The sequence below is a fragment of the Glandiceps talaboti genome, chromosome 15, assembly GCF_964340395.1.
Source record: "Glandiceps talaboti chromosome 15, keGlaTala1.1, whole genome shotgun sequence".
Classification (NCBI taxonomy): Eukaryota; Metazoa; Hemichordata; class Enteropneusta; family Spengelidae; genus Glandiceps; species Glandiceps talaboti.
Window position 1 is genome coordinate 8,694,075 of NC_135563.1, and position 65,000 is coordinate 8,759,074.

General features: G+C 35.8%; 1 protein-coding gene across 1 annotated transcript; it reads left to right on the forward strand.

Annotated features, from left to right (window-relative positions):
• The first annotated feature begins 2,435 nt into the window (after nucleotides 1–2,435).
• Nucleotides 2,436–42,008, forward strand: LOC144446179 (ATP-binding cassette sub-family A member 2-like). The gene is made up of 39 exons (XM_078135933.1): nucleotides 2,436–2,546; nucleotides 4,051–4,144; nucleotides 7,619–7,733; nucleotides 8,190–8,341; nucleotides 8,889–8,980; nucleotides 9,896–10,318; nucleotides 11,223–11,351; nucleotides 11,758–11,934; nucleotides 11,966–11,986; nucleotides 18,324–18,514; nucleotides 18,637–18,787; nucleotides 19,165–19,372; nucleotides 20,255–20,416; nucleotides 20,918–20,988; nucleotides 21,612–21,721; nucleotides 22,109–22,240; nucleotides 22,397–22,477; nucleotides 22,752–22,948; nucleotides 23,525–23,696; nucleotides 24,106–24,323; nucleotides 25,478–25,630; nucleotides 26,564–27,100; nucleotides 27,458–27,641; nucleotides 29,123–29,225; nucleotides 29,503–29,675; nucleotides 30,468–30,642; nucleotides 31,870–31,985; nucleotides 32,678–32,825; nucleotides 33,478–33,598; nucleotides 34,143–34,272; nucleotides 34,588–34,729; nucleotides 35,078–35,170; nucleotides 35,527–35,633; nucleotides 36,172–36,313; nucleotides 36,484–36,618; nucleotides 37,043–37,146; nucleotides 38,144–38,342; nucleotides 39,056–39,187; nucleotides 39,602–42,008. The coding sequence occupies exons 1-39, from the start codon at nucleotides 2,436–2,438 to the stop codon at nucleotides 39,755–39,757; spliced, it is 6,057 nt and encodes a 2,018-aa protein (XP_077992059.1). The 3' UTR covers nucleotides 39,758–42,008.
• The last annotated feature ends 22,992 nt before the right edge of the window (nucleotides 42,009–65,000 follow it).

Sequence of the window (65,000 nt, forward strand, 5' to 3'; positions counted from 1 at the left end):
AGAGAGAGAGAGAGAGCTCGTATGCCCAGGCATAATTCAAGAGCAGGTCAGTGAATGGTGGCTCACGTGTTGCAGTCCGCATCAATATAGCGTTGTCTGAATTGCGACACCATGGCAACAACGTAACGTTATGTGCATGCAAATACACAGTCCATACAATATGAAACATTCGTTCATATCAGCGGCCCCCTGTTGATTTTAGTGATGACGATACATACTTCAAATTTAATATTTGTCCACGGCATAATAGTACATGCTCATACCAGCATTTGTCAGTTAGACTGTATGCTGCGTTTATATGCACTGTCGTTTTCAAAAGGCGGTCTGAGGTCAAGGTCACGGTAAAGCACTGTGGTATTTAGTCAAGTGTAGCCAGAGAAACTGTTCATGCAAAAAACTGTGATGTACCCGATTATTAGGGGATGGGGGGGGGGGGGGGTAATGTTGTATTTATCAGTGGCAGTGGAAAATATCCAGTATTCAGTCAGCCGGCAAAACGTGTATGTCAGCTGAGAAGGAAAGATATCGGCAACGTGGGCAATTTTTGAGCGTAAGTTAGAAGAGTTGCATTTGATGCATAAAGGCATAATATCGTTTGTGATTCGTTGGTTTTGTGTGGCATTGCCATTGGATTAGTTTATTGGCGAATGTACTATCTTTTCTGAAGAAAAAAGGCTTAAATGTTGGGGGAGGGCAGTAGCGAATATGCTGAAAAAAAGCAAATGGAGACGGACACATACATATATCTGCAGTGGGTATTTGGTATCCAGCTAGCGGGAGGACATGTCGTGAAATGTTCATGCGTATATACGAACAGCTTTCACCTTCCACTTCAATCGTCGGCATTGCCAAAAGGTGTGTGTACTATTGTTTCGCTTTTCCGTATAAATTCAGAAAATTGACTCGTTGGTTGCACCTGCGACACACTACGCTGTCGGTTTGAAAGGACGGCCTCGGGGTTAAGGCCACAGTGGTATTGGTATACAAAAGGCTATCGTCAATACGTCTCATGATCAGTAGCGTTGATGCTAAATATAAGAACGAGTAATTGTACCTGTATCACGTGATAGAGTGACCGTGACCGGATGAACTTTCTTTCACATAATGAGCACGAGTCGTTTTTTAATCCCCCGTAGAATAAAATCCGGTTATGGTTTATGCACATGCGCGAGATTTTATTACATACACCGCGGTCGTGAAAAGTGATGACCCCCTGTGAAATACTATGAGGGATCGCTGTTGAACACCATATTTAACTACAACTGGATTATTTAGAGACAACGATAGAAAAGGAAAATATTATTTCCCAATTACGGAAGGGAAAATGTTCAACGCTCCTCTCATCACTATCACGTAAGTTGCCCGGCGCGCTGAGTATAAGACCATTTCTCACTAATACACCCATGATATTACCAAATTAAAAAGTCCGTCCTCAAATACGAGATTCCAAAACTGTTCTTAATCTTTGTCTTTTCTTGGCCCATTGCTCAATAATTCCTATGATTTCAAAGAATTTTAGCGACAATTTTTTTTTTAAGTTGTACGTTATGAAAACCATGGAAGCAATAGTTCCTCAAGTTGTTTAGCCGGAAACTAATAGTTGCAAGCCCACTTCGTTTGCAGTCGTAGCCCCGTTGGAGTTGTAACATTACATAGCCCTGTCGTGTTTTCCCCCGGGAGATATTCAGGGCTGCGTACGCAAGCTTAACTCCCGTTACAGTTCACAACTTTACGATCAAAGATATCAAATACCCCCGGCTACATAATTATGAAGTAAAACAATTTCACTTCACATAGCTGTGAAATTATATCTCACCTAATGTGTCTCACATACACTTCTCAATTAACTTTAGTTAACCATTAGATACTGTTTAGAGAATTTTATTTCCCAGCCATGTGGAGTGCAATTGAGTTGACTTTATATCCGTCCAGGACCCTTGCAACTTGAACATAATAATCCCCCTCGGATCAATTATAAGGGAAGTGAATTCATATTGTTTGATAACGAAATTAGATGCTAAATGAGATAAAATACGTTCGCTTTCATATATTAATATGGAGTTTGCACTCAAACAGGTACGTCAAACGCCAGGATGTATCTCACGGACATTTGGTGAAATCCGCATGCGCATAGAGTGCATTTGGATTTTATTTCATGGGGATTAAATTATTTCATCAGACCAGCTATAACATACGCGTACAGACATGTAAGTGAATGGGATTTTCACACAACAAATCAAACAAGGTTCTGACATTGCTCTCAGTATCGCGAGAACGTCACAATTTTCATTTACAGTAGTCAAGACCGATAACGAACCATTAGAACACGATAGACGAGAATGCTACGAGCTGTATTTTGAACAACGCAAGTGTTCTGGGTCACAGTCCTTTGTGTTTCACCGGTACCGTTTCGCCTTCTGTACTAGCCAGTCAAAATGGTGGACTCGGATTCCTGTATCAGCTGTTCAAAATACGGAAAATCAAATGCATTCAGTCAACTTAAACTCCTAATGTGGAAAAACTTTACAGTGAAGAGGCGAAGTCTGGTAAGAATGAAATCTGCGATGGGTTTATTAGAAACCGAGTATTCGTGGACACATTTGTACAAATCATAACACAGTCTTCTCAAGAAGGTCAACCTTCAGTTTTACCGTTTTAGTTCTTGTTTTTTGAAACGAGTTATATCCGAGCGCTAAAATCTATCAAACGTCACGTCTTTCGCCCGATTCGGGGGCATTGTTATTCTTGGCAAGGTTGGTTGAAGAACTGTAGTCGTTTGACAGAAGAGCTTATTTTAAGGTCCATACACTAATTTGAAGCTAAGTTTATTTACAGATTGACCTGACCTAAATAAAGTTTCTATGGAACATAACACTCGTGACACTATGTGGTTGCAAAGATATTATATATATATATTTTTTTTATTTATTTATTCATTTATTTATTTATTTATTTATTTATTCTTATTGGTTTCTGCATGGTTGTGTCAAACAGGGCTAGTGAACAATAACGTGCAAAACGGGTTGTACATAGATATTGTAGTCACGTGTTCATACAAAATAAGTAAGTTAGGTTAAGGGTCAATAATGATATCCTCCTAGCAATTAGAGTATACAAGCAGGAGCCGCTATTGTCAAATCACCATCCAGTTAATTTACACCCAGCACATATATCGATTGTCTTGTTCATACACGGATTAATTGCTCATTCTAGAACAGGAAAGACCAGATTAATTGCTCACTCACCAGCCGGCCCTACAACTGCAATGATTTCTCTAAATGTTGAAACGTGAGGTGTATTCAAAGCTACTCTCAGCAAAGAAATAATAACCAATTACGAATAATTTGTAAAACGTTATTAATGAGTGCTTACTACTCGGGCGTATCATGCTTTCAGTGCTCTCAATATTTAATTTAAAATTGTCATCTCGATGCAGGTTATTCTGTTTTCGCCTGGATAAGTGTTAAGCTTTGAGAATAGGAGGGTCAAATTTGGATGACTCTTTTTTAGAATTCGAAATATGTCTAATGCTGTGTCAAAAACGTAATATCCCCCGAGTGAAACACCACGCCAACATCATTTTAGTTGTATGCCTATTAAATTATAACTATATTATACCAGTATATTGATGGCGCAAATCGAGAGATCTGATTGGTCTAGACATGGAACTAGCACGTCTAAAATTAAGCAATAAACCACCCCTGGGGATGGTATACCAAGAGGTTTTGACCAGTGAACTCAATATATGCACGAGCGATAGTGCATATATTTCGTTCAATGGTCAAAACCTCTTGGTATACCTTCACCAGGGAGTGGTTCATCGCTATTATATTATACCAGTATAATGAAAATATCGGAAACAATATAAGAACTAACGTTTTCTAATCGCCCCTGTGACTAATTTGCATAACAATAACGCTGCTTTCAAGACAGCTGATCTCAGGGCCTCAACCATTAACCATGACATGAACGTCGTGCAGCGACTGGATTTATTTTATCCGCTAGTCGTTTCTAGGGATAATGTATACGTTCTGTACTTTTCTATTTCAGCTTGCTGTGACATGTGAAATCTTCCTCCTGTTGACCTTGTTTATAGTATTTTTAGGTGCACGACAAAATGAACCTATTCAAACGGCTCCTCCAGGTGAGAAAAACGTTGAAATACTTTCACATTGCAGTGAAGTTAACAATGTATTGGACCGTGATACATTACAAACGTTTGTTGCATACAGTTAAAATACAATATTGAATACTGCAACGTAGTATAACAACTCCAGTAGACAACATATAACTAGTATTACAAATCTGTTTATACTGGGTGCATGTAACAAAGAATTCAAAATCGGAACAGTTGCGGGGCAAAGTGCTAGATCTAGCACTTCGCCACTTTTTGACAAAGTGCTCGATCTAGCACTTTAGCGAAAACTGACGAAGTGCTAGATCTAGCACTTTGTCAAAAAGTGGCGAAGTGCTAGAGCACTTCAACAAAGATTGGCAAAGTGTGGCAAAGTGCTAGGTCATCGGTAAATATGTCATGTTATACCGGTAATGGACATGTTATTACTCTCAGTGTAAAATGTTACTTCCCGTGTTTAACGACCTTAGAGTTTGATTTTCCGTATGTTTTGCCAATGCACAAACAAGTTTCTACTTCGTAATTTTTAGTAACGTTCAGTTTTGTATTTTTTCGATGTTCTATGCGGCGAAAACTACAGCACGTGGTCGTTTCCCTTCCACGTTTCGTACTCCTTACAACAGCTTGACACCACTACCAACAACCGCAGACCGCCATTTTGACAGCTGTCACGTCAAATAACACACTCCCATATATACAGTCGAAACTACGAACATTTTATTCGGCGTGCGTCAGACTTCAACTACAGCACGTGGTGGTTTCGGTACCACGTTTCGTACTCCGTACTTGACACCACTATCAACAACCGTAGACCTCCATTTTGACAGCTGTTCATGTCAAATAACGCACTCACATACAGTCGAAACTTCGAAGATTTTAGGAAGTAGAAACATTTAGTTCGGCGTGCGTCACAGAGTTCATACTGCAGATTTAATGGCAGTGACATTTGTAACATAGCATGACAAAGAAATAATATAAAGGAAAACTGAATTTCTTGGTGTGTGTGTGGGGAGGGGGGGTTAGTGTGTGTCTAGATGCGAGAGCTAAGATTTTTAAATATCCACGACTCACTTCGCCAGATCTCAAGTAAACCATCACGACATTACTGTTTACTGACTTTTTTTGCATTCCTAGACAATCACCAACTTCAATATCGTCCCTTATGTAAGCTTAATTCCTGTTCGCTCAGAAATTATATCCAATGTGGGAAATAATAATAATAGCCATCGGTTATAGTTTGGTTCGGTCCAGAGGAAGTGACTTCATAATGCTACAATTAGCGTAGTGTGACGCCGAGGATCGTGGAGCAGTAATAAACGTCACTTCGTGAACTGGATTGCATACCATTAACAAAAGTAAGAAATACAGATGACGACCGTTCGAGAAATAGCGATAGGAAATGGTTTATACGAGAAAGATTGTGGGAGCTCATAGGTAGGGTAAGTGGGAACGTTAACGACTATAGTATGTCTTAAAAGCACATCGCAAGTTAACATGGAATGCATCCCGAAAATAAAGTGCATATTGTCAAACTTATCTTTTTAGAATCCAGCATGTAAGATCCGGGGGAAAGAAAGGGGTGTCGGTTTGTTTAAAAACAAACACAATGACCCCCATATTGATTTTGTCATTTCAGAGAGATCAACAAAATAAAACTATCCGTTTAACACTTTGGAGAAATTTTAAAGATTTTTATAGAATAAATGTGTCCCCGGAGGCGCGCTCTACCTCGTGTAAATCATGAGAGTTATGACATGATTTTGCACAATATTCTTGTTCTACTACTTCATAGATTAGAATGAAAATAAGCACACAGGTGATTATACTGAAAGATGGATACTGGATAAAGATTTCAGTGATTTTCAAATTTATTTCAAGACGTTATGATTAATAGATCTTTCCCGCTTAAAATAGACATGGTATACAAGAAATACTGAGTGGCTAGTCCTTGTTTACAGAGTAGATTGCAGATTCTGAAGTACAGTCCCGCCCACAGCACAGGCACTAGTTTCCCGAGATATGTATCAGAATGTTTCTATCAGAATACAATACAATGTCGATAATATCGATGATATTGACGTGTTTTAGCCAATTGTATATGAAAGGGGTAAAATAATAACACTTGTTTCTGTGATCGCGCAAGTCCATCCACCGCGAGGTATTGGCGACAAGGCATGTTTGTAACAGAACACACAACCCCCGGGACACAACCGTACGTACGGCAACGTGAACTTTCAACCGGCCGTTTTACTCGGCAAACATTTAACAAACTTCAGATGAATCGTGTCGTTGTTAAAATCGGCCAAAGATAAGTTTTGGAGTCGATCATGCGCCACATGACCACGTACACGGACTACTGACATGACGCATGTATGTGACGTTTATCGATGCGAACGACCACGTTATATCAAGCCGTTGGAGGCGCTTCGTTGTTTTCTGGCGAAGTGCTAGATCTAGCACTTCGGCGAAAACTGACGAAGTGCTAGATCTAGCACTTTGTCAAAAAGTGGCGAAGTGCTAGATCTAGCACTTTGCCCCGCAACTGTTCAATTTTGGACCATTTAGCTACCTCCTGGGTGAGGTGGGGGGGGGGTCTAATTTGAAGTGCAATTTCCAGTTTACAGTTTATGCCTTTGATCGAAGACTACCACCAACATATATTTTGGCATATCGAAAACTGACACTTTAATAATAGTGTAATAACACAACCCTGTGACGTGAATGGGGGGAGGGGGGGGGGTTACTGAGGTAACATAAACGAATACGTGTGTTACACGATGTTTTTGCGACTACATGGACTATAGCCTATTTTCTTGAGAGTGCAGCAGAAAACATCACAAACCTAAATGCAAATAACACAACCACTTAAATACGAGGCATGTTTTTGATTATTGCACATATTTACGGAACAACAAATAAAAATATAAACTGAGTTTGCCTGAGTTTGTGTTGGTCAACGCTCATATCTTGTCGGCTTTGTTTCAACCATACCAGAACTGATGCAACTAATCACTGGTATATATATATATATATATATATATATATATATATATATATATATATATATATATATATATATATATATATATATATATATATATATATATATATATATATATATATATATATATAATATATATATATAATACATGTATTTGGAGCGCAATGTCGCTCTAACCAAATTTTCAAGGATTAAAATAGGCTATTTAGATATAAGTGCGTGTACATGTATCACCGCTCGTCTCATTAGATTATTTTGTTTTACGTTTTTCTTGAGGATACCAACGCGGATTTTGCTATGAGTGTGTATTAAGATGTCCTCATTTATTGTAAACTTTATACGTACACGTGATGCTCGATTATTGTGAAAAATGTCTGGACTTGCCGAAAGAAGCCGATGATGACATAATCATTCGGAGGATCGGACCCCATGCCACACGTTGTTTACATCTAAATAACACTCATATCTCACAATTTTTTTAGAGTACAACCAAGCGATACCTCTTCCTAGTGCTGGTTGGATCCCAATGTTGCAATTCCTTTGTCCGGAAACCAACCAAACTGATCCGTATGGCTTTCCAATTTACACCAACAGCAGGCAAGTGGAAAATTGATATAAAATTAGCAAAATTAAATATGCCTATAAATTTACGGTACAAACAACAATAGTGGCAGGTAGTGTTTTCTATACTTGGCAAGACAGTTCACAATAATGCTTATAACCGTATACAAATTCTAGCAGTTTGATAACATTCCTAAAATATAGTAATCGTATTATGTACGATGTATTCTTTTGGTAGATTAGAATGATTTTTCCCGCCTATATTCCACAACCCAACTTAGAAGACGACACAGGACAAATTAGACATGACTGTGCGTCTATTCCCTACAATCCAAAATGGTAGAATTTTCATTCAGAACGGTTTCTATTTTTTACTCCAAAAATTCTCGGCACATGATAAATCATTGATAATGTATGAAAATAAGTCCCATTTGCCATGTAATCAATTTTGACAATGTATACTAGTCTTATAATTTGGGTTTGTTGTTGCAGAGTTTCTAAGCTACTAGAATTCCTGACTATGTCACCTGAAGAGTATCCAGTCAAAATAGAGACAATTGAAGCACTGACAACATTTATTAAGGAAGCAACTAAAGATGGTGATGGTGATGGTGATGGTGATGGTGATGGCAAAGAAACAACAGGTACTAAATGAACGAGTTTCAACTATTGCTTCGTTTAAAATGACACAAGCGAACTTCTTACTTCTTAATTACTCTTCAAGTTGACATGTATTTATGTCAACGTATGTCTTCTTGTACATTACAAATGTCTTCTGGCATTGCCAGAACGGTCACTTGCATATTAGGGATTTCCTCGATATTATCATTTTATTGTATAATAATTACGTCATCGGATCATTTATAAGTTATATCTCAATACCAAGTTTGAGTTCAGTCCGTTGCAAGTGATCCTGAAGTATGTGCTTCAGAAAGCAGAATATTACGATTACCTTTTAAATACGTACTAGCAAAAATTACGCCCCAACACTTATAAACTTAGTCTGTGCCCTTTCCATGAAGACCAAAATGCGAACGACAACGTATTCGAGGCGAGGACAATGGGTGTCTGAGTACGTACCCATGTTAATATCCATTAATTACCAGTGATAAATATCAAAAAGAATTATCATGTGACTGGAAAGTGGATGTTAAAAGTTACGTCACGTTAATCATGTTGATTTTCTTACAGCTATCAACGATGCTATGACTATTCTAATGGAGGATAAATTCTTATCATCAATAATCACAGATACAATGAGTGGACAATCAAACTTCTCAAAGGTAAATATCACAGGTTGCGTTAAGGGAAATACATTCTATAATAAGCTAAATGTTTGTCATGTGATACATATCCGAGTATATAGAAATTCCAAACCAACATATGTCCTACTCTCTTCAGTTATCAAGTATCTTCCAGTCCAGAAAAGTATTGCAAACAACTGCTTGTCTTTCTTGAGTCTTGGTAAATCTGAAGTATGTTCATAACGCGTTTCTATGAAATTGTGGCAAAATCTGGTTGTCATACTCATATTATTATAGGGGTAGATATGAAACAGTGAACCGAATGTAAACGAGATACTCATTTTTAATCAAGCTAGGGAGTTAGGGTTAGGGTCAAGTCATGTATAGGAATATGTTAAGACTCCCTAACACAACTTAAAGTGATATTTGTTGTCTAGATTAAGTTAATACTGCTGTACACATGCTCACATTTTCTCCGCGTAACTACATTCGTTTGTATAACTCTAGGTATTTTGTTGATCAAAACTACCAATCTCTGATAAGACCGATTTATTGAACTAAAATTTGTGCAGTACGTGACTTTCTTGGCTTTATTTCTACACTTGAGGCTCCCATGTTGGAAACGTGACCAAATGCTATACCAACGTCTGGCCGTCCGTCTGCCTGTGCGTGTGCTCAGTTATATCTGTCTGTCTGTGCACCAATCATCTCAAAATCACTACATGAATTTCAATGAAATTTGATATACAGATACTATTAGGGTATTCCAGAAATGACAAGATTTAAGGCCAAATCTGTGCATATTAATATGCCTTATTAGCATAACTTATTCTTTTTGTTGATCGATATTATCATGTGATTTTAGTCTTGACTTTCCGTCCATTCTTTACCTTGGCAAATCATGCCTTATAAGTTTAGCTATGTACCCATTCTATTTTGTCTTATTGTTTACAGGAAATAGATTCGATTCTACGTGTATCACAGGACATTGCGTCAATGCTTCCAGAGAATGGTGCTTGTAGTGAAAATAAACAAGATATGACATCATACAATGGCAGTGACAATAAGGATGAAATTAAGCCATCCTACGTCAAAGAAACGAAGTTTATAACTCTTGACCGTCAAATTAATCTCAAAGTGCCCAGGGAATCTACAGTACTACTTTTGAAACTATGGAACTCTCTACAGTCTGTACTCTGTGGTGTTAATAACACTATAAATGAAACAATATTGGATGATCCTGATTGGATAAATAAACTCGACTTTACAGAGAATCAGTTATCAAAGTTTAAAATCATGGCGGTCTTGTTTCTGAGAGGTCATCCACAAATACTGTATACACCTAACACAGAAGATGTAAATAGAATTATGATAAAGGTAAGACTACGATATACAAAACTAGGATCACAAGTGTCCCTCTATCAGGGAATATGCTAAGATATAAGTTTACCTAGCATACCTGTAGTCTAGAAAGACTAACGCCACAACACATGTTGTGGTCGCTCAAACCCAGTCAATCAGTCACAGCCATATTTTGATTCTGTGATCTCCTTTTAAACTCGGCACTAAATCAGTGTCTGTAGTCGAATCTGACTCCACTTGAAATCACATGGCAAAGTAAATGAAATGCACATAAACTAAGTCTACAGTTTCTATTAGTTCATTCTTTCTTTGATTGTCTAATAATGATTTACTTCCAAATAAAGTCGCGATATTGGTAATCCTTTTGATAATAATTAATAACAATATTCCAAACAATATCGAAGTCTCTTATAATTAATGAATACGCGATGAATTTAGAATTATTTAGTAATTGAATGTATAAAAAATGAATATAATTCGCATATATAATAAATTTGTATGACTTAAGTATGTTCAAGATGACTCATCGCGACACATATTTCAGCTATCCTAACTGCTATTTCGATTTGTTTTTTATTTTCGCTTGTCCCCATGTCTACAAACGGTCTTTAGATCCAGTAGTACATAAACCATGCCCCGCCACACACAACATGCATAGGCAAGTAATTAGAATAGTACCCATGAATCCTCCCACGTTGTCATCTAATTATGGATTCATCATGTGACCTGTCTGCGATTTGAATATGTCTAAATACGATTCACGTGATTTTATCTAAAATTCGACCAACCAGGTTATGTGTAGTGTATTATCGTTTGTCCTTCAAGACTACAAGGAGGCTAACGTTTTCCCGCTAATTTAAATATTTGTGATGTCATCATTATTTACATTTCTTCAAGCTTCTCATTTGTACTTTTATAGGCTAACGAATCACTGCGAACTCTGGAAAACATGGCACAGCACTCACAGACGCTGTACAACTCATTTATGCAACTCAGTGATCTACTGGAGCGGAATGAAACTATGGAGATATACAACGCTAACCAAGAGGTATATATACTCTTTGAATAATTTACTGATTCAATAACTAAACACCAACAATCATCAAATTAATTTCTTACAAGAAAAGTCACTACTCCCACTACTGCATATATTTGTAGGTTTTTTTCGTGCCTCTTTTTTGTGTGTATTTGTTTTTGTGTTTAGCAAATGCCATTATTGGATAATATTTTCCGTGAATAACATTAATAAATTAATATGTATTTGCCAATTGATGTAAATATTTCGATACTCGAGGAAATTTGTCAGTATACAACCTGTTTTGACAGTAACTGTTGGAAATAATCTCTTGCAGCATATAGTTTACTTTATTTGGTAAATGTCATTATAAATTATAATTAGATGATCGTACGGTGTGGCTTCATCTCTACTCCTATTTCATTTTATATGTTGGTAGGTATCAAGTTACTCTGATTACGACGGGGATTTTGGTAAGGGACAGTCTTCACTTCCAGATATCAAAAGTCTCCAACAACTTACGAAACATTGGCTTGAAATAACGTGCTTTTGGAACTCAATCATGTCTAAACTTAATCTGGATATTTTTCGTCCCTTCCCTGATGAAAAAAGCATGGTACGATTTTCAGTAGAAGCAGACAGGCGAGATGACATCACAGTCATCGCGCGTAAGTATGGTTTTTTTCTCTCTCCATGTTTTGATGGTAGTCTGAACCACACATCATAAAGAATAGAAGACAGGCAAACATGCTATAAATATTTGTGCTCTTTTCTTCCTCCGGATTTTGTTAGGTAACAGTTGGAACACAGATCCGATGTCTTATTACAAGACTCACTATGCTCGTGTATGATTTTAGCTGAACCACTCAATGGGCAACACTGAATTCCAAAGGGGGCTATATGAATGACCTATATAAATGACCTATGTCCGTTCGTCTGTGCACCAATACGCTGCAGTCATATGTGACAACCACATATTCAAGAAATTTGTTACCATCGATGTATTTACCACATTATATGAAATTTGAAACTTGCATAATTGCCTTGTTACCGACAAAATTAATTAATATGTAAATAATACATTGATATTCAATGGATTTTGACCGAAACATAATCACTACGTTCTTTTCATTACCATAATGAAGTGGTGTATTAAGTTTCACTAGAATTAATATTGATGTAGTAGTTTTTGAGATCGTATTGACAGACAGACAGACAGACAGACAGACAGACAGACAGACAGACAGACAGACAGACAGACAGACAGACAGACAGACAGACAGACAGACAGACAGACAGACAGAAAGAAAGAAAGACAGGGACGGACAGACAGAAAGACAGACAGACAGGCAGACAGACAGACAGACAGACACACATACACACACACACAGACAGTCAGTCAGTCAGTCAGTCAGTGTCAGTATAAGTAGAAGTAAAAACTAAAAGTGAATACGGATACTAAAAATGGCTTTCTGATCAGAAATTGTGCCTTATTCATTTTGATTTTAAGAATTGGTCTTCGAAACAAATGAAAATGGAGAACTGCCACCACACGTGATTTATAAGCTCAAAATGAATGATACGTACTCGCCATCAGCGTATTTGATTGAGCAGAGACGTTGGAATCAAAATCATAAACATGGTGGGTCTCCAGGCAGGAGATTAGTGTTTATCTGGATACAAGACATTGTCGAGAGAGCAATAATAGAAGATAAGGTCGGTCGCTCTGTGTTGGAGCCGGGTGTTTTCCTCCGAGAATTTCCACATCCCTGCCGTCGGTATGACGCGTAAGTTGATAGTCGGTCTGACTGTTATAGATTTAGTAAATGATGTTCTCAAAATGGAGTGTCTTGGAAGTCATCTTTCCTTGTGCACGCTTTCTATATTTATGTAACCCAATGTTACAGCTAAAATGATGTAGGTTTGGTGTTTCACTCATGGGACCGTTACGTACATATTTCAACTATAGACTAACAATAACAGAGACACAACACACACAGCAGGATCATTTGCCTAATCACATTGGATACTGATAAGCATTGTTAATCTTTCACAGTACAGTAAAACCAAGCCTCTAATGAAAACATTACACAAGGAGTCTATGATTTTAATGGCTTCAATTGTTCATTTTCTAACTGATAATCAACATTTAAACTTGACTACTATACGTCAACATCCCCACTGTGCATGGCACCTATATAATTGTTTCTTTTGCACTGGAAGTTGTCTGAGGGTGTGTATTAAATGCCATGTTGCATGAGTTAAACACCAAGCCTACATCATTTTAACTATATCATGCCCCATTTACCATTATAGGACTTTCCATATTTTGCAACAGTATTTGAGTTTTAATTTATTACCCAGCATGCAGCATTATATTATTCAGATACAAACGAAATGGCACCCGGTAGAGTACTTTGCTTAGCACGAAACAAAGGGAATGAAAATGGATTAAGGAAAAGACACTGAACACTAGGCAGTCTGAGGCATTTTGGGTCGTCTTTACGCAGACTACGTCTTCTAGAGAGACGTCCCGCTAACTAATAACAAACAAACAAACAGGCGAAGAGACCGACAAATTTAAAGAGATGAAAAAACAAAAATCCACGTAACCTTGTTGGCGCAGATAATGATAACATCGCCACAGTTTCATAAAGATATCATATCATAGCATTAGTTTTTACTTTCGAAAAGTTTGCCATCAGCATCTGCGACCGATAAAGTGTTTTCCATAACTAAAGGAAGAATATTTTGATTTACCTTGTTACATGCAAAGCTGCAAATGGAACATTTTTCGAAACTGTTTTTAGATGTAATGACTTCTTCACCATATCGTACACCTTGAACAGTACTGAGTTCCCCGTGGATAAACATATTTGTGTGGCAATACACATAGTATAGTGCAATATAAACAGTCAAATTGATTTTTGGGTCAGCACCAAAATATCATCACCAAAATGAATCATGACTTCAACTTGTTAAACTTTATACTACTTGTAGATAAAACAGACCTCGAACTGACATGTGCAATGTCTAATTATTGATACATATAAAATTCAGTGAGAACATTTTGGGTTGTCCGATCTAAAAATAATACTCCAGTTACAAGGAGTGTAGGTGTTAAATGTTAAAGTAAATAGTTCCCATTGTAAACTTAGGTTAGAAATAGAATCATTTATGACATTATGTTTTCTGTTTTAGATTCATGAGAAGCATTTCGTCATCTTTGTCAGTGATTTTTGTCCTTGCATGGGTAATTCACGTCATCATATTTACACAGTCCATTGTGCATGAAAAAGAGGCAAGGCTTAGAGAGGTGAATCGACAACATCGAGTTTTTTTTTAATTTGTTATCTCTCTTGTGATCCTCACTCTTTGATGAAATTGTGGCAATCTGTCATGTACACTTGTCTGCTCCGTATATATCTCCCTATCTGTCTATTTCAAAATACCATGCAACCTTTCTGCTTTTTTCAACCACGCGGAAAACAACAAGAAACTGTATATGCTACACTCCAACAGCAAGATCGCATTTCTTTTGCTACATTTAGTTTAACTGAAAAAAATCCACTTAAATGTATTGCAACTCTATGCAGACATTTGGGCGCCTATGTTTTTCTTAGTATCGAACACACGATTGAGAACGCGGAAATGTCCTTTGCGGTGTTCATTTGATGACTGTATGGTGACATATGCAGTTCATTTCTCTTTAGAGAAAATGTAGCGAGAAACATAAATAACAATGTTGGTTTTTATATAGCACTTTCCCATTCTGTGCTCAAAGCTAGCGCTTTACAGTTATTACCCCTGGTTAAGATCTATAGCGGCAAAAACGGCCCTTTATATTGCCTCAACTCCCTGGGGAGCATACAATCCATCACAGCCTTTATAAGTGCATATGATTAAATCATTCACATTGCAACCTCTATCCTACCAGGCCCCCAATTATACAGCTGGGCTGACTGAGGCAGAGCCGTGGTTCAATTCTTGCCCAAGGACTTTAGCCACTCAGAAACAAACGGCAGCGATGGGGGCTCAAGCCTGCAACCTGCAGTGTCCAAGCCAACCACTCTAACCATTCACCCATCACGACTCCACGTGAAACTGTACTCATTCAATCTTGCAATCTTAAATTGTACACACGCGATAGTGCAACACCTTTGTTGAAGCTTGATCAAAGGTCATATGAAGGTCGGGGTCAAAGCTTTATTAACCATTCAGCGTGCCGATTTTTTTCTAAGCTTTGGAGTGCCTATCTTTGTCAAAGCTTTGCACTGCTAACCTTCGTTGAAGCACTGGAGTGCCAAGGTTTTTCTAAGCTTTGCACTGCTAACCTTCGTCGAAGCACTGGAGTGCCAAGGTTTTTCGAAGTTTTGGATTGCCAATCTTTGTCGAAGCATTGGAGTACCGATCTTTGTTGAAGCTTTGGGGCACCAAACTTTGTCGAATCATTGAACTCCTAATCTTTGCCGAAGCTATGGCCTGCCAAGGTGAGTTGAAGAACTTGCAGAGCAAGGTTTGTTGAATCTTCAAGGTACCAACCTTTGACTAGTCTTATACACCAATGGCAACCTTTGCCAAAGGTTCAATAACTTTTATCTCAAGTGACTTTGTCAAAACCTTATTTCCTTTATTCCACCTGTTCAATATTGATTTTAAAGACAGCCCCTACATACTTTTTAGTGACTAAAGTACAGTATCATCATACCATGGTACCAGAATAACTAATAATGTACAGGCTGTCTTTAAATCAAAGTGTGAGAAAGCAGGAAATTAGGCATTGGCAAAGTGTCTACAAGATAAAAGTCACTGAACTTTAAAATTAAACTAACTACTCCTTTTATGCTGCATGTCCTTGAACATGCTGTTTTCTGTTTTTGTACTTTATTCATATCACCAACATGGTTGGTGTGGATGTAGTATTTGACTTACATTTTGCTGTTTATTGTTACAAATACAAATATACTTTTACCCAATGGTTATCCAGACTTTTACTAATTTTCACATTTTTTTTACTTCTTTAGATGAATGTCACAAGTGAACAACAAACAGAAAGACGAACTAACCCAAAGTGCAGTCTTTGGCCAAATATACAATTCTCTGTTTCATCTCTATATTCCTAGATGTCTCATTTTATATTTGTACCTCAAAGTCTACCACCATATATACAGTTTAGTTAAATAAACTTTGTATGTATTAAACATGTATTAAACCTTTTACAAATTATTTAGTTACAAACATGGACTTAGTATTATATTATTGTTTTAGTCTTTTTTTTAAGCCGTGTGCCAAAATGGGGTCAAAAAGATTTGTGTCCGTCATACTGATTGGTCAGCTTTCTGAGACATGATCTGAGAGGTCATACTAGTAATCGATATTTCCAATGCGCGGAAATATACAGTTACGTTACAAAGTTGTCGACGTGGTCGCTAATTCCATCAAATTTTACGTTTAAAATGCATACGGACGAATATTCTTTCCAGAAGCTTGTATTGAGGTTATACGTTCAAATCTTCACTGAAGGTTCTCAGAGGCATTTCGTTTTAAACCTTTGAAAATAAGCTTCGTAACAAGTTTTACTCACAAACCTCTGTCTAAGCTTCAGTATAAATTTTCACCGAAGGTTCTTCCGAGGCAACTTCGTATAACCTTAGAAAGTAAGCTTCATAACTAGTTGCGAATACAAACCTCAGTCGAAGCTTCATTACAAATCTTTACCGAAGGTTCTTCCGCGGCAACTTAGTTTGACCTTGGAAAATAAGCTTCCAAAACGGTTTTATCCACAAACCTCTTTCGAAGCTTCATTACAAATCTTTATTGAATGTTCTTCCGAGACATCCTAGTTTAATCTTTGAAAGAAAGCTTCACATAAGCTTTACCCACAAACCTTCGTCTAAACTTCAGAGAAAACACTAATTGAAGCTTTATCGAAAAAAAAATTTGAACAAGCTTGCCAGTGAACCTTCAAGCGACCTTTGAGTGTCACGAATGTTTGGCAAAGGTGTTCCACTATCGCGTGTGTAGCATTGGTTTCTTCTTGTGGTTCATAGACTCTCCACCCACGTGGAGGGTCTATGTGTGGTTGTATCAAACAGAAGAGCTACACGGTATTATGAAACTCACTGTATAAGCAAAGAAGAAGAGTTAAATCAGTGGCAACATCTTCTGAGCTACTTGTGATTTTATTTTTCTTACATTTTTTGATATTTTGCTGAAATGCAACATTTCAAACACCTTGGATAACAATTATCATTTTCTATTATTTTCACTTGTAAAGTGTAAGTTTTGAAAGAGATAAACCAGAACTTGAAGATTATGATGTAGAAATTATCACATCTGCTAAGAAAATTACAAAAACATCTGGTGTTTACCATCTTTTAATCTTTAACCTTATTAGTGCTACTAGTACAGCACGTTGTAGGATACTGTCCATACAGAAACCGATAAGAAGCTATACATACTAAACTATAAGATAACAAGAATGAGTACAGTTTCCTGCTACATTGGCTCTAAATGAAGTGAACGAACATGCCACCAGACATCAATTGCAGACAAAAACACATTGGCGCCTGTTTGTCTGGGTCTAGTTACAGTATGTTTAAATTGTCTATTTTAATAAGACTAATTGTAGCAAGAAATTGCTATCGTGTTATCTTATAGTATAGCATGTGCAGTTTCTTATTGGTTTCTGCGTGGTTGTATCATACAGACTCAGTGAATGGTAACTTGCAATATGCTGTACATGCATAACCTAACATAACATTCATCAATGCCGTGCCACCAAGGTAACAGTAAAAGCACAAGATCAAAGGTTTCTACATGTATATAAAGGTCGTTAGAACCTACAATTGTTCATTTTATAATACATCTTGACACATTTAATGGCAAAAGATTTTGAGTGAGTTTTCACAATTCTACCTAAACACTGTTTTTGGGTAGAATTTTATTTTATCACACCTGCGATTATCTACAAACCTTGATCGTTTTAAATTACTTAATTGACAGATGATGAAGATAATGGGATTGGATAATTTCACCTACTGGTTGTCGTGGTTTATAACCTATCTCGTGGAAAGTTCAATCACTGCTACTTTGTTACTAATTATCGTGAAATATGGGCAACTATTACCATACAGTGATCCATTTCTGCTTTGGTTGTATTTTATGTCAAACGCAATTTCCTATGTATTGTTTAGGTGAGTATTATTTCGAATTACTTCGACGTTTTTCGTTGTTTTTTTGTCCCTATCTTATTTTACCATAATGTGATATTATCTATATGTCAAATTACTGTTTGCATTTTGTTTTTTCTTTACAGTTTGTTTTTGAGTGTATTTTTCTCAAAAGCAAAGTTAGCAGCTGCATGTGCTGGAATACTTCATATTCTTGCTGTTCTACCCTTCCTGTTTGTTTTGAATATAGAAAATACATCGTATACAACAGTGGCACGACCATTCAAGATGTTATGTGTGAGTACCTTATGTATAAAAGATGTTTTACACTGGTTATTGTGCTAGACATTCAAATTATCTCCTCAAAAAGTAATTCCACTATCAAATAATCATTATATATGCAGTGCTATTGCAACCACCACGAAAAAAAAATGACTGCCCAATAGAACCCTTATCGACATACCTCAAACCTTGCACTGCAAAAAGAATGTTTTAATAACTTTTTACGGCCACTTCAACCCTACATGTCACTTTCAAAGGAGCGTCAGCTCATTACCACATACTTTAATTAGCTATGATCATGAGGAAATTTAAATGAAGTATCGTTTTTAAGTCGATCGAAAATATTATATAGATTTCATGATATACATAAATATTTGTCATTTTTCGTACAGTGCTTGGTCTTGCAAAGTGCACATGGTCTGGGGATTCGATACATTTTGTACTACGAACAACAAGCTATAGGTCTTCAATGGAGCAACATTAATGAACCATTGCCAGATTTCCATCAAGACATTAATATGGCAAATGTCATGCTATTCACCATTTTGGATTGGCTGATTTATATTGGTTTACTCTGGTATATTGAAGCAGTATTTCCGGGTACGTTTCTTCAATAAAAAATGTTTTGTGATATCCCACGTTTTAATGCTCCCCTTTGGATGCGAATTACTAGTTTATTTTATCTGTTCCATTTTACAAAAAAAAATACATTTATATATTGGTAGAACTGTTACCTTGTAAGAAATTTGACCTTCTAAATGGTAAACAACAGTCTATCAGTTCGAAGTTAGTTATTAGGTCTTGTACTCAAACAGTTCTTGATAGATTGGCATCGTGATATTTGGGTTTTCTATGTGTTCCAAGGAGTCTGTAACAGTGCGATAATGACGCAAAAATAGCAATGAAATCCGTAGCAACTATGACAACATCCATAGCAACACCATACTATATGAGGCCTAAGTACACGTATGGTATACTCTCCTAAAGCCATATCACACAAGGTAATGGTAATTACTTAGTCAAAATGAATGCAATTAATATCTTATTTGTAATATAATCAATCTGAGTAGTCAGCATAGTCACGCAATTGTTGGTACATTTTTGAGTCATTAGTCTAGAAAAATCGAATCAAATATACAATAAACGATATATATATATATATATATATATATATATATATATATATATATATATATATATATATATATATATATACACACACATTATAATCATTCGTTATAGGACTTGCAATCAATACATTCACACAAACACTACATACATACATACATACATACATACATACATACATACATACATACATACATACATACATACATACATACATACATACATAATCACACACATCTACCTACCTACCTACCTACCTACCTACCTACCTACCTACCTACATACATACATACATACATACATACATACATACATACATACATACATACAATGACTACTCCTTTTCATTTTCAGGAACATATGGTGTCCCTCAGCCATGGTACTTCCCATTTCTAAAGTCATATTGGTGTGGTGGAGACAGTGATGGTGACACTTGTCCGGATTGTACCCGCAAACATAGAGAGTTGGATGACGGGGAAACAGATGATGCGTTGAACCATATTTTCAATATTACAGGTAATAAATTACAGGGCAATTACTCATCTTTACCTGTGCTAAAAAAAACTGTAAACACTACGAGTTTTATTTACTTGCTAGAGAATATGGTATTGGAAAATATAACTTTATCCAGGTTATATTTGTTTTTGGTATGTAGAGAAACGAAGAACATCTTTTGAAAAAGCATAAATAATTTAATTCAATTTTACAGTGCATTTTATTTCAAAACGATTGAATATTTCAAAACAGACTGGTCAGAGACTCCTACTGATTCAAAATGAAACATCAAATGTTGTACAAACTACAAACATAAAAACAACGTTACACATTAGAGCTATACGAAGAACTTCATAAACACATCCTGCAATGGACACATCCGTTGTTATGGAATTGTATACCAATACTCAGACCACTAAAATGTAATGGTCTTAGGCCAATATTATCATCTTTGACCAGTTTAGCTTGGAAAATAAGAAACTACTGCCGTTCGCCATTTCATTTTTGTCATGTTATTTTCAGGTAAAGCTCATGATAAGGAATCTACCCAAGACCATAATCGTATAGGAATATGCATAAAAAGGTTAATTAAGGTAAGATGAAAATTAAACCTTTAGAAATTTGACAATCATATATATGGAGATATTCTAAATAGGGGCGAGTTCAATACAGGGATAATAAAAAAAACTACCCCCCCCCCCCACTAATGAAATTGGACAAAATGATTTTTTTTCAAGACAGCTCAGTCAATTTCGAATCAGTCTGTAGTAGTATTAATGCTATGAATACAAAGCCAGTATGTAGTGAGGAAAAAATAACCCTGTTAAGGGCACTTTATTGTATTTCAGTGCCATGCATGTATGGAGAACATTCTTCCATTTCTCAATATTGATACAAATATTTGTATTTACGGGTACAAAACAGATTCCATTAAAACTAACAATCGTTTTCGTAGTATGAGAACTAAAATGGTTCAACCGGTACCCCCCTCCGCCCAAAACTAAAAGAATTTAGTTGTTTATCCTTCATTGAACGTTTGATCTCACCCCTTTAGTTTACCCTATATCGTGTCGCTGACGTCATCATCAAAGTCTTACTTACAAACATCTTACCATTATCTTACCATTATCTTAACCTTTGCTTTGTTTTTGTAACATGTACCTTATATAACATGTGTGCTTCCCTTAATAATTGTTAGTGTTTCTTATTTCATCAGTCATTTGGGAACGATAAAGTGCAAGCCGTGAAAAGTCTATCTCTTAATTTATATGATGACCAGATTTCTGTTTTACTTGGCCATAATGGTGCTGGTAAAACTACCATCATGTGAGTATACTTGCTTTCTTTTCTTTCTTTTACTTTTTTCTTTTTTCTTTTTTCTTTTTAACAATTGTAATTATTTACAAAAGCAAAAAGTAAACATACATGACAGAACAAGCAAGAAAAGAGTATGCAACAAAGGACAAAGATGTAAGAAAAAGTGTGACACTATTCAATATTGAATTAAATATATAAGTATACTTTAAGCTTAGTCCTTGTATTGATCCAAAGAATGCAACTATGTCGTATAAACCCTTGATGAGATGGAGAGGGCGGGGGGGGGGGGGGTAGAGATCACATAGAGTTATGATGCAGTGACAATTAATCTTATATATAGTAATCGTTATTAATAGCGATATTCACTTGTTTCATTTCATTTTCTTCTTCTTCCAGGTCAATATTGACTGGTTTCATAACGCCAACTTCTGGCACAGCAATCATAAATGGTAAAAATATACGAAGGGATATGGTACAAATCAGACAAAGTCTTGGAGTTTGTCCACAATATAATGCATTATTTGATAAGTAAGCAATTATTTCAGACTCTAATTTGTTCCTCGTCAATATAATATGTTCATCGACATATTTCAAATTAATGAGTATTTGCCATGATTGTCAGGTGCTATATTATATCAAAAGTGCATGCGTCTCTAAACCTGAACAATTGTTTTTCTTTTGCAGATTAACTGTGCAGGAACATCTCTGGTTCTACACCAAAATAAAGAACGCTCCACTGAAAAATTTCGAGAGTGAAACAGACAGGTACAGTATTGTCAGTCTCACCTCACTGCGTGTGGAACTTGCAATCCACACTGAGCATGCTCAGATGCAAAGACTGTGGGATTGCCTGTAGCTATCGCAACACCTAATCTGGAGCTATCGATAAAATATACCTGCAATGACCAGGGTAACCATGACTAGATTATCTATGGTTACAAACAACGTAACTGTAATACAATTGTTTTTAATACTGGTTGATTCATATATATTATATTTCTTATTTCTTAATGTTTCTTATATTTTTTTTTGTTATCAGATTACTTTCAGACATAGGATTATATAATAAAAAACACAGTACTATCAAGACATTGTCTGGAGGAATGAAAAGGAAACTATCAGTTGCTGTAGCATTTGCCGGTGGTGCTAAAACTGTTATTCTAGATGAACCTACGGCCGGGGTGGATCCATATTCTAGAAGAGCCATTTGGGACTTGTTACAGAAGTACAAGCAGGGTGAGAGTTTACAACAGAGAGAGGTAGCAAAAGCTATATGAAGAACGATTGGTGCTGCTACGTGGAGTGAAATGTTGATTTGGTGTGGATGAGCAGCTACCTGTGGTGTGTGCATGTGTATCTGTCTGTCTGTCTGTCAGTCTGTCTGTCTGTCTGTCTGTCTGTGTCTGTGTCTGTGTCTGTGTTTTACTTTTTTTCATATGGTATCCTTATCTTTAATCAATATGTAAACGTAATTAACGATTTTTATGCTAAAGCCTCACACCACCAAACAATAATTTGGTGGTCTAAGCTAAATCCCATGTTCCTTGTCAAATATGGTGTTGTTCTATGAATATCCTTTAAATAATGGTGTATCATGATACAACACTGATGATATATGCAAGTTGTGATATTGAATGTGCTTGGCCCGCTTTCCAAATATCCCATTTTGTTTTTGTTTTTCATGCCCTCACACAAATTCAAATGGTTAGTGCTTACACACAAACGGGTAATATCATCACCTGATGCGGACTTTTGTAGGTATTATGATACATTCATGTGAAGGTTTGGTAATTCGGTAGCTCTTTTACCCAGGTCGCACAATTCTTCTATCAACCCATCACATGGACGAAGCTAGTCTCCTTGGCGACATGGTAGCTATTTTAGCTGATGGATATTTAAGATGCTGTGGACCACCTCAGTATTTAAAAGAAACCTTTGGAGTTGGCTATCTTTTAACACTGGTTAAAGATAAAGTAAATGACCGGTTTAAAATAGGTACAGTAACTGATATATCTTCCCCAGTATTGTCTGAACAGAGCGTATGGGGGTTCTTCCGTATATATAGATAATGACTGTGTCACGTTTGAAAACAAATGTTCACCGGATGGGGAGAATGTGTTCGACACATATATTTGAGGCAAGCAATTTCAATTTAGCCACCAACATGCAAAGCATGTGAATGTCATGTTGTTTTGTAACAGCCTCCTTGGAGAAAACTGAATAGAGACTATTCATTATTCTGTTAGTATAGAGAGTTCAAGCACTGCTAAAAATGCCCCACATACAATTGCTTAACTCCACCTTCCCCTTTATCTTAATTGTGTAGGTAAAAGCGATATTCAAACTAGTAACCCTGCCCGTATTGATACAACACAACGGGGACCGCAAACCAGACTTGTGACGTCCTTTATACAGCAACACTTACCATTGGCTGAACTTAAATCACAGAATGACCGTGAACTGATATATCAAGTTCCAGTCAAAGCTACCCCAAAATCTCAATTCATAAAATTGTTTGATGCCCTGTCTGGCAACAAAGACAGATTAGGTATATCTGCTTATGGGTTGTCTGAAACTACACTGGAGCAAATTGTTCTCGCGGTTACACAGGGTAAGTTCATATTTAATTACGTATCTTGATCTTGGTCTATATTTGACCCAAATTTGTGAAGACTATAGTTAAGCTCACCATGCAATTTTAAACGTATATAATTATATATTTGCCTTGAAACACTTTGTCTTATTTCTATTTTGTGTTCATTTTTTACATTCTTATGAATATATATCCTTCGCTATTTCTATTTCAGGGATTGTTCTTTTTGTTGTAATCAAGTAACAGTTAGGTTATTTCAGTATTTGTCTTCTAATTTGTACTGTAGCCATTTGATGGCGAATTTTAGAAACAAAATAGGTATAAGTTACAAAGTCCATTCTACATACAGTAATTGTTTAAGAAAACTTGTTAATTTGTCCATGAACATGGAACCCGAGTTTCAAAATAATTAAACGAATAAATAATTGATTAATTAATTAATTAATTAATTAATTAATTAATCAATCAATCAATCAATCAATCAATCAATCAATCAATCAATCAATCAATCAATCAATCAATCAATCAATCAATCAATCAATCAATCAATCAATCAATCAATCAATCAATCAATCAATCAATCAATCAATCAATCAATCAATCAATCAATCAATCAATCAATCAATCAATCAATCAATCAATTGATAAATAAATAAATAAATAAATAAATAAATAAATAAATAAATACATAATTTAATTAATTAATTAATTAATTAATAGTAAATATGACCCGTTTAAGTTTATCTTTCAGAAGCTTGAGATATGTTTGATGCAACTAAGCAGAAATCAATAAAAGAAACAAGATAGCAAAAATCGCAATTTCTTGCTGCACTTTGTCTGTTATGAAATGAACCATTTAAACATAATGCAACTAGACGTAGATACGCGGGTGCCAATGTTTTGATGTCTGCATTCAATGTCTGCAATGGTGGCACATTAGTTCTTTTCATTTAGACAATATGTCACAAGAAATTATGTTCATTCAATCTTGCTATCTTAAAAGTGTAGCATGTGGGTGTCATATTTTCGATTCACTAACGCTTTTGGAGCGCATTTAGGCGCTGATGTAGAAAACCAATTCATAATTTGATATTCTTTTATCATTGGGTCAACAAATCTAAGCTTAGGCAATCATTACAGACAAGTACATCTCAGTTATTCTTCTATTTCAGAAGATGCAATCGCACTCACAAATGGAATTAAAGATGATTATGTCAGACCTGGTGTTGGACTGACAAGTCATTCGGAAGCTGTAAAAATTGAACAGGACGATATCGCTGAAGAAGAAATGTTAATGGATGGATCCAAAGAGAACAATGAAGAAGGTGACGTGTTTGTACATACTCATTGCAATCATGTGATTATCAAATATGATGAAACCATGTTAGAAAAATGTTTGGAACAAATTTCATCAAAATTGTACGTTGGAGACCGTAGATTGGTGTAGAGTCTAAAACGTTCCAATAAATTTCACACTTGTGTCTATGTGCAATGGTATTAAATGTTTTCTTAATTTTATAAGAGGGAAAAAAGGAATACACGACAAAACCAAGTAGAAATAAAACACATATAAGGCTAATACAAACAACAAGAATCACTTACATGTCCGAAATAAGTAATAAGCGACACCATTCATCAATATGACTTGTTTACTAAGTATATTTACCAAGTATATTGGTATTAAACGTTAATGTTTACATGATGTGGGCTAGCTATGTAAGCTGTAAATTAGATTGCTTAAGTGAAATAATCAATCGACCAACCAACCAATCAACCAATCGATCAATCAGTGTGTCAGTCAATCAATCAATCAATCAATCAACCACTCAACTAATCAATGACTCAAGTAACCATCAACCAATCAACTCACTAATTAACTAACTAACCAACCAACCAACCAACCAACCAATATACCAACCATTCGATCAGTCTCCCAGTCAGTCAATAATTAATCAATTCATCAATATACGTTGATATATCCACATTATTTTATATACGTATGTATTTGTCCAACTACTACTTTTACTTCTACTTCCGCACTGTGTAAAAAACCAACACAGATTATCAACACACTGGTGTAACGCAGCCAGCGTTCATTACATCTCGCCACTATTCGGAAGGATCGGGGATATCGATGCTGCTGGTTAGGGCATATTTTAATTTATCTTTTGTTTTTTTAGAATTATCCGAGGAACAAGTTTACATATGTATTTATTAATATTTGTGTCCTTGTGACCCATACTCTTCTGTTGTTACAGGAAGGACAAGAAACAAGACAGCACAAGTACTAATGACGTCACTTCCTGTTATCCTGCTTTGCTTGTTCGTCAAACGCATCCAGTACTTGAGGCGGGATATCAAGATGGTTCTACTACAACTTCTGTTACCTGTTCTGTTCATAGCATCTGCACTTGCTTTGTCAGTTGTATCACTGGACCTTCAAAAGGTATCGTCCTCAGTTCTGCAGTCTTCCATATATAAGTCCGATGTAATATACGTGCCTTATGCGGACGAAAGGAAACTTCTACCTCCATTGAATATCACGGGATATGACAGAAATGATAGCACGATTGATAAATTGATTGAGACTTTATATTACCCAGCTGGTCTAGGAGCAACTTGTCTACTGTCATCACCATTCAACTCTACTTTAGATGGTTTACTACGTACAAACACTAGTATTGAATTAACTAGTAAGGACTTTAATCAAATGTGTCAGAAGACTGTACCAAAGTCCTTAAGAGTGGCTTTTCCTTACCGTGGCAAGGACACGCAAAACAATGAGCACATCCCAGGTAAACAATCATCTCTTTGACTATATAAAAATTTCTCCGATATGACAAATTGGTAATAAAAAAATCGGATTATTACCCTGAAAAGTTCTTCAATCGCTCCAAAATTTGCCATATGACAGTTTATTTCTGTGCTTTTGATTCTAAAATTGTGTCTTTTTCAAAAATTTGTACTGTGATCCCACATTGTTTACAATTGATTTTAACTGATAGATTTGAGCTTTTTTGAACAAAGTAACATTCGGACAAGTTTATATTCGAGGCACAGTCCAAGGATTCCGTAGTAATAAAAAGTTGAAATTGTGCAAAATTGAGGATGTCTATAGTGAAATAACGAATGCTATATATGTTTACTTCTAGTCAATCTGTCTGAGGGCGTATGCCGTTGTAAAGCAGACTCAACCGGTATGGAGTGCTCTGATGATGGAATTACAATACCTGTCCCTTCATATCAACTTATAAGTGGTGAAACTTTACAAAATGTGACTGGGAGGAATCTAACCCATTATTTCATGAAAACTATAAGAAAGTACATCCAGACAAGGTAACATGCATATTCATGTCACACTTAACAATGATACTCTTTCACCACTACAAAAATAATCTATGTTCGTAAACATACTCTCCCAACACTAACATGAAAAGTCGTTGTTCATAAGCGCAAAGCTCATCTCTAAATGATTGACTCGATTTGGTCAGGTCAGATCACTTCCTCTGACGATTAGTCGTTGATGACGCCACCATATTCCTCCACTCATCCCGAAATTCTGCACTTATTACTTTGAATACACCCCACCATCCTTTGGTTAGCCCCCATACTGCTGTCAGTCCTAATTTTCACTTGGTCACCCTCTCCTCCTGTTGCCCTCCACACTGTCATGCATAATTCTGCATGCCAATGACCCATGTCAGAACGTGACATGTCCGAATAATTTATGTTCTCCAGCTTTCTGATTGTTTTTTTCTATAGCTTAATTCATCACTTCAAATAACAAACTAGTTTTGGTCTTCATCAACTTCTTACTGCTCCAAATTCTGTTAAGTATTGCATGCATTACTGTCAGATAGTTAAGGGTACTAACATTTTCCAAGAATTGTCCATACACTTTAACTGCTATTTGCATTCATTTTCTTGTGCAGTTCTTGGCTTGGTGTCATCTCTTTACTTTTTCTAGCTGCTTATTTCCATGTCACACGTCCTAGCAATTGGCTGGGCCTTCTTATAAGTTCATCCAATTCTACAATCAAGCTTACGAAGTCGACATCATCATCGAATCGGAGGTTAGGGATGTTGTACCCCAACGGCTATTGCGCCATCATGAATGCATACAATTGAATTCATTTGTGTCCATATGTGCGAAACTCCAAATGTAAGGAATGAATTACAAATTGACCTTGAATATGGAGGTCAAGGACAACAATATGGAAGTGAACCTCCACACAGTCTTGTGACATTTACATTAACACATCCTACAATGGCCCGGTCTGCAATATTCCGACAAGTGCACACTTGGCATCCAGTTATACCTACGTAAAGCGATTCCACTTTGTACCACAGCAGAGTTCGTGTCAAGTGTAACAATATACAGTTTTAATTGGTGCATTGCCCTTCACATATTGAATACGATATCTAGATTTAATTCAACTCTAGATAATACTACTTCTTGAGCGAGTATTTCTCACATTAAGTTCAGTGGCCACTACACAGAACATTGGTTTTGTATATATGTGTCTTTGTATATACTTTCTCGTGTATTTGTTGGATAAATGAAAAGAAAATATTATAAAGATAACTATGTATACCCACACGATTTACCAACACCTTCGACAAATCTTATGGCATTCCAATATGAAATGAAACGTTCAATATTTAGAATTTTATGTTTGCTATCGAACACTTTATATATTGACTGTGCATTCGTGTCTCAATTGCATTTTTTTGACAGCAGGACTAGTATGGATTCTTCATTAGCTTCCAGTCTGTGTCGTCTGATTTTTTTAACAATTTCTTTCTTCAACATACAGGTATGGAGCTTTATCTTTCGTCGGCCAGAGATCTCCTGATTTGATGACAAATTTGAATTCATCATCCCTAATAAGAAGATTAACAACTACATATGCTGCTATTGTAAGTGTTGTATTTGTATTAGTGGACAGCATAATATTGGAAATATACCTGATATTATACCTGAAAATATACCTTTCTAGGGTTAATTTCTATGTCGTTGGTTGGAAAAAATTTCTGCCCAGGAGACTTGTTTCTACAGTCGTTTTATCTTTATATGTTAATACAAAATTTCCACTTATATTTTAGGCAGACGTTACATACTTACGATTCATTATATCTTGGTGGATTTAGATATAAAATTCCTGTCATGCTGTTTATGTTCTACCTTTATATTAAGGTATGGTACACCATTGATGGTCATAATAGCCCACCTTTGTATACCAATATGATGAACAATGTAATATTGAGAGCCAATGTGGACCCAGCAACTCATGGCAATCCTTCGGCGTATGGTATTACAGCTATCAACGAACCGAACTGGCTAAAACGGGATCGTGTTTACTCTTTCATGTAATGTATTCCTAAATTACTATTTGCTCTCGTTTCTCTTTACTCTGTTAGACTGGTGATAATAATCAGTTCTAATGTAGGATATGACGTGAAGGTGTTCTCACGCATACCAACACCACATCCAGTAGGATATTATATATACTTATTGCCAGGCTATAAGGGCACTGGTAAACGTCTATTTCCCAAGGCTTTTTATCATAAGACAATATCAAGACATTACATTCTCAGGTGCATTTTATTTTCAGTCAGTCAAGTCAGTTAAAAGACTTCCTTGCTACATGACTATTGCCCTGGGGGAAATAGAAACAGACTAATGCTTCACCCTATGCAAATTGAGGTCACTATCGGTCACTAGTCCATACCACGTGACATGATCTAAGCCAATCACGGAATGTTTTATTTAAAGAATTTCACCGTGTTATAACTTGTAATTATTTAATTATTAATTTCATACCTCGATGATTAAGACATTAATTAACATAATGTAGTTACCCCAGCGAATCGTATTAATCATCTAATTACTCAAGCACTCAGCCAATTGATCAGTTAGCCAGTTGGTTGGTCTATCGATCGATTTATTGATAAATCAATCAATAAATCAATCAATCAATCAATCAATCGATAATTCATTCTGCATCAACGTAGTTTGCATTCTCAGGTTATTATGAATTATAGTTTGAATTACATGCTAATGTTATCAAACCCAATATCATGACGATGCGTGACTAGAAATTGAAAAAATTTCACCAAATCTGTTTAAGTCATATTTTTTTTGCGTGATTCAATCTCCAGGAGACGGGGAGTGGAAATGCAGGTTACAATTTTTATACTGTTGGGTGCATCGTCTATTCCGTCCAGTGTTATTGTATTCCTAGTTTACGAAAGAGCCAGCAAAGCCAAACATTTGCATTTTATCAGTGGAGTCAGTCCTCTTATGTATTGGTTTTCAAATTATGTGTGGGATATGGTAAGTACTGGGATAGTATTACTTGAAGTATAATGATGTTGCGTCTAGAAAGTGGTAGAGCTCGAAATTCGATGATATACTGCCCATTTTATGACAGTGTTCACTGGCCCACTTTGATACAACGACACAGACACCACTAAGAAATTGCACATTCTACACTAACCATTTAAGCGTACCACAACTAGACGCAGACAAGCGGGCGTTAATGTTTTGATGTCTGCATTTGATGTCTGCATTAGGGCACATTGGTCGATTTCTCTTAGACATTATGTCGCATGAAACGGTGCAACGTGGTCATGCAATCTTGTTATCTCATCATCGTAAACCACAACCTCTTTTACGGTACCGCATATGCAGTTTCTTATTGGTTTCTATGTTATTGTATCAAACAGATTCACTGAACACTAACATGAAACGAGTGGTACAAATTGTCATCAAGATATACTTGGAATTAGGAACATGTATTTTCGGAAAGCCCAAATCCAGTACACAGTTGAAAAGCACTGACAAGAATTAAATAGATGTTTAAAATTACCTTGCATAGATTTATCAAGAGTCTGTGATTGACGTAGTTCAACAGTTAGACTACTATATATATATATAAGTTGGGCAGCACTTGGAAATGTGCATAACCCTACTATTTTAAATTTAAGGTTACTAGAGTACACCCGTTTTGATGTTACCGTTCGATGGCTTTGTTTGATACAATAATAATCATCACACACAGACCAGTAAGGAACTGTATACATGCTATACATCAAGACAGTAAGAATGAATGAATACATGTACAGTTTCTTGCGACACTAAGTCTAAATAAAATGATCTAATATGCCACCATCAAGACGTCAAATGCAGACATAAAAACATTGGTGCCCGTGTATCTGCGTCGAGTTGCAATACGTTACAAGTAAACAGTTCATTTCAAAATGCAGTAAGAAATTGCATCTTGCTCTTAAAGTGTAGAATGTGCAGTTTCGTATTGGTTTCTGAGTGGTTGTAGCAAAAAGAGCCAGTGAACGGTAACATGAAACGGGCAGTACAAGGCTATGTTGCAGTTGTTTTTCACTGAATTGACAGTAAACGATGTACAGGTTTAAACAGAGTCGATCTTAGGCACAGTAAATGTTTTTTAGCTGTATTTCGCTAACTGAATGGGTAAACCATTGCATGTTTACTCAATATACAAGTTTGTCATGGTTAATCATGTCTGGTCTGTTTGCTTTTCAGTTTGTTGTCCTAACTCCCATAGGTTGCTGTATTGGAATAATTATAATGCTTGAGGTTCCAGTATTTTCAATGCCCAATAACCTACCAGCTGTAGTCATACTTCTGATGCTTTATGGGTGAGTAAACCATTGTTGTCACCCTGTAGCTATTTAGTAAATTATTGAATATTGAATTCAACAGAAAAAAACGTTAGTTGATAAAAAAAAGTATCTTAACGTTTTGGTATTAGTAAAAAAATGCCAGCCGTGAAAGGATTGACAATTAGTGCGTCGTAATGTCAAACATAGGGCATCGTCGAGAATGATCTATAGAGCGACCACTCACCCACTCTTTTGTAGTGTTAGTAAGCCTCCACCATTTATGATGTAGGTAAATGCAAATCTTCAAACATTACTGACTAGAGTTGCAATTTCAGACGTAACTAGCGTTAATATGCTTTCCAGCATATTCCTAACAAAACGCATCGCCGAGTTCACCGAGACATTCTTTACTATCTCGCGTAGGAAAGTAGCAATAGAAGGGAGAAAATAACGATGGCAGTAGAAACAAAACTCATAATACACTGTTTTGAAAAATATAAAAAAAAATTCATTAGGACCAAGTTAAAAGAATACTGCAATGACATTTAAAACTAATTATATCAAACCATACATTTCGCAAGTGTTATGCAATACAAAATATGTAGTTTCGCCGAAATATTATATTTATAAGTGATAAATTGACATGGTCAGAATGAGTGGAGTAAATGGCTATACATTTAAAATGATTATGCAACCCAATACAATTCAGTGTTCATAATATTTTGCAGATGGTCTTCCATTCCAATGATGTACCCTATATCATTTCTATTCAATACACCGAGCAGTGCCTACGTTGCTTTATCAGTTCTTAATGTATGCGCTGGAATGATACCTACGACGGCAATGTTCTACCTTCAATATCTCCAAAATGATGACGTAGGTGGCAATATATTTCGAGAATATTGAATACACTGCTGAGAGACAGACATACAGACAGACAGACAGACAGACAGACAGACAGACAGACAGACAGACAGACAGACAGACATACATACATACATACATAAATACATACATACATACATACATACATACATACATACATACATACATACATACATACATACAAACAAACAGACAAACAGACGAGTAGGTGTGTTTTAAGTTATATGGGATAGAGGTACAAGTATATATATATATATATACATGTATATATATATATATATATATATATATATATATATATATATATATATATATATATATATATATATATATATATATATATATCATCATCATCATCATCATCATCATCATCATCATCATCATCATAAGTTTAAACACAAATGATAACTGGATGGTCTCAAGAAAACTGAACTCAAAGAGTGTCCAAAAGTCCTGACTAGCTTTCATCACATTAACAGAGATTAACAGGGCATCGTCACATAAGGAAATGGGAGAGAACAACAGTTATAAATCCAAAGGGAAATTTAGAGTGAGAAATGATGAGTACAAAGTTAGGAACGTTTGAAAAGACGGGGTATATCATATAACTAACTTAGTTTGTCCTTTTTTTCAATCATTATAGCTTTTTGAAACTGCTGAGGTACTCCATTACATATTCATGTTCATTCCCAACTATTGCCTAGGCCATGGACTTATACTGTTATCCTACCATGATTTGGTTAATGCTTTCTATGAACAAGCAGGTGAGATAAATGATTGTTGTATTAAGAGCTCCATCTCAACGTACTTAACTATTCACTGCTACGACTTTTACGTTATGGAACAATTTGTTGATATGACCCAGTGTATGATCACCTACAGTAACATTTTGCAATATATCGATTGGTAGTTTTTGATACAACATGAATGGACAATTTGAACGATGATGAATGAAAGCTCACCTGGTGCTAACGTTCGGTCTAAGTTAATTTGGAAGATGTACTTCTAGGGATATGAAATCTTTGCTAATAAATGGCTACCAATAAATACGGGAATCGCAACCAAATCTAATACCTGCCATATGTGCATAATGAACCACCGCCATCAAAATACAAATTTGTTCCTATATAAGTTTTAGCATGTATACAATGTGTGTATTTTTATTGAATTTAGACGGGTATGTCATCACAGCTACAGACTGTGCCACACTCTAGATTTTATGCGCTGGTCTACAATGTTCTCTAAAAAGTAAAAAGTCTCCTTTCAATTCGCTATTTTTTCTAAAACTCTGTTGTGTTTACTTTGCAGGACTTCATGACAAGATTGAGTATCCATACGAATTCCTCAAAGATATGTTTATTGTCATGGCAGTCGAGGGATTATTTTTCTTTGGTTTCACCGTTCTTTGTGACTACAGGCTCGACAACTGGTTATTTAGGTAAAAAAATACTAAACCCCAAAAATACAGTGAATATATACTTTATAACATGTCAAAACTATATATTATAATATATTATAATCATAATCTGATGACGATGTACGTACAACTCTAGTCATGTTGTCTGGCATCCGTTTTAATATTTCATTACATAAAAAGGTTGGTTTTTTCATAGATTATTTTTTTTCAAATATCATGTTTCTCATGAAGGCAGTCAGGTATTCTACGTTTGGATTGCAATATAGTCTTATTGTAATACTTACGAATATGTCACTACATTTCAGACAGTTCTTGTTTTTGTTTGTCAATATCTAGGAGATTCAAGTTTGGATCGCGCAGGATTCGAAGACATTCACTCATCTTCGAAGAGGAAGATGAAGATGTTGTACATGAGAGGGAGAGAGTATTGACAGGGTCAGATAATGATGATGTACTTCAACTCGTTAACTTTACAAAGGTAAAAACAGTACTCAAAGTTGTTAACTTTACAAAGGTAAAAACAGTACTCAAAGTCGTATGCATACCTTTATTGTGTACTAGTTCTTCAACACGGTAATGTCACCGAGCAGTAGTTTGTTAATTTCAAATTTCATACACCATGTTTAACGGAGTTTTTGCTCATTTAAAACACCTTAAAAAGTCTCAAAAGAAAAGGCGATATTCTATGTATGTGAATGCAATCACAATCTGTCATCACTTTTTAAAATCAAAGTTGAAATAGAAAAAGATACTGCGAAGACTGTCAAGGGTTCAATATTGGTTGATGATTATAACTACACCGCTAACATTCACTATTTCTTGACAGATATACAAAAGCCACAAAGTAAGGAGAGCAAAACGGAGAAAAAAGCAATTAACAGCTGTTGATAACATATGCCTTGGTGTACCACAGGGTCAGGTAAGAGTGTTGCAGGAATGTGAATACTTAGATGTCGCAAAACATATACAAGATCAAATCTGAACACAATTGCTAAATTCCCACCTTTCTTATCTTGATGAATGAAAGGATTTCTACTGCAGCAATATCCCTGTAATCATTCGTTGTAATCTTCTCTTTCAAAACGTTTATAACCCGACTGGCAGCCATTGGTAACTCGAAGCCCATTCAGGTGCTTCGTATTCAGATAACAAGGTCGATACCTCGTTGATTAGGATAGGAGACAGCATGTTCTTTTGATTGATGTAAACAGTGGACATGTGGTACAGAATTGTGTATTTTAAGGATGTGAGTTATTTTATGTTTCTTATTCACAGTGTTTTGGATTACTTGGTATCAATGGGTCAGGTAAAACAACACTCTTCCAGATGTTAACTGGTGATAAACGGATTACAAGTGGCGATGCGTACCTACATGGTCACAGGTAAATCAACTTCATGTATTATAATTAACAGACGCAGAACATCAATAGTGCGAGGATTTAATGGTGTTTCAAAAAACAATTGTTAGGGCATAGTCATGTGTATTAGGGCGTTGTCGCTCTTGTTTTTCCCCAACAGTTCTTTGAAGAAATGAAGTTTGGGCATTTTATTCGATACCAACGTTCGTTGGACATCCCTTTCGAACAGTTTATTAAACTTAATTACTAGTAGACGACAGAGTTCTTTTCATTTTAGTTATGTAGAATTTGACGTTTATGAATAAAAGCGAAATCTCGTGTGATCGCAAAATCTCGCACCATTGTGAAAATTATGTTTGTAAACTCCGCAATCAAGTGAGATTTCGCGGTCACATGAATTTCTTTTTCGATAAATCACGCACTCAATGATATAACATTGTCCGGCTAATTGATGTTGTCCATAAAAATAATGTAAAGTTATTTTCAACGAATAACGAAAGTCAATGGTACCATTAGAAAATCTTACGTTTTAATTGAAAAAAAAATCCAATTATATTTTCAGTATTTCCCGTGATATAAGGAAAGTCTATCAACACATTGGATACTGTCCACAATTCGATGCCTTATATGATAAACTAACTGGAAGAGAACATCTTATGTTATATGCTAAACTTCGAGGAGTACCGGCTGGGAGAAGACAAGAGGTAGGGCGACTGTATGTTTCAAGTTTGCCGACAACATTCAATATTTATCCATACAAATGTGTTATGTCATATACCTTCACAATAACGCCTTATTCATATTAGAGTTATTATATAGAAATCGGGAAAATATGTTTTCTATTAATGAAGTTCATATTTACTTATATTTTCAGGTGGTCCAGTCTTTATTGAAGTCAATTAACTTGCTTCAATATGGCGACAAGATTGTTAGTACTTACAGTGGAGGCAATAAACGTAAACTATCAACAGCAATTTCATTAGTTGGCGACCCATCAGTAATATTTATGGTAAGAAGATTACATAAACAATTCTGGGCCGACATATCACCTTCTAATGTATCCTTCTCAGTTACTTTGTCAAAATTAATCAAACAAAAAAGTGTGTGTAAAAAATACAGCACATTTTCATTTTTGAAAGACAAGTTCATAAAAGGTAATAACTTATAATGCATTTCAGATTTGTTCAAACAAAAGCATGATCACCAACTAATAAATCATATTTTCTTTGATTTCTGTCAACAAATAATAAAAAAGTGACAAAAAGTTGCGGAAAAAACCATCATTTAAGAGTTACACTGGAATACAGCAGCAAGATATTAATGTGGTAAAGTCATCTGCGTTCACCTAACAGGGTGATTGGGTAGTCCTTCTCAAAACTAATTTTGTCTAATCTCAACATACTACTAATCTTATTTTGTTGTTTCCTTATAAGGATGAACCTACAACTGGCATGGATCCCCAATCCAAACGCTTTGTATGGAGAATCATTCACAAAGTTGTTGAAAGTGGTACCTCAGTTATATTTACATCACACAGGTATTGAAAAAAAAACATCATTGTGTTAAATTTATCTTTGGTCACCGGATAAGTACGCTTTCATGAAAAAGATGTTACTATTTTTAAATAAGACTGATAATCGACTTGACAAATTGTTTATTATTTAATCACCGGAATTGTATACCATGCAATGAAAGTGGCACAAGTTTCTAGTCAACTTAAAATACTTACATAAAGTCCCCGATTACCCTAATCTAGTATAATGTTAATGTCGATAATGCTATGCATTATTTTCTTGCACTGTTAGCACAGTTGTATAAAACCGGATTTTCCTCGATAATTTAGTAAATGTATACTGTCCTACAATTATATATATATATATATATATATATATATATATATATATATATATATATATATATATATATATATATATATATATATATATATATATAACTATTACGCTCTGCCACTGCGGTATAGAGCACTGTCTTAGCAGATTGATACTCACCAAGTTATATATATATATATATATATATATATATATATATATATATATATATATATATATATATATATATATATATATATATATATATATATATATATATATATATATATATATATATATACCTGATACACAGATTTGAGTTCTGACAGTTGCAAGCCATGGTTAGCTATGCTTCAAGAGGTAGACTACAACAGGTATCTTTTAAATGAATGTAACAATCACAGCCAGCTACTGTATGATCCGAGGCTCGTTTGTATCGATTCATGCTAATGAATGTGAATGACGTTGTTCTTGTGTGATATTCTTTACTTGTTACTATAGCAAATACATAAATGAATACATATATAAACTAGTAGAACTGCAGGATTGCATACTGCATAATCATAATTGGGTTTCAGTATTTCTTCAGTTTTCAATGGTTATGTTTTCGTTTTCGAAGAGAATGCACGTTTATGTCTAATCTGAAAAAAAAACAAGTTTTCGTAAAGTAAAATTCGAATTTCCTTCCTTTTTCACCTCTTTCAGCATGGAAGAATGTGAGAATCTCTGCAGTCGTCTTGCCATCATGGTGAATGGACAGTTTAAATGTATTGGTAGTATACAACATCTCAAGTCTAAATTTGGAGATGGTTACACAATCACAGTTATACTTAATAAAAATCAACCAAAGGAACAACAAGTTGGGTCATTCTTCAAGCGTGTATTCCCTGAGAGTGTAATAAAGGTAAGTTTTTACATTAACATATTTCATGCATGACATGAAATAAGTGTGAATGGTTTTCAATATTTCAATATTCAGTTTTGAAATGTTGTACTTTGTGAAAGTGTATCTTTTACTTTCCCTTCACACATAGTAGATAATAGAAAATATTGAATCAAAATAAGTTTTTTTTCTTTTCATATTGTTTTTGTTCTGGGAATTGCTTCCAGCGATTTTCTTTTTCATATTTTTATGTAGACAAAAGCACACTTGAACACAATCACAGCTACAGAAATCCATTCAGGTTTGGGACTATGTTACAGGAATATGTTGCATGCTCCGTTATGTCGCTATGAAACTGTCAGGGCATTCCCAGTCTGTCCACTGGTTATCCTACAGTCAACCATGTTCGGCAACATAGCACCTGTACATGTGGGCTTCGTGTGACTAATCGCTCCCAACTGTTCGACTCATTACTCCTGGAGTTCCCCCTCCCAATAACTGTTACAATAGGTCTTAATAATACCTTTTTGTGTACTTTCAGTAAGATATGAAATCCATGTTCCATTTCGCAGATCTCCATGTTCAAACATTATTCAGTAATTTTACCGATTGAATATATACTCACAGAACATCTTGACATGACTTATTTGGTAAATGGTTTCATGATATGGTTTACATTATTCCTACATATTCGGACGATAAGGTTATCTTTACAAATGTTCTTGATATTATAGGATACCCATTGCAATGTGATGTCGTTTGAAGTAAAATCAATATCATTGAGTGAAATCTTCTCAACGTTAGAAGAAATGCGAGAGACTTTGGAAATTGAAGATTATTCTGTTAGACAGACCTCATTAGATGATGTAAGAGCTTTATTTTTTAACGTTTTACGTTGATTATGCGAACAACTTAACACTCAAGTAAAGCTATTCGATACTGCACCACATTTGAGCTCAATAAACTTGATCACAGTTTCTACTTCTTGAATACTGTAATATGAAACTTTAAGGTTGAGTTCCCCTTTCTGACATATTTTATACATGTATTTTACTCAGAAGATTAATAGATAATACCCTTAAATTTAACAGTTATCATTATATATTCAATTGCACTTTGCTGACCTTTGACCTCAGTCACGGTTTTCTGTCAGTTTATATTTTACTAAATTTGAACATTTTCTTACCACACGACCATTGTTTTTCGGTCTTTGAAGTTATATGTCTTCACCGACCTATATATTGGAAATAATTCAAATGTGTTACGTTGTAAATTTACAGGTCTTTATTAACTTCGCCAAGAAACAGCAAAAGCCGTTATTGGTATCAACGAACTCTGAAGATGACGACACCGCTGAATGGCAGTCTGAGAACACACATGAAGTTGATAGCTCTGTACTCGGTACAATACCATATCTGGAAAGTACAACTCTGTAATTGAGTCAAGTGTAGATTTAATCAGGGCCATTATACCATGCACGAACCATTCAAAACTGTAATTATACTCTGGTCGTTCTATGTCACCACAACGCGTGTCTGTGTCACTAAAACGCATGTCTACGTCACTGGTTTTGCTGTGTCAAAACGTTCACAATTTCCATTCCTTTCACCAATTATTCTTTGATATTACTGGCGCTGGTATAATTATGTTATGCCGGAAAATACTCATGACCTAAGGGTTGTCACTACTCGTCTATCAACTCGTAGTGAGAAAGACCCCTTAGTCCACTCGTATTGTCCCTTTCTGAACGAAGAAAAATATTGGAGTATAACATTTAATTATACAAAGCTTTGCAGGAATCGTGTTTTATTCTGAATGATTAGAAAGTGGTTGGTTTTTTTTCGTTTTTTTTTTTTGTTTTTTTTTTTGTTTTTTTTTGGGGGGGGGTTACATATATTTCGCCAAAGTACTACTTGTGTTGAATCAGCATTTGCAAGTTTAACTAAAATTTCTCGGATAGAAATCTAGTTTGTAAAAAATACACGATGTCATATTTAGGATTTTTTCACTTTTATTCCTTTTTATGTCACCTCTTCGCAGGTTCATGAAATGATTTGCTTGACGAGGCTGTGAAAATTTACATTTCAGTCTGACTTCCTGTCCCCCCTAATTGGTTTAAATGTATATTTTTTATTACCTTTGTTATCTTTTTGTGTGTGTAAGCGTTTTCTTCATCTCGATCTCCAAATGATTGTTTACCAAACATGTCAGAATACTGTATTAGACCATGAGAATTGAAGTGGTCGGTGTGTGCTTTACGTTTTGCATTGTCATAGATAATACCGTCTGCATATTACCCTGGAAGAATGTAGTTTTAGTTTCACTATGTATTTGTAAGCAATATTTACACTCTTTTGTATAGGTTTATACCCATTTGAACCTCTTATCACTGTGAGTAGTGATCTTAGTATGAAAAAAGATGCAGCTGCAGGTGAAATATTTCCATTTACAATTTCACACTTGTATACATTTTCAAGAATTTAACAAACACGACAACACACTGATACCATGGCTCTTGACAAAGATGATATGAAGCATATCTGCCTTCGAATGATTTGCTTAAAGTTTATTTCGAGCCTGAGGTCGTAAGCCGTGTAACCCACAAGGCCAATACTTTGTCTATTATATTGAAATGTTCAATTGGTAGAGTTTAGTTCAGCTTCACTTTAAAGTACCCAGGGCATACCCATTTTATTTTTGGTCAATGGTAGTGCTGTGTTAGATATATATGTTAATAGTATATTGACGAACAAGAACAATTGTTTCCGTTACCCAGACACCTCCACCGGCCCGATAGAGTCTGAGACATTACATCATCAATGATTGTAACGCAAGATGGCGACTGTTACTAGACTCAGAGTTTCTGAGTTGATGAAAATGATTCATAATTTTCATTTTCATTACTTTCATAAATAATTCTCTAAATTATGTGTATATAATTTGTGTAATAAATAGTCTTTGATAAGAGATTAACCAAAACACTCTTAGCAAGAGCTGTACCATGTGAGTTTACTACAGAGGACATGATACTATGGGTCAGCCTCTTTGCACGGCCATCTTGTATAGATTATTCTTCAAGACTGTCTGGGGCCGACGGAAGTCAGAGGATTTTGGGTATCCAAAATGACAAGAACAGTTGATGTGCTGGGAACCAGAACTTGCCCAATATAGGTTCGCTAAAATACTGTCTACCACCAGATACGTAGCAGTTTGACATTGTACGAATGGACATAGAAACACTTTTGTGTCGTCTAGTCTATAAATATAGTGCTTATCAATCTTGCACTAGATAAACATGCTCAGTGTTAAGTTTTTTGTCTTCTTATCATTTTATGAGTAATTCCGTGCTCAAAAATTGCAGCATTAGCTATTTTGGTATGTTTAATGATATTTCGTCCGTGTTATGGGATTATATGCATCTGCATGCCTCCCTGTGGTTTCGGTGCTTGCATTTTACTCTATGCGGGAGAGGCCGAAAAGTATCTCCAATGTTCTTTTGGATTAATGAAGATCATTACTATTACCATTATATTATTGAAGGACTGAAATTAATTACAACTTCTTAGTGTGACTTTGGTAAGCTGTTAAATTGATCATCGCATTGCAAAAACCAGTTTTGGTACACTGTGAGTGTTTGTTTAGTGAATCAATTTAATTAGATTTGTACTTAATCGTTCGTTTACAGTTTGTGTGTCAATTTGTAATACAATTTACTAGACAAGTATCATCTTGTACTAATCTCGATTTAAGAGAAAATAAATAAAAAATATTTACGATTATCTACAATCGGCCAAACCTTTCATTGTTGTCGCACGTACCTATCTCCAACAAATGCGAGCCTTCTCTTTTTCCTAATCATTGGCAGTACGTCAACGCTTTGCTCGTGCGTCATTCGAGAATCATGTCCGCCAGCAGACGGAGCAAAGCGTCCCCTGCCAAAATCAATGCTGAGATTGTTGAATGAGATCAGTGAACATAGCGTTGCTTGTTTCCGAGAATAAGTGTAAAGCAGGCCTCTTTTAAGGTACATTAATATTTGCATAACTTTGTTTTGGAGAGGTTGCGCAATGTAGAATTGGTGAAAGTGAATTTTCCAGATCCCCAAGCATAAAGGAATGCAGAGCAGATAACAATAGCCTCACCATTAATTGTTCCCCTTGAAGACCAAAATCGCAAGCAAGGAAGTAATGGTTTTAATTGTTCTGGTCTCTCAAAATTGTGATATTCAATCAAAAGTGATGTTGCCTATTTTAAAGTGGCTATATGTGGATTGGGTATTTATTGTGGATTTGTAATTAATAAAACAATTTTATCATGACATCCTACTTGAAAAATCAATGTGAAAAAACATTATGCCAAGTTCTTGTTTGTAACTTAATAAATTGCAATAGACCATTAATTGTGTAAAATCTGTTACTGTACGTACGTACGTACGTACGTACGTACGTACAATAACCAACTTTAAAAAAATATTTTTTTAGCTTTTCGTAATGCAGTGAGTTACAAAACACAGACTTGGTCTATATTGTTTCACATTGATTTTTCAAGTAGGACGCCATGGTAAAATTGTTTTATAAATTAAAAATCCAAAATAAATACCCACACCTCATCCATATGTTTTTTTCATATGTGAGTGTTTAGTTCAGGGTTTCCATTGTTTTCCAAATGGTCTCTGTGTTGTTTATTTCTTCCTATCAGATGTACAGCCAATACAGATTGAAAGAACAGTTTTATGTTGTCTTTTCAAGTTGATGTCGGTTTCCTCATCCACTATTTCTTGCGAGACTTCACGATTTTCGCGATTGTATTATTTTTCTCGAATAGGTAAAAAAAAGTTTAGGGTCGGCGTGAAAAAACTACGTGGAGTTGGGCAACCGGAACAAACAACTTTTTTATTTCGCCTCATCAAACGAAGTATCGATAATTTTATTCAAATCGCTATGATTAAAGTCCCCAAACTGTTACCTACAAAACCAATTATAGAGGGGTTGATATTAGAACATCGCTTTGCTACAAAAATGACTACCCCCCCCCCCCCCTCAATTCAAACAGTGAATTAGTAGTTGTACTCCTTTTCCCATAAGTGGAACATATACTAGCCGACTTGGCCAGTCTTCAATTCAATTTGTCGGTCTCATGCTATGGAACAAAATACCCAACGATATCAGAAATATCCCCAACAGGGCTAGGTTTAAATCAAAATATAAGCACTGGATTCTAAGTACATATTAAGGTTATTAGTTATTTGTGTTTTCATTATGCTCCAATTTACATGTACATTTCGTTTTTCTGTTTTCTTATTAATGCAAACAATTGTTGTTAGTTGTTTTCTGACTATGTAATCAGTGTTAATTAGAGCAACTACAGTCACAACATTTTTTATGTATGCAATTCGATGCTTTTGAAATTGAGTGGCTAGACTCGATTAGTTTTCCGAAAACTATTTTCTAGTCTCTCACCCACAACTTGAAATCATTTTCCTTTTGGATGTTATCATTTATTTCTTTTCTGTATGTTTATTTCTTGTGGGGAATAAATTTCAATTCAATTCAATTCAATAAGTGAGCCTAGTTTATTGGGGAAACTAAAACTTCAAAATGAGAAATGAGGTGTACAATCCGTTATTTACTACGATTTGTAACAGTAACAGATTGTATAGGTAAGACTAGAGAAGTACTGAGAATTGTACTGTGCTTTGAAGTTTCTCTATCCTTCAGCTGAAAGACAATCATGCTGTTCAAAAGATGTACCTAAAAGCGATAATCAAGAATTGATATCGTGCACGATGCAAATCTGCACCATCTGGCGTTTGCATCGATATAGATGTACATGATTGATCCTTAAGTTGAGGTCAAACAGAAAGTTTGCAGGGCTTCAAATGTAGAAACATATGGTGATATCTGAAGGTTATCTTCTTGAAGAAAAAGGGAGGGATCATGCGCGAAAGTACTCTTTACGGCAAGAGAGACACTACTGTCCTCTTCCACCGCAGCACATCAGTAGTCAGATCTCACGTCGGATCACGTTGCTTCTAATAAGAAAGTGTCTTTAGAAGATATGCATTTTTTCAATGAGGTTTGAGAACACGAGGAATGAAGTTCTGCGGTTTGGTTACGTTGTTCATTTCGACGAAATTTCACGCGCTTATTTGCCTGGAATCAAACACTTTTCCGAATCAAGGTTTGTAGTTCGTAATTTTAGTTCAAGTACCCAAATGAAAATATAATACTGTTTCAAGAGATTGAAACTTCTCTCTTGCTATACATCTGAATATGCAAGGAAGCTTAATGAGAACAACAGGAAAAACAATAAAATGTTGAAGTTTGTTTCATGGGAGTAAGGTTTTTTATGGGCGTATATATTCAAATTTCAAAGCGAAATGTAAATTGAATATTTGATGTAAAACACAATATTGATTGATAACTGTTCATTAATAACACTCAAGTAAAGCAAATTCATCAGGTGTCGCAACCAGTCATATTGATTACAGCAAACACTCATAAATGTATTTGACCGTTCATTTCAACTATTGTAGAAATTGTAACGTCCACTTGTCAATAGTTATTTGCATCCGAAATACAGAAGATTTGTAGACCGAAATTGCGACAGCAATTTTATTTCTGTAAATAGCACATCTAACAGACGGGATTGGGAACGGGCAGGACAGAGTCCCTCTCCAAGCTTAAAGCTCCCCAAGTGTGTGTCACAAAATACTCCAATATCTAAATGAGGGTGCAGTGGGCAAGGCGTATTTTTGTACTTTATGATCGGGCCACTTATTTTTTGTAAAGCGTGAAACGTTGCAATGAAGTATGTAAAATCGTAATTCGGTGGTCGGCGTACTGTTAATCAACTGTTTATTTCGAAACGTGAGTACGTAGTAGGAATTTCTTTTCTTGTAAACGAGCACAATGTACCAGTCTAGTATGTAATACAAATTAGTCTTTGAGAACTACATGAAAACTCGTCTGTAAAATGGTGAAAATATCTAAGTTAAACTTTACAGTTGTGTGTGCTTTTATTTCAACACAAAGACCGCTTACCTGACATATGTACTTGCTTCAGTTCTCTTCTTTATTACCCTAGGATCACCATGCATGGTATCACCCGATGTTAGGGACGAATGTACAACATCTCTTGAGGGAATACCACCTGGACCTTTGTCATGTAAGATGCACAACTGCTGTTGGTATCCTGAAAAGGGCAAATGTTACAAGATGTCAAATATTCGTAAGTAAATAGACAACACCATAGTGGTCTGTGATGCCAGTCACCCTTGTTTTATAACTTTCTATATTTTAGCCGTCAACGGGCACAGCCCGGAGGGGTCTATAGGATTGACCACCGTCCTTCCGTTCGTCTGTGGTCAGATGTGTCTCAAACACCCATGACTCAATTTCAACAAAAGCATGCACAAATGTCGAACATTATATGGTGCATATATACGTCACTTAATATTAATTAATGATCTTTTTTTTGGCAAAATGTTAATTAGCCATGTTTGTGATAAAAATACAAAATTTACCTCTTTTGATCTCTAAACGTTTGGTACATAAAGGCACCATTCACATATCTACCCCATATATTGATAGTAAAGTTTCCAAAGGGACCTTTACTTCGACTCTGGCCAACGTGTTCAACGTCAAATACATGTATTTGAAAATTGTCTTTCTACTACAACGCAAGAAGTTGAACTTTGACCTTCAAGGTTAAATAGCAAATTGTTGGATAATCGTATTGCTACTTTTTATCGTCTGGCTCATAAAACTGTACATTTTTCGTATAGCTAAAACTATCTGACCAACAGAGCTACATTTTATCGTCTGTCTTAAAAAAAACTACTGACAGTACTACATTTTATCGTCTGCGTCAACACTAATCTTACCAAACAGTGCTACATTGTATCGTCTAGCTCTATAAAATCGTAGACGAGTTTGTTAAATAAATATGGATCAACCCCAACTACAGTGTGACGACCAAAGAACTTGGAAACCAGGTCTTGAAAGGAATGGATGAGCCCCCATCGTTATTGCAATTAGGAAATCGTACATTTTTATGGTAATATTCTTAATTGTTGTTTGTTTGTTTGTTTTCAGCTATCTACAACATTGCATTGAAAACCCAGTTGATAGGAGGTGCTATCCGAAATACTCCATCAATGATTGATGGTCGAGTTGTTACTCAAGACAAATATATTGGCATGGAAACGCGAGGTTCCACACCCCTACCGCTCAAGGAGGATGGCTTTGTGACTCGCAATAGCGAGTCCGAGTACACACAATGGACCGCATTTGTACACTTTGGAACATGTTTTTCGGAAGAGGTATACATCCCAATCTTGATGATCATATTTCTTGACAAAATAGTGGTCCATAGTTATAGTCTGTTGATTTATAGTGAACAGTGTAAGTAATTTTCGTAAATTGATTTTAAGCATGTGCATTGAAGATGTAAAATATATGTTTCGTAACAGATGTTCAGTTCAATATCGTGTTTTAGACCACTCATAATGTGTATGCAAATTAGCGTAATATATGCAAGAACGTCGTAAAAATGTGGGCGAGATTTCATAGTATACTATCTGTAAATACTTAGCTGTGATGTGATTAAAGGAAAAAACGACAAATTTTGTCAAATCATATGCAAATTCGGATGATTATTATGCACAATGCCCAAATAACCAATAATACATAGTCTCTGTAACTAACTCTCTCACTGACGGAGGGGGGGGGGGAGGTTGTGCTTCGAGATCCCCCAAACGGCGAGTCTGGTAAAACATAATTCAAACTCGTCGAGGTCGACCGCACTGGATCTCACTCCTGGGTTCCTTCGCAACAGGTTAGTACGTATCAAGCGATCAAGGCATCACAATTAGGGTGCTCAAGCCGAGTTTACGAAAACGCACAAACATATAAGCAAACAAACAAATAAACAAACGAACGAACAAACAAACAAGCGACCTATCGGTCAGAATAGCTCCGCTGTTTTTTTTTTTAATTTTATTTTTTATTTTGGTGACACGTAGAAGTGGTTCAGTTCTTCAGCTCTTCACTATGCAGTTTTGTTTTAGCGATGCAATAAAGTGGTTAGTGGTTCATATGATGTCTCACTGTAAAACACATTTTACACAGAAGTTGGTAATGTATTGTACTTTTATACCATAGTCACCATTTTATAACAAAAATCTACTGTTATGAAAAATTGCACAAAATCTCAGAAAAAAAATGACTGGGAAATGCACACAAGAAAAAGAAAAAAAAAGATGATTTTGAGGTTGGCTATAAATAATTCCATTGTCTTACAGCTTTAACCCTGGGAAATTTTAATGATGAATGAAATAAACTAGGGATCTAAAATAATTTTGAGGCAATTTGAATTTCAATTTTCTAACAAATTTACCAAGTCAACAACATTCAACTTGTACAAGTTGAGTAGATATATATAGGGAAGAAATGTATTAATCGCCATCTTAGTTTCCGGACGGCGACAATCCCCGCCAAGTACCAGAAAGAGAGTCATTCTGGCAGCCATACGTTACAGTGGTAACACTCGTTCATGTTCTATTACCTTTCATAAAGAAAACACAACGAAATGGTTGAAGTGATCTTTTTTTTTTAAATTTCTTTTCATCACAACAACAAAATCTGCGTGATCAAAAGTGTTGTAAACTAAACCAGAAAGAATTATCGGACTGGCTAAACTTCCCGATGAACTGGAGTAAGGTCCAAGTCCAAGTAAGCCTCGATAGTACGTGAGAAAATCGTCTCAAACTAGCGATACAACTTTCAAAATATAACTTGACATGTCTTCATTTGTTAGATTTATACAAATCAAGACGCGTTTTCACTCGAAAACAACAATTCTGTGAATAATGACACTCTGAACGCAGCGATTTCTCGGACGATGTTACCACTGTAACGTATGGCTGACAACGACATGCTTCCGGGTTAGTCCCTCGTGCATCCGGGTACCTGGGGTTGTCGCCGTACGGAAACTAAGAAAGATGGAATTTACAGTGTTTCTTGTGACCGGCGCGGCGCCTGTCAGCAGACTCGGCCATTTTTTTCATCATTCCATTGTATTTAAACCTTGTACTTGACATTTCGCAATATTTATAATTCTCAACAAAATACCTCAACATGCCTCACTTCGCTCGTACTCAAAGCAGCCCCTCGGCCCTCGCGGTATGATCACTGATGACATGACGAGAGAACCTTTTCGGATTTACATGTAAAACGGGGAAAGATACGCAAAACATAATGCAAAGTCTGAAGCCAAATTAAAGTTGTGATTATTTTAATTATTTTTACTTGCCAAATATTTGCATTTTGGAAATGGCAAGACACGTTCATGTCGTTTAACTTTACATGTGAACTGTCGGCCAATAAACAAAATTTGGTTGATTCACAGTCCGCAGTTAGACTGCTCTTGCATAACTTCAACCGCATGCCTTCCTTACGCAAGTTGTCTTAATTCTGGTTCACTGTCACTCCAAATTGCACGACAATATAGAATTAACCACAAGTTACATGTTATCTGAAAACATCACATTTTTATAGTGGGTCTGAAGTGAGATTTTAGTGAGTACCAAGAACGTCTTGTGTTGTTGCTAGACTGTAAGATACGTCGTGACGTTTCGCCCTCATCGGCCTCCTCTCACACTGTAAGATACGTCGTGACGTTTCGCCCTCATCGGCCTCCTCTCACACTGTAAGATACGTCGTGACGTTTCGCCCTCATCGGCCTCCTCTCACACGACTGTACTACTCTGCACTAGTATGTCGGACACTTCAAAAGATTTGGGCCCCGCCCTGAACTAGCAATTAGAAGGTCGTGCAGAGGTCGTCATGTAGATTAGAAATCAAATATGTAGAATAACTTGTACGTCAGGCGATAAGAGCGAATGTTGCCATGGTAATATATGTCAATCACTCCGTCGGCGACATCCGCTCTGGGATTTGACTTGCATAACCACCGATACTACCACCACGTAAATAAACACACACACATGTGTAGGCCAATATACATTACCAATAATGACCAATAAAACTAGTTTGAAACTCTCCTAAAATAACGTACTTGTACTTCAAATTTTCATGTTCAGTTTTGAAATAAATGTAACAGAGTCATGGATGACGGTAAAACGCCAACGAAGTCCACGATCGCCACATTCAAACTTACGTGTACGGAGTGTGCCGTCTGTGGTGTACAATTACACCCTATAAAAAGGCGATCCGTGTTTCCTACAGAAGATCGTTTCAGGTCCTATTTACGTGACTTATTTTGTGTCCCGTTACGAAAAGAAGATCATGAACGTGCTGGGGTTTGCAAGTTGTGTTTCGACCACGTGAAACGAGAGGCGAAATAACAAGAATTATAGAACCTGGTTGACCCTTGATTAAATCGATGACTTTGGGTGCTAGGTAATATATGATCGACTTCCCGTAACCAGTCGGTAGTATCGCGAACACGTCTCTTCCAGTGCAAAAAACCTCCAGACATTCTCTCTGCTTCTCTTTCAACACTATTCCAAATTCATGGGAAGACTTCGTAATGGCATTCACGACAGACATTTTGCTGGTAACTCAACGTACTTTGCTAAATGCTTTAATAGGTCAAACTGAGAACGTAATCGAGTATACATTACATTGTTTACACATGATAAGATACAAGACGGTTGTGGGCGGAATGTATGCTGATATCGGTGACGCAAATTTTGATTACGTCGCCAGTGAAATTAAAATAAATTAACATCAAAGAGTCATTTGACGGCCTCTAATCGTGTGCATGACTGTGATTGGCCGCAACCAGTTCTGGTTGGAAACGCTGGGAAGAGTGCAGTTCGATACAGACGTGTTAGGGGTTGGCCGATGGTTAAGGGCGCCCCGTCACGGCGTACCTTACAGACTAGGCCGATGGTTGAGGGCGCCCCGTCACGGCGTACCTTACAGACTAGTGTTGTTGCTTGCTGTGGAAAATCGCCCGGTCACATGAGGTCAGCTTCAGCTTCTGGTCGAATCAGGATAGAGTATGCAAATAAGGACGTTGCGGACTGGCTGATTATGTAGAAGGGTGCAGAATTTGGATTTGAAGTTTACAACCCTGTTTCGAATAAACGCTTGTCACTTCATGCATTTGGGCGCCCAATGCGTAGAATTATGACTATAGCACATATTACATTGCTTGTTTGACGTCAATAGTGTCTTTTGAAAAGTGGCAGTTTACTTAAAGTCTCGTCGAATGATTTCCAATATGGCGTCGGTCATTATCCTCATTAACATATTCATTTTTTTTTCAAATTACAAAAAAAAAATCATAAAAAATAAAAATGAAGATGTGCTGACTTGAAATTAACAAACCTGAGTAAGCTACCCCCTGCGCATCAACACATCAGATATCAAAACAATTTGACAATAAGTTTTCACGGAGATGATGAAAATGACATTTTATGAAAAAAAATCATAAAAAATTGAAAATGGCACAGATCAACTTGGCATGAACAAATCTGAATAGCCTCCCCCCCAGGGAACATGCACACCAAATATCTAAGAATACTGACTGTCACTTCCGGAGAAAATAATGAAAATATAAAAGTTTGACGGACACCTATGATTCACTCTACTCTCTATACTCTATACAACCTATACCTAAAGCTACGCTTTCAGCTTTCGCTGACAGCGGAGCTAACAAACAAACAAACAAACAAACAAACAAACAAACAACCGAACGGACAAACGAACAAACAAACAAAAATTAATACTGACAAACAACAATAGAGTAATTGCAAATCAGTGTTCAATTTAACAATGTTTCTCTGCAAGAATTACTGTATGTTTTCCTATGTGCGAAATGGTCACAATTGTACATACCCCACAAGGAATGTGACTGATCCCTACACCACGTGCGAGCATTATATTTTTCAAGTCGTCAAATAATTGCCAATTTTGACTGATCAGTAAAAATCCGTCGTTGCTAGAAAAAACATGCTTGGAACTCGCGTATTTACCAGGCTCAATTGACATCAAAATTAGCAATTTTGTTTGTTTGTTTGTTTGTTACTTTTTTTCGTAAACATAACTAACTAAGCCTGAGCACCCTGTGATTTATACGTCAACTGCAAACCACGAGTTACTTAGTGAATGTTCAAAAATGCAAATTCATTTCAAAATAAAATAACTTCCGCATTATACTGTTTAGCCCAGTATCATTCAAAAGTAATATTAATAACGTAATGTTTACTATTTGCATAATACTGAAAGTTTGGTTCAAACAAATATCTTCGAATTTCTGTTCCTAAATGAGTGTGCCCTTGTATTTCGTACAGTATTCCATTAAAAGTACATAAAATGTGATGTGATATGCGGCATACAGTTCTAATAAAGCAAATAACGTACACTCAGTGGCGATAATTTTGATAGTTTTACAAGATATAGCGATTCATGTCTATGTCGTCTCTGCATTTTTGCCACTTTGCCATGTCATTGGATGTTTAACCATTCCCCTGTGACATAAAACATAACGTTCAGAAATGTGACAATGTATACAACGATGATATTTTGTACAGTCTACACTAAATTTGGCATTCGAAATGCTGGCTTTCTGATTGTCTGCGAGTTTGGTTTAAAAGGGGAATTGCAGTAACCACGTGATACAAAAAACAAAAAATATGGCTGTTAGTGAAAATGACCCTGCATATCTGCAGCGCTCTCAACCAATCAGGATATGAGATCGCTGACAGGTCTATTATACTTTTTTGTATGATTTCTAGTGCCAGCGCTTGAGGGCGTCGAATTTCAGGGTTTTACTCATATAGACGATTTCCATAGTTGTAGAGGATATCTTTGTGTCGATGCGTTAGACTGGAAATATGGTGCCATAACATTGGATCACAACGCTGATGGGTCTGTATGGATACAGTGGTACTGTCAATCCTATGAATTATCTGAAGGAGCATTTATGTTAATTCCACACACATCATCATTTGACTTACCAAACGTCAAGGAATTAGAGATTTACACATCATACAGTAAGCTTTCAACATTCACTCAGGATCTTTGGGGGGGGGGGGGTATGAAACATACAACATCATTCGAAAACGCAGCTCAGTGAGAGCTTGACTGAGGTAATTGTGCGTGTGAGTGTAACTGCAACATTGCTTCACCGAAGTGATAATCAAGAGTTATAATGTGGCATTCACGTAGGCAGGAATGAATACATACATACATACATACATACATACATACATACATACATACATACATACATACATACATACATACATACACACACACACACACACACACACACATACACACACACACACATACATACATACATACATACATACATACATACATACATACATACATACATATACATACATACGTATGTACGTACGTACGTATTAACTCACTCACTTACTCAGGCAGACAGACAGACAGACAGACAGACAGACAGACAGACAGACAGACAGACAGACAGACAGACAGACTAAAATCTGTATCATTACTTTCCCCAGCGGGTGTAGGAGAATGCTATAGAACACAACAAGGTATTGACTACCGAGGAACACTGAGTGTATCAGCTAAAGGAAAACAATGCCACGATTGGTCTACAGCAGGCTGGTATGGATTATCTCAAGATGAGATTGATTTCACCCGTGTACATTTCGATCTGAAAATTGGCACAAACTTTTGCCGCTTTGAACCAGCCAGTGAGAGGGTCGGTTGCATGCATAACAACAGAAGATTTATGTTATGTGATGTCGGTACGCCTGGGCAGAAGTGTAGTGAGTATTACTTTCAGTATTTTGAAGACGTTTCTGCTTCAACAGGTAGTAGGCAGCTCTTGCTAAGACGTGCCTATTATGACTAAATCTTAGGCTGTACAAATCCTGTGCACTTGACTTTACAGGCACACTTCTCGATATTAATTTACAAAATGACTTCTTTCTTCCCAATCAACTATGTGCGATGTTTGTTTAAGGTTTCTTTTGTCGAAACATGTATAATGTTTTACATATTTGGTTACAATTGCACAATTTAGTAGAGCAGCTGTCACATGTCATATTTTGAACATTACAAGAAATGAATGAGATCTGTTGTATAGCTGATGTACATTACATACATTGAACATGACATAAGGCATATAGTTAATACATAACATTTTCTATATGGTTCACCCAAACATAGACTAAATCCCAAGGGAAACAGTCCGTGTTGGGGTGACCCAAAGGCCCAAGGGAAAGTGACGTATGGTGTTACAAGAGCATGATCAGTCAACATGTGTTTTGTAACACATCACAGCATCATTTACTGCATCTTCTGGCGTGCCTAACAAGTATATGGGGTGTCTACATATGGGTTTCCATATGACAACAATAAAGGTAGTTCGAAAACCAACATAGGAATCTGCAACAGTTTCCTCCTTCAATAATTACCAACTCTGTTCATTCCAAACCTTTCTGACACAGGGGTGGCAAAGTTTGTTTCCAAAAACTTGCAAAGTCGTGAAGTTTCTGGCTAACGTCTACTTCGTCAGCACAAGGTGACGCCATTTTCGTATGTTGTGAAAACAGTACGCATGCGCACATGACGTCATTGTCATCAGTTTTCGCGATGATGCCGGTATTAGTCTCAGATACCCAGCTTCTTGCCGTTGAGGGCTCCACCCCTCATTGCGGGGAGTGGAGCCCTCAACGGCAAGAGGCCGAGTTACCGAGACTATACCCGTACAGACATCATCACCAAAATTATTGACTGGTAAACGTCATTTGCGTTGAACATTGTACGTACCACATGACCACGTATTGACAAATCACAACATAGTAAAGTAACTAGGTGTGTTACAAAAGTGTATTACACTCATTAACATGGACTGCAATATTTGATCCTTTGCAATACCTAATACTCTGATTGTAGTATCCAAAAATATCCCATTTGACTTCAAGCTCAACCAAGAAGTGATATCTGTCAAACAGATATTTGTATAAATGGTGGCACGTGTGTACCAGTTTTCGATACGTTCGTGTGTATTTGTCCCATGGGCTATAGCGGTACAAAATGTGATGTAGGTAAGTCAATGAATCATTTATTTTGAGGTGCATAACGTATATGTCTTTCATTCCAATTGATGAATGGATCCCTAGTCACAATATTCTTGACCCCATTTACTTGGCTTGACATGTGCAAGTTAAATTTTATCTGACAATATATCTAAGAAAATCAAGCAAGAACCAGATTGAAGAAAGCACAGTGTATATTGTTTAATTTTTTTCAGATGCACTTCCCTTTTACTCAATAAAATTGACAATTAACTTTCCAATACATGGCAACAGTAATCTGTGCACGTATGTCTCTGCTAGAGCAATTAAGATATCATTAAAATGTTATAACTACAAGTAATAGATACTGTTGTACACCAAACTAAGGACTCAGTGGAATAGCTAATCATGTGACATGCATATATTTATTTATTTATTTATTTATACAGTAATGAGATTAGGTGTTGTGGGGAGGATTTTGTCTTCAGATTACGACAGTGAAACTGGCAAGTCTTTGTATATATAATGTAAGATTTGGAAAACAAGGAATAATTTGGAAATAATACCAAATAATCCCGAATATATAAAAGAAATATGTCATTAAATAAAATGAATGATCATATGCCTGTGTCTAATGCACTTCATTCCAAGGAGCATACTACATACTGTTTTTTATTTCAAAAAGTGAGCTCTACATCAATATTCCAAACTGATAAAAACAATATGATAAAATGTAGACTTGGAAATTATGTTTTTACAAATATATTAGGATGGTACCGTGATCTATGTATATGTATATGAAGAGCGTGTATTGTATAAATTTTCGTCTTTTAATTTTTTGAGGGTTGGGGGTTGCTGATTATTGATCCTTGGAAAGGGGTACCTGACATATTTTTTAGTATGGTACCTTAAAAAAATGTGAGTTTGACAAAAAATATTTTCCCTCCCCCTGACAATTTTTTTTTTGTGAAGGCAGCTTTATACCAACAAGTCGCATGCAACAATATCATATTCTTAGTTTGTGTTTATCTAAATTAACCGATAGCTCGGTTTCCGCAGTTGTACGCCTTATGATTGGCAACCGAAATTTCGATAAGAATTGGATTGTATTAATCAATGCTAGATCTATTAATCAAATGATTATATTGATCTAATTTCGTTATGTTTTTCATACACAGTGACTGCTTTCATGCTGGAAGGTACATTCAGATCCTATCGCCAGGCTAGTGAAGGCTGTGAGACTAATAATGGTACATTATCTACACTGATGGAAATCAAGCTCGCCATTATATTTCAAACCCTTCTACCTCTTGACGGTTACCGGTGGTACTGGTCACGAGAAAGTCTTGTGCTGACCGGATATGAACATACTTATTATAATAGTGAAACTTCTCAAACTATTAGTTCGTCGACAATTTTCCCTCGCCCTAGTTTTGACTTTGACGTTGTCAAACAGAATCCTGTTGGTGCGTTTTGTTCACCCTGTAAAGGTAATGTAATTACTTCAATTCACATCATGCCAATTATATAGTTTTTATAGCGTCGAAATTATCGTTAACCTCGACACCATTTTACCTTCAGTAAGGGAAGTTTATGTTGTGCTTTTGTCTGTCTGTCTGTCTGTCTGTCTGTCTGTATGTGGAGATGATATCTCAGAAACTACTGCATTTATTGTAACGAAACTTGCTATACATCTTCCATATGCTAATCACAACAACTCATTAACTTCAAATGAAAATGTATCTCAGTTCGTAAATCATAGTATTAATCGAAACTTTTGTTCCAAACACAAACTTGAAATGTTCGACTGTTCACGTCACTCCAGGTCAAAGACTGGCCCTCACTATCCAACACAAATAGCCTTACAGACACGTGAGCCTAATACAGGGTCACATGTGCCTGGAATTTCGTACTGCTGTATCTGTTTAATACCCGGATGTAGATGGATTCCTTCCTTCCACATTCAAAATACATAATTTCAAATTTTGGTAAACAGTGCCTTTAATTTTTTTGTAAACATCCAATGAATATTAATGAGTGATTTTTATTAACAAGGTATATCTTAACAATGCATAATTCAAATTCAATATAATTTGGTACAAACGTTCACCATAACAAAGCGCACATGTCCTACAAGTTTGGTAATGCAGATAATATAGTTAATGATTTCAGTAAATAACCTGTGCAGTATCTAAAAAAGGCACACTTCAGATTTGCAGCATTTTGTTAATTCATCAACCATAACAAACCTTTTTAAAAGCCTGTTGGCATAGTATTTAGTTTTAATGAGTATTTTTCATAATTAACGATTTTCAGTAATTAGGCTACTGTAAAAACACTAATTAAGGGCGGTTATTTAATTTAGCGAATTACGCAAGCTTCAAATTTCACACAAATTGGTACGTATATAACGTATACGTATATAACTCGGCACATACATCAACCATGACAAAGCACACATAACCTATAAAACCTGTTTGCATATTTTAAAAGCTTTTATAAGTAATTTGCATAATTAATGGTCCATGGTCCTCACCAGGAATATTTTGCTCTTCTTTTTTCTCTTTTTTTTAGTGTTAGTGCAATTACTAGTTGGAAATAATTATGTCAGCAATTGAAACTTATTGACTTATTTGCTTTTTCGTCTTCCCCTTTTTTTCTTCTTCTTTTTTCCCCTGTATGTTATGTACCCTTTTGTACATTTTAAAAAAGCTTGCTGATGTAGCTTATAATCTTAATGGTTTATTTGTATAATTAATCGTGTTTCGATAATTATGCAATATCTTAGGTATACAAGTTTCAAATTCTAATATAGTTTCATATAATTAATATTCCAATTAAGGGTACATTATATATGATAGCTACAGCTCAGAATTTGGAATTCAAACAATGTGTTTAGGAACAGAAAAATGTATGGTTTTGCCCTTACGGATGGCATGTAGTTACATCTGGTTCTCTTATTTTAGACTTGCTTAATGGTTCATATGGAGAGGAGCGCCATCAACAATTATCTGGATATTATATCGCTTTCTTCCGGATACAAGTTACAAGTATGAATACCACTATTCTGTCCTCTGAGCAGACTTTCATCGCACACTTTGTTGATGTAATATTTCTGGGAAAAGAAAATGATTACTACCTGAGTTGCGCGGCAAGTGTTTATGTACAGTATAAATACACCATATTTGCACTTCAACTACATGTACCAGCAAGCGTGTCAGCTGTCATGTTTGGTCTTCCTGTCTTGACTGATCTAAGGCTCCGAACACTCCAGATTGTATTTAGTCTCGACGGCCAACGTTGGGTTTATGGCGCAGGCATAAAAGACAACTACATGGTATGCTAACTGATTCCAGTAGTCAGTATTTTCTCTCTTAATACCCTCCTTACCTCAATAATACTTATTGTTGAACTGCCAGATCTCCTGTCATATGTATGTATGTATGTATGTATGTATGTATGTATGTATGTATGTATGTATGTATGCATGCATGCATGCATGCATGCATGTATGTATGTATGTATGTATGTATGTATGTATGTATGTATGTATGTATGTTTGTATGTATGTATGTATGTATGTATGTATGTATGTATGTATGTATGTATACTGTTTATGCAGGTAGTTCGTTCGTACGCACGAACAATCTTCATATTGTAACCGTCTAAATTGTTTCAGGTTCATCTTCTAGGCCTGTCGACGTACAAGTATTATACTTATCATCCACCCGTTGCAGCCAAATACGTGTTGCTTCAATGTGATTGGAGTCAATCCGATAGCTTCAAGTTTCACGACGCTTTAATGGGACTGTTTACCACCAAAGAAGAACCAGTTAAAGGTATTGTAGGTTGCATATTTTCTTATAAGAACACCTCAAGTAACATGCACTTTTTCACATATGATACATAGTACACGAGAGTTAATGGCTTTCAAAATGTTCCTTCTAAAGTTACAAGGCCTTACTTATCTCTTACCCAATCCCCTTTGCTTTGATACATTTACCAATGCTTTAAAGTGTACATGAACGAATGTCATCTATTGGGGCTTGTTATGTTCATTTTTACATTATGATAATACAATTGTTATGACTGATGAGAAATTAGGTGAAAAAAGTCACTCCATGCCCTTCCACAGAGCTCCTCAGGGAAGTATTTATCATTTGCATATGAGTCGCTATAGTATTAAGTTGCCTAACTGATTCTTTCTCGACCAACGTTTTCATTTAGATGGTCTATTTCAACAGTTCTATATGACACATCGAAAAATTGACAATAACTGTATGTATTGGGATGCAATTCAGACGGCTGCACACGTGTCAAAGAGGGAAGAATGTTTAGTCTTATGTCTAAGCTGGCCTAATAACCAGTGCAAGGGTGCAGTATATGGTATCAAGGACCTGATGTGTCATGTGACTACGAAAACACATTGGATGTACGACAAAACCTGTCCAATGAGCGATTCGCTCTTTACTGAATATTACATACGCCTCACTGAAGGTGATAATATACACATTTAATTTGTGTGTGTGTGTATGTGTATGTGTGTGTGCATGCATGCATGTCTGTCTATGTATGTATGTATGTATGTATGTATGTATGTATGTATGTATGTATGTGTGTGTGTATGTATGTATGTATGTATGTATGTATGTATGTATGTGTATTTAACGTGCATATCAAGTCTACAAAAATGAAATACCGATACAGTCCTTTATGCAATATTCATTTTCAGCAATTGTCTTGTCTGTATATATTTGACAGAGTTTGTTATTTATTCATATTCAAAGTACATTTGTATAAAATAAATAGAATAGATACATGCAATAGAATGGAAATGCGACGTCTTAAATTCAAAATTATCATTTTTATTTTTTTAAATGTTAAATATACTCAAAGAGATATGAGTGTTGATGTGTTCCGACAATGCCACTTTACCGACAGATCGTCTGTAATTAATTTGAATATGTGAATAATAATTAATTAATTAATTTTCATCATTGTTTATTATTCATGATAGACGTCATCAACTGTCAAGATACATCCAGAGTCTGTCTGAGTAATCTACTATGTTCAAATTATACAGCAGGCATTCTATCAACCAGAGATTACCCCCTACCCTACCCGAAAATGATGCGCTGTTCATGGCAGATTCGAGCAGATCGCAGCGCCTACATTGGTCTTACATTTCGCGAGTTTGATATAGGCAGATCTGCCGGTGATTGCCTGTCAGACAACTTACAGGTGTATAGCGGCCGGGTTGGTCACCTTAAACTAAGGGGGCGATTTTGTAACAAGAACCCCCCTCTAGAAACAGTATTGTCTGATTTCAATGAAATGTTTATAAGTTTTACGTCAGATGATTTGCATGATAATAGTTTAGGTTTTTATGCAATTTACCAGTACCATGCTGTAAATGAAGTGTTGACGGATACTGATACAGCTAAAGGTAAGTGCAGCCCGCTTCATGTTAGTGTTTACTGACTCTGTTTGATACGACCACGTAGAAATCAATAAGAAACTGATCGTTAACGCTACCTTTAAGATAAGATGATTCAATGAATACAATTCCTTGTTACATTTTGTCTAAATGAAATCAACTACTGTGCCACAATTAATGCAGACATCAAAATGTAGATATCAAAACTTGGACGCTCTCGCGTTTGTGTCCAGTTGCAGTACATTTAAATGGTATATTTCATCTCGACTATATACGTGTATTTTAGATACAGGCCAGGAAACATAGTCACAATTTTAGCCTGTAGTCAAGGAAAACAACAATCTAAGAAATACGACGTATCCCTGTTTGTTACCATCAGAATCTTCCCTCTCGCACTTTCCTTTTGCCACTATCGGTAGTATTTTGAATTTTTTCTTCCGAAAAAGGAACTAAGGGATTTCCTAGCTATTTAGCATATGTCCCTGCTGCCTAATTAAATCTCTCTGCTTCAGCCGAAGATTTTGCATTTCACTTACAGTATACAACATGTCCTGTTCATCTGGGTGGAGACTCAATCGAGGCCATTGCTATCGTTTATATGAGGAGTCTACACAATTGACGTGGCTAGACAGCAGTCGTTATTGTGAGGACAGAAATTCGTCGCTTACAAGTATTTCGTCAGAACGTGAGGCACAATTTATACACTCTTTAGTTGCTGAATACCAGGAGACATGGATTTACATTGGTGAGTCAACTATGCTTAGTGTAGATTACAGTTGCTTTTCCGGGAAGCGAGTCAAAGCTATTAAAACGAACTATCAAGGTTTCATGTTGAGATAGACACCAAACGGATGACACACAAACATCACTTACACCGTGTTGGCTCCTTATTTTGTTGATGATATAAACAGTAACAGCATGCATACTACTACACAAGGTATAATCTGTTGAAGTTCAAACAAACTCCATGGTCAGGAAAAGCACTGTAAAGTTGTTGAGATAAAGTCTTCTCGGTAGCTTCTTATCTAAATTGTCTTTTTTACCATGAGTACTGTCATAAATACCCTTTGCAATTCTTATACATTTATTATCAGCTTTCCATGCATGAAACCATCATAAATATATAATGCCATTCAAAGAGGTTTTATTGTGCTATTCATGTTACAAGTGGGTTTTATTATCAGCGTGCCATCATAAATTATTATCTTGGTCCATTTTATAGGTTTGACAGATATCGATGTTGAGGGCCAGTATACTTGGACGGACAAAACTCATTTTCTGTATTCTGGCTGGAGTACTATAGGGTAAGAACTCTTTACTTCGCAACTGCACGACATCACCATATAGATGAATCCAATGAACATTTCGAAATTTTTGGAGAGAAATGCCTACTGGAAAGTGGGTGTAAAAATCTTGTGTGAGACATAGACGTACATCCTGAAGATGTGTTATTTCTTTAAATTAAATATTCATCCCGTAACAACAGCCCGTTTCATGTTAGTGTTCACTGGCTCTGTTTGATGCAAGCACGCAGAAACTCGTATGAAAATGCACATTCTACACTTCAAGATAGCAAAATTCGTGCTACATTTTATCCTAATGAAATACACCATTTAAACACTGTAATTGAACACGCGCGCAGGTGCCAATGTTTTCACCTAGATGCACACACTCGGGTGCCGATGTTGTGGTCTGCATTTGATGTTTGCATATGGTGACACATTAGTTCATTTCTTTTAGACAAAGTGCCCCCAAGAAACTGAATTCATTCAGTCTTGCTATCTTAAAGTGTAGCATGTACAGTCTCGTATTGGTTCCTGTGTGGCTATTTCAAAAGTGCCAGCGAACACTAACACGAAACCGGCAGTAACACATTGGCGAATTTCGTTACAGTTTACAGCCAGATGGTAGTGTTTATCAAGACTGTGTATCACTATACTTAGAAAATCTACATTCTCATAGCCATTGGTATGATGTCCGTTGCGATGCAAACATATCAGGTCTGTTTGTTTGTAAACAAAAAGCTTACCTCACATCTGTCAACAGTAAGTATTCTGGTTATGATTTGCTTGTCTTTGACTACTTTGTGGACTGCTTTAAATTTGTTTTAGGAGGGGGTTCTAGGTTTTCCAAGCGACAATTCTTATCTTTGAATTTGATCTAGTGCTATATTTATGTAATTTGAATGATTTTTTACCGTATTTGGTAATGAAAACTAATTATCAAAATGTATACCTTTAATATAGCAACATTAAATGGGTATTTTCAGATAAGTATGCAGTTAAGAAACACTGCTTTTAGACAACTGACTTGACCATGATACTATTTACAAAGTGTGAAGTGTACAATTAAATTTACTGTCATCTAGGTATTTACATGAGATTCTCAACATTGCTGGGCCTAAATTTAAAAAAAAATCATTTTGAATTAAGGGTAAATTTACACACTTTCAACTTCCCTAAAACTTTTCATCACATTACTAACAACAGTAGGACACCTTAGCATAAACCTGTATAGTAGACTTTAGGCACATCATAGCATGTGATGAAATTAAAATTGCTCAAAGAGTAGTGTCACATTGCACTATATATATAAATTTTATATTGTTGTTTATTAGTAGCGAATTCGTCAAGCGTGTACAATGGAACTGAAACCTCTTTTAACTTTCGTAAGTATTTTCAAGCAAGATTATAAGTTTTGGTCAAAAGCAAATCACTGGAGACTATATCTATATTAAATACCCGCATATACACATGGACACACACACACACACACACACACACACACACACACACACACACTCATATATATATATATATATATATATATATATATATATATATATATATATATATACATATATACATATATACATATACACGTGCGTGTGTGCATACGTACATGCATACGTACGTACATACATACATACATACATACATACATACATACATACATACATACATACATACTTACATACATACATACATACTTACATACATACATACATACTTACATACATACATACTTGTGTCTTTACGTCGAGCAGTGCATACTTGCTTGAAGAGATCTGACACTTCTTATTCCACTGTTTTAATCAGAAAATGTCACCTGTCCACCACATATGCATCAATGTACAAGTGGTGAATGTCTACATGAAAGTGACCTTTGTGATGGAACAGTCAGCTGTCATGAATTGAACGAATTGTCTCTATCTATATGTGGTAAGTCTGACACTTGTTAAGCATTTTCTTCAATGGTTTCGTATTTTGGTAGATAGGAGAATATCACTCTGATGGGTATATAACGCCCAGTTTAAAAAGTTTATTTGATTACATACATACATACATACATACATACATACATACATACATACATACATACATACCTACGTACGTACGTACGTACGTACGTACGTACGTGCGTGCGTGCGTGCGTGCGTGCGTGCGTGTGTGCATGCATGCATGCATGCATGCATACATACATACATACATACATACATACATACATACATACATACATACATACATACATACATACATACACACACACACACATACATATAGTTCGTGCATGAGTTTATAATTACATTAATTTCCTTATCACAGTCTCTTTTCGTCTCAGCAGTATGTGGTTAATTTATATGGTTGAGAGAAACTCGATCTACAGTTGTACAACCTTTGCTGCATACCGTCACCATTATCTCGATGTAATTAGAATATATTTGATATATTGCTTTGTACTTCTTTTTTGTAGATTATTCTCCTTCTCATTGGTTTGAATGCAAAAAGGATGAACGTATATCATTTACTAAGTACTGTGATTTTTATCACGATTGTTCTAATGGGCTGGATGAAGAGCATTGTGGTTTGTCTTTTCTTTTATAAGATCTATTTAAATCTTAATTAAATCAAAGATTTTACCAAAACCTTTTAACACTCTAACAACCTAACACGACAATTGACCTATTAGTTCCTGTTGATCGTTCTTGGTAGATTTCATTTTAAAGAATCTGCCAAGATGTTTGAATTTTGAAATATAAACCAAACCGTTTAAGTTTGCCTGCTTTCAAGTTGTATTGCTGTGTCTGAGTGTTCAATATTGTTTTATGCTTCATCGAAATTTCGAAAAATGAATGTGTCATTCTGATGAGAATCGTAATAGGGAAGCCATGTTGACTGTTGCATCATAGGAAATGTGATAATAAATACTAATCAATTAGTATTGTAAACAATGTTGATACATTGTTTTTAATCACAAATAATCAATTCATAGCTACCCTGACAATTGTGGGAGGTTAATTTTATCAGTAGCTCCTGATTAGGTATTATGATAACTACAGATAATCCCATAGTCCTTTGCGTCTGAGCATGCTCAGTCAGGATTGCAAGTTTCCTATTGCCATGATCAATTTTAAAGTGTTGAGTAGTAAACTCTAATTCATCCTACATAATTATTATTATTAATTTTCATAAATCTCTTTTACATCCTTGACCACTATATTTTACTGCAGTGTTCCAAGATCATAACCTTGATGCAACGAGAAATGATAGTTTCAGTGGAATTGATTTTCATTTAATGTTGTTTATATCTGGTATGGCTGACAACTGATAAATAAAATATATAATATTATTAGTATGTTACTCATCTAACGCATCTTGTTAAAACACAGAATTTCCCATGTGTAATATGACCCAGAACTTTTTGTGTTCTAATGGACAATGCATTGATTTAAGCAAAAGATGCGATTTGAAGTCTGACTGTTTCGATGGGTCGGATGAAATCAACTGTAGTACCATTGGTAAGGCATACAAACTGCGAAATGCATTATATTGGTTTACTGATTATGTCCAAGCTTGATTTTTCCATGCGGTGCTACCACCTTTCAACTATTGTTATTAGTCATTTTTTAAAACTAATTCATAACAGTGTACAAAATTACAAGCAGACAACCCAAAAAGCCACATACAGTTCTAATGTGTATATTAGGCATTTTGAAAATACTTGTAATTTATACAAAGACTTAATTTTTGGGTAGCCATTTAAATGGTTAATGAACCAACTATATATTGAATGACTTAAATATCAATATTGTCTTCCAAGGGATGGTTTTGAATACTTTTAAAAGATAAAGCATAATTTTAACAATCATCTGATTATGCCATTAGAACTTTGCAACGCCATAGAATGCCTAGATGGTACT

What these genes read in the sequence shown, in the direction of transcription:
- LOC144446179 (XM_078135933.1), top strand. Translation starts at nt 2,436, where the DNA reads ATGGTGGACTCGGATTCCTGTATCAGCTGTTCAAAATACGGAAAATCA. An exon ending in AAACAATGAGCACATCCCAG is followed by an intron (nt 27,101 to 27,457) that starts GTAAACAATCAT and finishes GTTTACTTCTAG; the next exon opens with TCAATCTGTCTGAGGGCGTA. An exon ending in CAACTACATATGCTGCTATT is followed by an intron (nt 29,226 to 29,502) that starts GTAAGTGTTGTA and finishes CTTTATATTAAG; the next exon opens with GTATGGTACACCATTGATGG.